The sequence below is a fragment of the Delphinus delphis genome, chromosome 16, assembly GCF_949987515.2.
Source record: "Delphinus delphis chromosome 16, mDelDel1.2, whole genome shotgun sequence".
Taxonomy (NCBI): Eukaryota; Metazoa; Chordata; class Mammalia; order Artiodactyla; family Delphinidae; genus Delphinus; species Delphinus delphis.
Genome location: NC_082698.1, coordinates 34,611,453 through 34,683,541, shown reverse-complemented (window position 1 = coordinate 34,683,541; position 72,089 = coordinate 34,611,453). Strand labels below are relative to the sequence as shown.

The 72,089-nt window shown below is 40.9% G+C and overlaps 1 protein-coding gene and 1 pseudogene across 1 annotated transcript; one reads left to right on the top strand and one right to left on the bottom strand.

Moving 5' to 3' along the window:
- Positions 1-7,333: 7,333 nt before the first annotated feature.
- On the bottom strand, positions 7,334-11,907 carry PPP1R3C (protein phosphatase 1 regulatory subunit 3C). The gene is made up of 2 exons (XM_060034483.1): positions 11,812-11,907; positions 7,334-9,781 (listed from the first exon to the last, which is right to left on the bottom strand). Exons 1-2 carry the CDS (start codon positions 11,823-11,825, stop codon positions 8,842-8,844), a joined length of 954 nt encoding a protein of 317 aa, XP_059890466.1. The 5' UTR covers positions 11,826-11,907; the 3' UTR covers positions 7,334-8,841.
- Positions 11,908-29,513: 17,606 nt separating this feature from the next.
- Positions 29,514-49,052, top strand: LOC132439174 (developmental pluripotency-associated protein 4-like; annotated as a pseudogene).
- Positions 49,053-72,089: the final 23,037 nt, after the last annotated feature.

The window sequence follows — 72,089 nt, the reverse complement described above, 5'->3', positions numbered from 1 at the left end:
TAAAGTTATGAGAGAAGAGCTTGCAGTAAACCAACATTCCTAATGAGAACTAGAAAAGCCATATAAAATATGACAACAACAAAAAAAAAATCTGAAAGCATTGAGCTGTTGTTGAGACAACCAGGGACTTGAAATAAGGAGAACCTGTACAGAGAGAATTAAAGATCGGATAGACCACCACTTCTGAATATGATAGAGTAACTTGAGGCAGACCATTACTAACATGAAGATCAACAAGAAAATCTAGGGGAAAATACCAACAAATTGTTTAAAAGCATTGGAAAGTTACTAAAACAACTAGATTTTATGGCTAAAATGAGCTAACACACTGCAGCTGTTTGTACCAGGATGTGTTTGCTGATTCTGGACAAGGGCAAGAAGCTGAAAATCTGAACTTTGCCTTGGAAGAAGACCAGTGGCATTGACAGAGGTATTGATGGCCTCAAGGAGCTGGAAAAAAAGAAAATTTAAGAGTTCAGACGTCAATATTCTGGTGAGAGGGTGTGCATAAAACTGAACCTGACACTCAGTTCATTTTCCACTCAGGATATTTGGCAAATTTCAAAGCTACAAAGGGCAGGAGGCTAAACAGCTTACCGCAAAAGCAGAGTGGAAATGTTGACAGTCTAGGGGTGCTGAGAAGACAAGGATTAGAGTTTAAAACCTGTCAGGAGGAGGAATCCTGCTGTATACACCAAACTCTCAGCCTCAGAGGGCCACAACTTAAGTGTAGGGGTGAACGAAAGATAAAAAATCTTTAACATGACTGCAATCCTGCCTTCATTCAGCTCAATTCCTGAATGGATTAGGATGATTGGTCCTAACCGTATATGTCTAGCAGAGGAAAGGGTGAATACCTCTGGAGAAAGATTGTACATCTGGTGAAATTCTCTTTCATCTATTTTCTCCATCTTGTCCTCTATTTTTAAAAAACTACTAATAATATCTATTTTCTTTTTGCACTCAATACTTGTCATTCAATCCAAAGTTACTAGGATGCCAAAAGACAAGACCACATGAATAAAAACCAAGAAGAAAATAGATAATATAATCAGACCCAAAGGAGACTTAGATATTAGAATTAGCAGACAATTATGTTAAAGTAACTATCAATATTTTCAAGAAAAATAGAGGAAAGGGTAGAAAAATAGATGAAAATATGGAGAAGTTCACAGGGAATTGGAAACTATCAAAAATATTTAAATGGAAATTTTAGAACTAAAAAAGATAATAACTGAAATTAAAAGCACAAGAATGGATTTAAAAGCAGGGTTCAACACAGCAAAAGAGAGGCTTAAGTGAACTAGTGAATAGAAAATACGTGAGTAAAGCCCAGAGAGAAAAATAATGGGAAATAGAGAAAAGAGGATGAAACACTGGGGCAGAGTAAAGGGGTATAACATAAGTGCAATCGGAGTCCCAGAAAGAGAAGAGATAGCGAACGAGACAGAAGAAATATTTAAAGAAATAATTAGCAGATGATTTTCTAACCCCTACCTAGACTCCTGGCTAGAAATTTACACCTAGTGAAACTATCTTTCAAAAATGAAAGCTGGGGCTTCCCTGGTGGCGCAGTGGTTGGGAGTCCGCCTGCTGATGCAGGGGACACATGTTCATGCCCCGGTCCGGGAAGATGCCACATGCCACGGAGCGGCTGGGCCCGTGAGCCATGGCCGCTGAGCCTGTGCGTCCGGAGCCTGTGCTCCACAACAGGAGAGGCCACAACAGTGAGAGGCCCACGTACCGCCGAAAAAAGAAAAAAGAAAGAAAGCTAAAGATGTCTTCAACAAACAAAAAGAGGGAATTCTGCATCTGCACCAATAACTATACTAAAAGAAATACTAAAAGGGCTTTTCCCTAAGGCTGAAGGAAAAGTAATCCAAGATGGAAACACAGAAATACAAGAAGAGAAGGAAAACAGAGAAGGTAAGTAAATGGATATGGATAAATATAAAATAACTGAAGAAAACAATGATGACAACATCGCATGGGGTTTAAAATATATTTAGAATTAAAATGCAAAATAGCAATGCAAAAGGTGTTCGGATGGCAAAGTATTTTAAAGTCCTAGCTTTATTTTTTTTTAAATATTGGTAAAAATAATAATGTGTGTTGTAATTATTAGGGTAACCAACAAAAGAACAGTAAACAAGTTAATAAACTGGAAAAAAATGGAATCATTAAAAAATAGATTAGGGAGTTCCCTGGTGGTCCAGTGGTTAGGACTCTGTGCTTCCACGGCAGGGGGCACGGGTTCGATCCCTGGTCAGGGAACTAAGATCCTGCAAGCCACTTGGTGCAGCCAAAAAATAAATAAATAAAATAAATTATAACCATTATAAATAAATAATAGATTAATCCAAAAGAAGCCAAGAAATAAATGAAAAAGAACATAAAACAAGGGGGTCTAATAGAAAACAAATAATAAAATGGTAGACATAAACTCAACTTTATCCAAAATTGTATTAAATAGAAATGGACAAAATAACTAAAAGGCATATTGTGAATAAAGAGTTTTGAGAGGCAGTATAGTATAGAAGTGATGACCACGGACTCTTTAAGTCTGGGCTCCAATCTTAGCTTCAATACTTACTGACTAAATATTTGACATTGGGCAAGTCACAAATCTTGCCTGTGCCTCAGTTTCCTCATCTGTAAAATGAAACTAAGGAGAAAACCACCTGATAGAGCAGTTGTGAAAATTAAATGAGTTAATATATGTGTAAAGTACCCAGAACAATGTTTGGCATATAGTAACTGCTATATAAGCGTTAGCCATTGTTATTATTATTTAAGCCTCACAGCAACCCTGTAAATAATTAACTCATTTCACACAGAATTCAATTGAGGCTAGGATGGTAGTGCAACTTGCCCAAAATTACCCAGCAGGGGTGTTACTACAAAATTATAGAGATGTGTAAATGTCTCCAATAGTCACGCTCCATGATGTTTGTTCTGTTCATCACTATACACTCAATGCCAAGCACAGAGTTAGTGTTCTAGAAATATTTTTTGGATGGGGAGTGACTCTTACTACTTACTATACCAAGCTCTTTCAGATACTCTCAGCCAGGAATGCAGAATATTAATATTAGTACTAGCAGTCCTTATTTGAGAAAAGAAACTCAAAAATTGATATTCATCTTCAATAAGAAACACACTGTGAGAATGAATATTTGTGAGGAAACTTTTTACCACTGGGTATTAATTTTAGTAACAACTTACACTTATTTACCACCTATCATTGTTAAGGACTTCATCCGTATGACCTCATTTTATTCTCACAACCACTTCATGAGGTTTGAATGTTATCCCCATTTTAAAGATAAGAACAATGACACCTGGAAATAAGTTGCCACTGAAACACTGGGCCTCAACCATTTAGGAAAGGCTGTACCAATGGGACCTATGTGATGAAGTTCCAGTATTTCCTCTGTACAGCTTTGAGTTTCAGAAGTTGCACGTCCTCCAGCTCCTGGTTGGAATCGGGGTCGGGGGGGGGGTTAGTGAAGGGGGGAGGGAGGATTCCTTACTTCTCTGAGCCAATCATAGAGTCCCATTCACCTGTCCAGGGACTGGCTTATGCACAGGCGTGTGCCTTAATTCTAGTCAGTGAAACATAGTGAGGGGAGGGGAGCCTTTGGTGGAGGGTGGGATGAACTCCTGGGAAACGTCTATTCACTCATAAAAAATGACACAAGAAAGATGGGCTGCTGCTTCTACTCAGTGGCGTTGTGTCTGCATATGATGCCTGGAAATTGTGGCAGCCTTCTTATAATTAGGAAGCAAGTCAGCACAGGCACAATCAAAAGTAATGAGGATGGGAGGACAAAAAATGAAAATAACCTGAGTTTAAAGCTACTAAATTAACCAACTTGGAAAACACCCTACCTTGGGACTCGAGATCACAAATTTTCTTTATCGTTTAAGCTCGTTGAGTCAGAGGATCATGTTCCTTGCAACCAAAGGCCTCCTCATTAACATACCACCATATAAAAAGATCAAAGAAGAGAAAAGCGAGTGGAAAGATTGGTAAAACTAAGAAGTCCGTGTTCAGCTTGTTTAGCAGGAGAGGATATGCGCAGGGGCAAGGGTGTTGGGAGAAGGGGTCAGGGGGCCAGGCCGTACTGTCTCTGTAACTGTCAGCAAGTCTGAACTACTCTAGGCCTCCATTTCATCATCTGTAAAAAGAAGTGAGTGGACGGAATCCTCTGAACCACATATGACTTTCTCTGAAATGGAGAAGTTGAAGACACTTCAGTTCCCACAGCGTAAAGCAGGGGTCCTCAACCTTGACGCATATTGGAAACAGCTGGGAAGCTCTCAAAACTATCCAATACCCAGGCCACAACCCAGAATGATTACAAAAGAATCTGAGAGGGGTGGAGGGAGGCAGGCATCAGTCCTTATAAAGCTCTCTAGGTGATTCTGATATGTAGCCAAGGTTGAGGACCACTGGCTTAGAGGGATCCTATAAACCCAGTAGTGGGTGCCCACTCATTGGCAGAAAGAGGGACGGGTCCAGAGGCAGGAAATCAGCAAAACTGCATATAAGGTACTGCTCTGACTTTGGGATCCTTGCCCACGATCTAGAGGGTTTGTTTAGGCCACAACTCCCAGAAGCTGCTAAGACAAAACAAAAAAACAAAAAACCTCTGTGGGGAGCCTGGCGATGAAAGCTGAAAAGGAGGCTCTCTCTTTGGGGCCTGGAGGATCACCCAGACTTGGGCAGCTCTTTGGGACTCACAATGATGAAGATGCACAGTCTGCTAACTGCACTTCAGTGTGGGGATAAACTAAAAGGAAAGCCATAAATCTAGAAGAGGGCCAAGTCCTTCCTTAAATAACTAAATTAAGCCTTATTTCTCGGGAACAGAATATCATGCACCCCAAATTCAAGCCATTCTCCGTGTTAAACTTTAAAAGCAGTGTTGCTTCTGCTATGAGGTGAGGTATCAGGATGTGAAATAGAGTTGATACTGTTCAATAGGAAACACTCAGGAACAGTTTGCTCTTTGACCAGGCTCTCCTCCTTCAGTTCACGTGCAGCCCAGGACAAGCCAGTGGTGGGTGGAGCTGGCATAGGTGACCAGCAAGAGCTGACCAGAGTCATGCCTGCCTGGCAATCACTCCCTCTTTAAGAAAGACAAATATCATATGATATCACTTATATGTGGAATCTAAAATAATTGTACAAGTGAACTTATTTACAAAACAGAAGTAGAGTCAGGGATGTAGAAAACAAACTTAGGGTTACCAGAGGGGACAGGGGTAGGGAGGGATAAATTGGGAGACTGGGATTGACATATACACACACTACAATATATAAAATAGATAACCAATAAGAACCTGCTGTATAGCACAGGGAACTCTACTCAATACTCTGTAATGACCTATAGGGAATAGAATCTTAAAAAAAGAGTGCATATATGTATATGTATAACTGATTCACTTTGCTGTACTGCAGAAACTAACACAACATTGTAAATCAACTATACTCCAATAAAAAATATTTTTAATTTAAAAAAAAAGGAAGGGGGCAGCTAGGAAAGGAAGGTCTTCAGGGGAGACTTCAAGGAAGAAGTGGAAAGGAAAACACTAGGCAAAAAGTCACCATCTACAAAAACAAAAACTTTTATTTAAAAAAAGCAAAAGAATAAAAAATATTTTTAAAAAGAAAAAAGAGAAAACAATCACTGTCCGGCCTGGAAGTCACTGTTCCAGGCCAACTCAACCTGCCACGGGACCTTGAACAAGTCACTTTCCCTCTCTGAATCTGAGTTTATTTAATAAAGGCAGACATTTGCATCCCATGGTCTTCAAGGTCCCTGTCAGACCCATATTTAATTTTTCTCCAACCTGTGGGAAGAGGGCTCTCTTCACCCAACCGTCAGCATGAACAGAGAGCCAGAGAACATTTCATGAGTAAGTTTCAGAGTAAGTTTCATGAACTCCAGCGCCTACAGAAGTCAGGCAGACAGCACAGAAGAATGCAGCAGGGGTGACAAAACAAGCAAGTACCTCTGTACCATTTTTCTAGATTCCACGTATATGCATTAATATACCTATTTGCAGGGCAGGAATAGAGACACAGACATAGAGAACGAACATGTGGACACCGGGGGAGGGGGGAAAGGGAGGGGGGACGAACTGGGAGATTAGAATTGACATATATACACTACCATGTGTAAAATAGATAACTAGCAGGAACATGCTATAAAGCACAGGCAGCTCAGCTCGGGGCTCTATGAAGACCTAGGTGGGGTGGGGGGGGGGTGGGAGGGAGGTCCAAGAGGGAGGGGATATATGTATACATATAGCTGATTCACTTCACTATACAGCGGAAACTAACACAACATTGTAAAGCAACATTGTAAAGCAATTATACTTTTATAAAGTATACTATTATAAAAAATACTATAATTTTTTAAAATTATACTTTTAAAAAAGCAAATATAGCCCATCTATAAAGGAGGCAGCTGCTACTCAACTCCAGGTAACTGTCACCATGAGGAAAGACCTTGCAACTTTTTCAGAAGAAAGGAAATCTAGATTTTTTTTTTTTTAATGTAGCCTGCTGATGGTCTGCTCTTGGAAATAAATTCTCTTTAAAAAAAAACAGAGAAAGAAACCAAAAAACAGTATCAAAAAAAAAATCTGCAGCCAGATACAGCCTGTAGGCCTATAGTTTACAACTTCTGATCAAGAGGCTGTTGTGATATGATTAAATTTGTTTTTCATAATTGGGCCTTTCTAGGTCGGTCATTTATTCCCCCTTAAGTTATACTGTGCAGAAGACATTTTTGGCATTTTAGGCAAGAACTGAAACTACAACTTTGGTTCCTAGATCTGCTGCCTCATACCCCAAGGAGCTGAGCTCCCCCTCAGTCTGGGACTGATGCCCACTGCCCCTCCCTACACCCTCCATGCAGCTCCAAGCTTTGCCCCTGCAGGAGGGAGCCGGATCTCAGGAGGTAGAAGCCACTTCCCACACCATCCCTTCCCCCATTTCAAAGACTCTCGAGAGGTGGACCCCAAGATAAACCTGACCCAGCAGAGAGTACACGTTATGAGCAGTCAGCACAGATGGGGACAGTCAGGGGGACAGTCCCAGCAGCTCAAGTCACTGCCCCTGGACCCCAGCCCCAATGGTCAGGAGGTGGAAATTCTCACTAATGAGACTGGGACCACGTGAATACTTTCAGGTGGATCCAATTCCTGGTCCAAACTAACCCTGCTCAGTTGTTCTTAAAGAAAACAGGAGAGTATCAGTTGATGGTTTCTTATTTAACTAACTGTGGCTTTGAGAAAGAAAACATACTCAGATCTTATATCAAACATTTTTATTTTTAAAGTGAGAAGTTCACAGAGGATAGCTATAGGAGAGTGAAATATTTAGAGCAGAAAAATTGTGGGCGCCAGCCAAACTTCAAATATTGTCATAGCAGAGTTATTCCACTAGTGCGCTTCCAGCATGGCAGATCATGTGTTAAAATTAACTGCATTCTCGGAACACCTCAGTGGACGTGCACAATGATAGAAGCAAACATTCAGAGGCTCCTGTTCTGAAGATTTTACAGAATGGATTTAGGCACACTCCAAAACAAGTATATTACAACACACCCCAAACAATTCACATCCATTAAAAAAAAAATGTGGACTTTAAAGATATTGGTAGGAAGACTTAAAATAACAAGAAGAATATAGGCAAGAAACAGAAATGGCTACTTTTATGTGCAAGGTACTGGATTCTTAAATTGAGAATCAGTGCGAATCCTCACTTCCAACATCACATCGAAAAAGTGTGGCAGAAAAATGAGTCACCTTCAATATGAAGGACGCGAGTTGTGTACATTGACGGCACTCTTGAAGATACAACAGTTTTGCAGGAGGAATGCCAGCGTACAGAGTGGGCCTTCTTAGGAGGCCAAACGCTCACAGGTTATCCGATGACCCTTCACACACTCGGGTTAAGCAACTACAACATTCTGGTTTAATCAAGGCACTGGCAAAGAGTGATCCTTGACATGACACAGAGTCCCTACAAGCTGTTGACCAATGATGATGGCATGGGTTTTTTGGTCAGGCAGCATCTATACTGAGAACCCAAGCATGGCACCTTGATCACAAGCAAGGTCGCTTATCCCATTAGGACTGCAAAGCCAGATTTGCTTAAGCTTTCCCCAAATCATGATTTTTGTTAAGTCACGTTTGAACAGAATCAATCTTGATTCCCCAGAATTATAATTCACTTTCCCCAGTACCACCCAACACTCCTAAAGTTTGTTCGGGTTTTTCTCTACAAGAATACATAGAATGGATGTTTTTCTCCCCTCTACAAATTACTTCCCTGGGAGAGAACTGTAAAACCAACTTAAAACCACAAAATAACCTTACATTTTCTCACCGACAGTTAAGTATCAGACCTCTGGCTCCTACTCTGACCTGAGCTGCAGAGCCCTTTGGGTATACTTTTCAGACATTCCTCATACCATTAACACAGCTTTCTGTCACCATCCACTGTCCTTCCTCAACCTTTTCTTGCCCAACGTGAAAGCCAGTGAATTGAGAGGGAAGGAGAAATGGGCATTGACAATGTATTACTTTTATAAAAATAGGGTTACCAGGCTGTTACTTGACCCTCCACAGCAAAATGGGGCAGCGTCATCCATATAGAACCCCACACTAAATTCTCAAGGGGCTATCTTTTTTGTAGCCAGGTCTCAAAAGTTCCAAGCTAAACCTACTGAAGGAAAGTAGCAATGCCTTCCTAATATTAAGCAACACAGACCTAGAATTACATGGGCAATAAGGTCAAGACCAGCCGCTAGGTTGCTTCATTCATCGGTAAGAGGACAAGTTCTCCATCCTCCCCCAGCTCTGCCATTCTGGGAAGAGCCCGCTGGCCAGCCTCGGGCTGCCGAAGACTGTCGACTCCAGCTCGGCCTTGGGGGACGCCTGGTGGAAGGTGCAGTCCTGGGCTGCCCTCTGCGTCTGCACTCCATCAGGTTTCCACTGCGCGTGGACAATTCTGTAATTCTGACCCTCATTGTTGTCCCAGAAGACCCGCCCGTTAGCATGGTATGAGATGCAGAACTCAATTTTCTCCTTCGTTGGGATGACGGAGGGTAGGTCAATGGCAAACGAGAAGGTGTCACTCTCGGAGCCACCATACACGTTTTTCATGTAGACACAGTCCACATCCGTGTAGCTCTGCCAGGTATCAAAAGTGATCCGGATCTGAACCTTCTTCTCAAAGCTCATGTTTTTCACCTTCACAGTCCCCATCACCGTTCGCTCCTGCAAAGAGCAGTTCTCCAGGCAGACAGAGTTCTTCTGGAAGTGGTTCCGAAAACTTAAGTAATCAGCTGAAGGTTGAGGGAAATCTAAAATCAAGTTTTTCTCCTCGTGGAGTTTTAAGCCTGAGGAGATATCGTTCAGGTCCAAGAGGTCAAACTGGAGATCCCACACTGGCTCTTCCGGAAGGTCCGAGAAGACGTGGATGGCAGTGAGGGAGAGGCCCTTGGAGTCCGCAAACACCACCCGCTTCTTGGCTTGGTTGTGTGAAGGCTTCCAGTCGTTCTGTGTTTTGGCTTCCTGTTTTATGTTGAGACACGGCTTCAGTGGCTTTAATTTGTTCACGAAATTTCTTCGTTGGAAGTCATCATAAGGGCCCAGGAAGCTCTTCAGAGGTGGGGAATGAGCCAGGCAGAGCCTCATAGCCACATCCACGGGCATGACCGAACTTGTCAAAGGCCGTGGATCTAAAACCTGGATCATTCTGGAATACAAAAAGAAGAGAGGTTATCATCTGCACCTGGAATGCACTTCGCCTGGTCCCAAATATATCTGTACTATTTTTGTTAGCTAAGTTATAGCCAGCACAGTAAGTTTCAAGGAGGTGCTCTCATGTGTAGTGAAGGAATACAGTATTAGGTGATGACAGCTGCATCTTATGTCTGGCTCTACCCTTGACTGGCTATAGGCCATGGGTTAAAACACTTGGGGTCTCAGTTTCTCCATCTGAGACATAAAAGATTTGGATGCGATCATCTCTAATACAGCTCTAAAACCATTTGGTCTGTTCTGGACCAGTGGTTCTCAAACCTGTCTGTTCACAATGGCCTAGGGAGTTGGTTTGCTTCCTTTTTCTTTAATGCTGAATCCTAGGACTTAGAGCCACTAATGCAGAACCTCTGCGAACGGGGACAAGCAGGTAAATATGTTCTTAAAGCTTCCCAGGTGATCTAATGACCAGATAGGTTCTAGAACCAAAGTGCTCCCTCAACTGCGCTCCCTCAACTGCTTTGATGATTTTGCTGTTGAACTGATTACACTTCTCTGGAATAGTAATCCACTTGAAAAGAAAAAAACAGCAATAAAAATTCTCATGGAATGGTTTCGAGAGTGAGGGGCTAGAAAGAGTGAACCAGAGGATTATCTTTGCACTTTCATTATCATGCTCTTCATCATTTTACACAAATAACCCACTGAAGTGCAAGTCAGCAATTGGTGAACTTAAAAAAAAACTTTACCTAATCTGTATTTCACAAAGAAAGACATCCATGTCAAGTCCACATTTAAGTGGAAAAAGTTGATGACCTGAAAATGGGGCTGTTTTCAACATATGCTATATATATGAACTTAGAAATGTTGAAAAGTGTAATAGGAAGCACAACAAAAAGATAACAATTATCTCTGGGTGATAGGTGATTTATTTTTGCCTTTGTACTTTTTTGGTATTTTCTAATGTTTTGGCAATGGATATTTATAACCAGAAAGATAATAAAGCTATTTAAAATTTAAACATAACTATGCCCCGCAATACTAAATCAAGACGTATCCATCAAGAAGGATATTTTTTCTGGCCTTTAGCCCTGAGTACATTGCCAAGCTTATGGACATTCTTCCCCTATCCTAGCCTTCAGATAAGAGGTGTGTGTATACTGTATGTGACATTTCTCAGTCTGGCTTTAGTAACGTTCTTCCCAGCAGCTCTAAGCACAGAGGCAAATGGTCATTATCATAGGATGGATAATAAAAGAACATTCAGAGAATTTACTTTATTAGACTTGGGATTTTTCTGGGAGACCTACAAACTTAGAACAAACAAATGAAAGAGAAAGTTATATTTGTGGCTCTAATAATAGTGAACAGGCAGGATTTTTAGAGAGGTCTGCTAAGTTATGTCTAGAGGAGCTATTTAAGTGGTTTTGCAGGGGGCGGGGGTGTTTGGGAGGTTTGTTTTGTATTTTCATATTTTGCACTTATAGAAAGACAGTTTAAGGATACGGAGATTTCCCTGGAATTTAAGTCCTGCCCCAGAGTTTAAAAATAATCGTTTGCTCAAACTCTGAGACTGAGTTTTCTATGGCAAACCGTCCTAAGAAGAACGGAAGAGGACCAAGGAATGCGAACATCGTCCTGTAGTTATTCCCAAAGCTAAACTACCCAACCAGCAATCTCAGAGTGCTATTCCCACGAGTTAAGCGGCCCGAGTCCTTGAGACATTTGTGCAGGACCAAGAGATACGGTCGGAATCCATGAGGGAATCAGAACTCAAGCTGACTCACGTTAAGACAGTTTCTGGTTTAAGATGCCGTTTACCAAAATCAGCTCTGCCTAAGAAGCACAGAGCAAATCTCCACACCTCCGAGGCCTCCCCGGTGCCAGATTCCAAGTCAGCAGCCAGTCAACCCGCCCTCCCCTGGGGTCTTCATGTGCGGTGATGACAGAAGGAAAACGCAGCCCAACCTCCCTGCAGCTGCGCGCTCCCTGTGCTCCGGGGCGGGGAATCTACAGGGAACCTACCTGGTGCAGCTCATTAGGCAGAGGGGCGGCGGGACTCCGCTGCCTGCGCGAGTTCGCACCCGGCTCCCAGCAGCCCCGGCTTGGCTGCAGCTCTGGCGGATTGCGGGTGCAGCGCCCGAGAGGCCGCTTATCTGCTCGGGACCACGTGAGGCGACGGCTGGGACCAATCGCCGAGCCGCGAGCTCGACGGCGCGACCAACCAGGTCTCAGCTGGGGCGCGAGCCCTCGCCCGGGACGTGACGGCGGTAACGCAGGATTCGCGGGGCTCTGGGGCCGCTCGGAGAACCCCGGCCAGCTGGTCTGAGTCGCGTTAACAGGAGCCCCGGGCGAAGCGCCGTGGAGGCAGCACCGTAGCGCAAGTAGCGGGTGCAGGCCAGGAGGGAATGCAGCAAACCTGCCCCAGGCCGGGCGCCAGCACAGCGGGGCTGCGGGGAAGGAGATGCCTTTCACTTCTAGAGGCTTCTGTATACAGTTAATCTGAGCGCAGAACGTTGTGGCTTGTTCCAAATGTGTGTGTGTGTGTGGATATAGATAGATATAGATATAGATGATATAGATACACACAAATATATTTCAAACATATATATTTGAAATGTTTATCTTGTTCACTGCTCGGTGTATCGGCTCATGTTCTCCCTTTCCTTGCCCTGAGCAAGCAGAAGTTGGCTTTATATTTTGGGGTTAGGGTGAACCCACAAATGCACCACACAGTAGACTGCTTCTCTAACTAATGTTGTTAATAAACCATGTTAGCCCTGTTATAAGACAATGAGAAGGCATTCATTTAAAAGGCACTTTGTATTTCGATCTATTCTTCAGTTTTTCTCCCTGGAAGAGAAAACTAAAGCCAGAAATGGCCTGTTTTGCTTGTGTGGCAGGTCAGCCACAGAGCCAGTGGTCAACCCAAATCCCTCGACTCGGTTCTGACGTCCTCTGGCAGTGATGTGGAAACCAAAATGTTAAAATATCACACTGTAAGTTTCATGATTCTCCCGGGCCAGTTACTCTCGCTGAGGTTTTGGAATTTTGTTCAGGTTGGGGAGGTTTTAGACCATCAGTTAAAACCATAAAATTAAATTTCTAAGTCTAGTATAAATTATTTTTATAAAACCCATGTCCTCGTTCTGCTCTCAACTTAGTTATCCAGTAGTCCATTAAAATGTACAAAATGTACAACGTAAAATGTACAAAAATCCCTGTGTCTTTTAAATCACTGTCAAACAGTGGAATTGTTAAAATGGTGTGATTAAAGAAAAAGAAACTCACGCTGAATATCACTGGGGAAGGTACTTAATGCTCGGGCTTGATTTTTTTAAAGGAAACATCCGACTAAGAGCAGATCTAGTCTCTCAGCCCAACCAAAACTAGCTGAAGGGACATAGTCTTTGGAGTTGACACTTTCAAATCTAGGCAAGTTCTAGCCTCAACTCCCTCACCTGTAAAATGGAGATAGTGAAGTTGTTCTTAGGATTAAATGATATTGTGCAGATGAGAAAACTCAGTGTAGTTTCTCAGTATGTGTTCAACTATCCTATGTTGAGCTAAGGAGTGTATATTACCAATTAAAGTTATGGCGAACCATAAAATAAGAAGAATAAATTGCGATCCCGTTTTAGGGGTAAGATGTGCACTCATAGAAAAGAGAATATGCTCAACCCAAATGTTAACAGTGCTTAATTTTGGACAGTGATATTATGAGTAATTAAAATTTTCTTTGTCATTGCTTCTCTGTATTTTTTACTTTTTCTGCAAAGTACATGGACTTTTTCTGTAACTGAGAAATCATCTTTAAATGACTTAAGACTTTCAGATTCAACTAACATGTATAGCCTACCTGCTAGGTGCCAAGAACTGTGTTGGAAGCTTTGACATGCTTACACCATCTACTCACGTCCTTTTGAGTTTGGGTTTCTTTCCATTCAAGCTACTTTCTCTTCTGCCCCCTGGTGCTGACTGATGCCATAAAAGCCACCTCTCCAAACTCCTTAAAATAGAAATCAGGGATACAGGGATCTCTGCAAAGAAGAGTCAACACTCAATAAACTTCTAAACTACGTGATCCAGGCCTCCCACTTCTTTCCTCCTCCCAGATTTATTGAGATGTAATTGACATATGACATTATGTAGGTTTAGAGTGTACAAGGTATTGATCTGATATATTGCAAAATGATGCTATGTTGTGTTACCACCATAACACTAGCTAAAGCCTCCATCAAGTCACATAATTACCATTTCCTTTTTATGGTAAGAACATTGAAGATATATTCTCTTAGCAACTTTCAAGTGTATAATAATACAGTATTATTAACCATGTGGTACATTAGATGCCTAGAAGTTTATACTCTTTGACCATCTCCCCATTTTCCCCACACCCCCAACCCCTGGTAACCACCATTCTACCCTCTGTTTCTATGAGTTCAGCTTTTTTAGATTCCATATATATGTGAGATCATATGGGATTTGTTTTTCTCTGCCTGACTTATTTCACCTAGCAGAATCAGGCCCCTCATTTCTATGTCCTTCCTGGCATTTACTGCCCTTCATCATGGGATGAGAGGGACTGGAATGGAATCAGCGTTCTTAGTCATGAGTTGCCCCAGTGAAGACGTGGTGGATTAGAAATTGTGGGGAGTTTTCTTCTTATTTGTAGGTTTTCTCCAACTGTTGTTTAACAGCATCCAAACATTGCTTTGTCCTACCCATCTTAATAATAAATCTATTGATGAGAGCTTCTTGATCTGTGCCGTGTTTCTAGCCATGCCAGGGGTTGCAAGGACTCATAAGCCAGAGCCCCTTGACCTTGAGAATGCTACAATCTTTATTATAGGAAACCAAATTTAAACTCATGAAATACCCAGGGAACATTTTAAGGTGCTGCAAAGCAAGGAGCTGATGATGTGTGACTTATACAAATGGGTCTCTTCCAGCATCTGTCCAACACGTTACCAGACATGCCCTTGTGGGAAAAACACCCCGGGGGCAGGGAGTCCCAGGTTGTCAACTCATTTTCTCCAACCTAGCCCTTTTTCTCAGTGCCCAATCAAGAAAGGGCTTGAATATTCAACTCTACAGTTATTAATATTAAAATGTCAGTACTCAGTAGTAACAGAATGAACCTTATAACTGATCTTTAAGCCCTGCCCTGTAGAAATAGTGAGGTTGAGAACTGCTCGTTTTGATGAAAAGAACTGAGATTTCTATTTCTGAAATAAAGGAAGGAGCCAGTTCACATGTCTCCAGGAATAGTAAGCTCTCTCTTACACTAACTCCTTCTGCCTTCTTTAGCCACATTGGATAGGAACACCAATATTAGGTGAAGGAGAGTAATTTTTTAAAAAAACAAAGACACTTACATAAGCTTACTTTGGGCCAGGCGCTGTTTTAAGCACTTTACAAATAAATATTAACTCATGTAATATTTATAAGAATCCAAGTAGGTCGAAACCATGATGTTTATCCACATTTCAAGATGAGGAAACTGAGGAGGTCTGGGAGTTTAAGTAACTTGTCCAAGATCATATAGCTAGTAGATGGCAAGATCAGGTTTCAAAACCCTCTAGAGTCCACGCTCCAAGTGTATGAGTTGCTCTGAAAAGAACAAGCACCACACTGGTACCCACCAAGACCAAAGAGAGCTTCAGAAAGGGGAGGGCTCCCTGAGGAATACATATGAAAGCTTTAAGGAGGAAGTGAGACTTGGGAATTGGCAAGAATTTACCTATGGCGGAGTATCATCTTTAGGGCATTTAGATGATAAGAATCCAGCTGTATGGCTCAACCAACGTGAGAGAAAATGAGATCACAATTGAAATGGTACCAGCAGCCCACCATTCTATTCAAAGAACATATTCCCAGAGGATAAGAGAAGGAATTAAAAGTGTTGCTGAGTAGACTATACTATTGGCCATTCTGGTTGCACTGAAAGAATTTTCAGTATCATTTTCACTGCCTGGATTTTTTTAGTTTAAAAAAAATCTACTTTTTTTTTTTTTTTTTTTTTCAGTACGTGGGCCTCTCACTGTTGTGGCCTCTCCCGTTGCGGAGCACGGGCTCCGGATGTGCAGGCTCAGCGGCCATGGCTCACGGGCCCAGCCGCTCCACGGGATGTGGGATCTTCCCAGATCGGGGCACGAACCCGTGTCCCCTGCATCGGCGGGCGGACTCTCAACCACTGCACCACCAGGGAAGCTCAAAATCTCTACTTTTAAAACATCCCTGTAAGAGAACAATCTGGGTGCAGTTGTGAATGCACAGTTGTTGCTACCAAGAGTAAGTGGTTAAAGAAAGTGCAAGACACTACCTGAGGCATGTAGAGTGTCTCAGGTGAGGTGAAGAGGAAGGAGAAGGGAGGGGGAACAAAAAAGGATGATACACTTAACCTCTAATAATCTATTGGGAAGATGGACACAGAGGTTAAAAGACCAGTAACCATACCAGGTTGGCTGAGTGGCAAATGGGTCGTGTGAACATAATGCACCTTTGCTATATGTGCTTCAGGACGTTAGAGAAAGGAGAGGCCTCCAGGGGCCAGGATGGCCAATGAGGACCAGGATATGCAGGGTAACAGCAAGGAGAGTGGTTTGCTAGAGGTGAGGATTCAGGCTGGGGGAATAGCAGGGAAGGATCAAAGGAGAGAGACCCTTTAAGTTTATATATTTTTTAAATTCCCTGGACTATCTTGAACAAAATTAGAGATCTGAGTGATACAAAAGGAAATTAGCAAAGAATTAAATAATAATCTGACTGGAGGGGTGAAACCATTCTCTAACATTGCTAGTTACATCTTCAAGTTTCTGCAGTTTCTCCATATTCATTGAAGGATTAGGGTGAAGAAAAGTAGAAGTTAGAAAGGACCTATGAAGAAAACTTTAAACCACTATAGAAGGGCTTTTTTTTAAAAAGGTTTTAATGTGAATATTATGGAGGATGCGAGAGGGAATAAACAGGAACTACCCAAAATGTACTAAAGTTCATATGAAACATCAGCATAGGAAAAATCAAATTGGGAAGAAGGAATATTTTGAAAAAGAATAATGAGGATGTACTAGCCCTATCAGAGTAAAATTTATTATAAATTTAGAGTGTTTTAAAAAATTAGTATTCGTGTATGAATAAAGAGTCAGATCAGTGAGATTAGAGTCCATGCATAGACCTTCTTACATAAGAGAATTTATTTTATGATACAGGTGGGCATGTCTAATAATGGAAGAGGAAAAAATGGTTTATTCAATAAATGGGCAACTGGCTGTCCATTGGGTAGGGGGGTGGAATGGACAGATGTGTACAGGAAACTGTTTTCAATTCATGCCTCTGTGGAGAGGGATGAAGGTGCTTTGATGACATGGCAACGTACACCAACAGGCACCTCCACAGGGAATTCTGCAAGGGTACTGCTGGTTCAACATGCTCTGGGCACTGTAATTTTTGTGACTTGGAGAGTTTTCTTTTTAACTCGGGGCTATGGGAAAGAGAAAAAGTATTGGGACAATCAGTGAATCCAGTCAGTAAGAGAGAAATGACACAACAAACACTCTAAAATTCTGTCCAACTCCAGTTCCTTCTCCCTGGAGAAGACCCTTCCTGGGCATGGCTGACTGCGTTTGTCATGCCGGGTGGGTCTGATGCTCTGTACTTGTTCTCACGGCTCTGTCTGGGCCAAGATACCCTCCTTTAGTGTCAGTCCCATATTTTGCTAAATCTTAGCATTCTGAATCATTGTGAATTTGCATTCTGATTCTTTGTTACAAACTTAAAGCCTGTGAGACGCAGGTTCTTTCTAACCACTCTACTCAGCAGGCTAATTTGTCTAAAGACAGGTATTTTTCTGCTGTGTAAACTGGCTTTTGGACTCCGCTGCCAACTATGGCTATTAGAGGAGTTTTGGCAGAAGGAATCCAAACTGAATACAGATCCCTCATTTATAAGGTACCACACTTCCTTTCTTATGTGACAAAATTAAATTTCTCTACCCATCCACTCCCCACGCACACACACAAACACATCACATCACCACCCCCCCCCCCCAGCTCTGGATATAACTATTCATGACTACTTGTTCCAATAGATGTTTAAAACTCTTCAGACCCTTCTTTTAAGCTATGCTATAGTATCTCCCTGAACCATGGAGAGAAAAAGCAAATTCAGTCTAAGACACGGACGGCTTTGTGTCTATCAGAGAACTCTTTCTGTTTACTTGCTACATGCCCTCTCTGACTTGGTGGAAAGTTCCAACTGGGGGAAGTTGGGGAAGGTGAATAATTTTCCACATCCTACTGAGACAACTCGTTTCACTAGGGCTTTAATATTTGTCTGAAGTATAATAAATCCTCTAGAATACCAACCACAGCTTTAAAAACTCATTTCAAAGCCAACTTTCTCCAATCCTTGTTTTACTCTCTATTAGTAAGGTATTAATATTTTTTAACTGAACAACAGTGAAACTTTTAAGTCACTCAGTAAAATCGGCAATTATTTGAGATCACCAATAGGAGGACAAAACACTTAAAAATTCCCTCATTTCTCCTGTCAAAAAACCACCTCCTGTAGTTGAAAGTAATAATGTTGGGCAAAAAAGCATTAGGTCTTGCTTTCCTGCAGAGAGAATTGAGCTCTGGTTGTCACTGAGGTTTTGGAGCCCAGACAATTAGTGATTAAAAGGGAAGATTTTTATTTCAGAAGAAGTGACAGAAAAAAAGAAAATTAAGATTATTAAGAACAAACTACATATTCAACACTCTTTTAGGTCCTTTCATATATTTTATGATATAATCACTGGCTACAGTATTGATACAATATAATGCTTTTTTTTTTTTAAGAATAAGCACTTTATTTATTTATCTATTTAGCCATGCCACACAGCTTGCAGATCTTAGTTCCCTGACCAGGGATCAAACCCGTGTCCCCTGCACAGAGTCCTAACCACTGGACCTCCAGGGAATTCCCTATAATGCATCTTTTAAATTAAGTGTTATTAAAGAGAAAAACAGAAGACTATAGCTTAAAAGAGGACAAAAGATGATTGCTTCCCTCCTGCCCCACCCCCATATCCAAAGTTTTGACACTATTTATGGAATTAGTCTTCTCTATGGTTGATTTTGGAAGAGGTTCTTATTTTGCAAACTACACACAGAAATGCCAGATTTGATTGGTAAAGATCACAGGGACAGCAGTTGAGCAGTAACATTTTGCATGTGAGTAATCCTTTCAACTTTTTAAATGCCTTCACATCCTTTATTTCATTTAATCTTCATTAAAACCCTGTGAAGCCAATCTTATTATTATTCCATCTAACAGAAGGGGAAACTGAGACTCAGGAAGACTGAATGACTACAGTAGGGTTCACAGCTGTCAAGTGATGGAGGCAGGCTTCAGTGCCAAGATTTAACCTTATCTGAGTCTTGAGGACATGGGGAGGGGGAAGGGTAAGCTGGGACAAAGTGAGAGAGTGGCATGGACATACGTCCACTACCAAATGTAAAACAGATAGCTCTTAGGAAGCAGCCGCATAGCACAGGGAGATCAGCTCGGTGCTTTGTGACCACCTAGAGGGGTGGGATAGGGAGGGTGGGAGGGAGACGCAAGAGTGAGGGGATATGGGGATATATGTATATGTATAGCTGATTCACTTTGTTATAAAGCAGAAACTAACACACCATTGTAAAGCAATTATACTCCAATAAAGATGTTTAAATAAATAAATAAATAATGTTGCAATGACCATAGGGGTGTATATGTCTTTTTGTATTCGTGTTTTTGTTTTCTTTGGAAAAACCCAGAAGTGGAATTGCTGGATTGTATGATATGATAGTTCTATTTTTAATTTTTCAAGGAACCTGTATACTGTTTTCCATACTGGCTGCACTAATTTATATTCCACCAACAGTGCACAAGTGTTCTCTTTTCTCCACATTCTCACCAACACCTAATCACTTAAGTGATTATCTTTTCTTCTGCAATGTTTAACCTGTTGTTAATCCATGTAGTGAATTTTTCATTTCAGATGTCATATTTTTCATCTCTAGAAGTTCCATTTGTTGGAGTTTGGTTTGTTTGGTTTTGTTCTTTGTATCTTCAATTTCTCTCCTCACTGTCTTCATGTTTTCCTTTAAATACTTGAACATAATTATAGTAGCTGTTTTAACATCTTAGTCTGCTAATTTTATCATCCCTATCATTTCTGGATCTATTTCTCTTGACCTTTTTTTTTTCCTGGTTACAGGTCACAGTTTCCTTCTTCTTGGCATGCCTAGTGGTTTTTTATTGGATGCTGAATGCTATAATTTTAAGTTTCAAGTGACTAGATTTCACGCCTGTCTTTTGAAGAGTGTCAGACTTTGTTCTGGTAAGCAGAATGTCATGTTCTAAAGTCATACAGTTTGTAAGCTTTTGTGAATTGTCTTATCACTCTACATAGTGCTCTTGAAATTCATCCATATTGTTGCGTGTATCAGTAGCTTGGTTTTTCTTATTGCAGAATAGTATTCCACTGTATGGGTGTACCACAATCTGTTTATCCATTCACCAGTGGATGGACTTTTAGACTTTTTATTTCCAGTTTTGTGCTACTACAAATAAATATGCTATAAAAGTTTAGGTACAGGGGCTTCCCTGGTGGCGCAGTGGTTGAGAGTCCGCCTGCCGATGCAGGGGACACGGGTTTGTGCCCCGGTCCGGGAAGATCCCACATGCCGAGGAGCGGCTGGGCCCGTGCGCCATGGCCGCTGAGCCTGCGCGTCCAGAGCCTGTGCTCCGCAACGGGAGAGGCCACAGCAGTGAGAGGCTCGCATACCGCAAAAAAAAAAAAAAAAAATTTAGGTACAGGCCTTTGTGTGGACAAATGCTTTCAGTCCCTTGAGTAAATTTCTAAGTGTGAAATTGCTGAATCATCTGATAAATGTATGTTTAAGTCTATAAAACTGCCAAACTGTTTTCCAAAGTTGCTGTACTACTTTTTATTCCCACCAGGAAGATTTGAGAGCTCCGGCTGCTCCACATCTTTGCCAGAATTTGTATTGTCATTGTGTTCTTTGACTTCTTATTATTGAGCTGAAAGAGTTATTTATATATTCTGGATGCAACTACTTTATTAGATATATAGTTTGCAAATACTCTTCCTCCTAGTGTGCACCTTGCTTTTCATTTTCTTAATGTTGTCTTTCAAAGGGCAGAAGTTTTTTATTTTGACAAAACCCATTTTATCAATTATTTTCTTTCATGGTTCATGTTTTTTATGTCCTATGTAAGAAATCTTTACTTAACCCAAGATTATAATGATTTCCTCCTATGTTTCTATGTTTTCTTCCAGAAGTTTTATAGCTTTAGCTCTTAAATTTTTGTGTCTATAATCCATTTAGGTTTGATTTCTTTGTAGGTGTGAGGTGAGAGTCAAGTTGTCGTTATTCTTGTTACTCTTTTGTTTTTGTTTTCACATACAGACTTCCAATTGCTCCAGCCCCATTTATTTAAAAAGCAATCTTTCTCCATTGAATTTCCTTTGCACCTTTGTCAAAATTCAGTTGATCATTAGGGTCTATTTCCGGAGTTTCTATTCTGTTCCATTATTCAATAAGACTATTCTCCTGCCATTATCACACTTTCTTGATTATTATGACTTTATGTTAAGTCTGAAATCAGGTAGTGTGAGTCATCAACTTTGTTCTTATCTTTCAAATGTATGTGCTAAAGTATAATTTAAATTTTTCCATGTATATTCATAAATTGAACTACAGAGCATTCTGTGCTACATTTTGTAGATTTTAGTATTAAAGTTATATTTGTTTCATAATATTAATTGAGGAACTTTCCATACTTATCTAGGGTCTGAAATAATTTGATTAACATACAAATTAACTCTTCTTTGAAGCTCAGAGGAATTCAGTTATAAAACAATTAAGTAGGTTTTTTGTTTGTTTGTTTGTTTGGGGTTTTTTTGCGGTACGCAGGTCTCTCACTGTTGTGGTCTCTCCCGTTGCGGAGCACAGGCTCCGGACGCGCAGGCTCAGCAGCCATGGATCACGGGCCCAGTCGCTCCGCGGCATGTGGGATCTTCCCGGACCGGGGCACGAACCCGTGTCCCCTGCATCGTCAGGTGGACTCTCAACCACTGCGCCACCAGGGAAGCCCTAAGTAGGTTTTTTTTTTCTTAAAGGGAAAGTTTAACAATCTTTTCCACCTCTCCTATTATTTTTGGTTTTCAATCTCTTCTTGCACCAATTTTGCTCATTTATATTTTGCCAGAAAATTATTCATATTGTTACATGTCCAAGATCAGACAGCTAATTATAGCAGAGCCAGGATTTGAACCTAAGATGTCAGGCTCCAGAGTCCCTGCATCAACCACTAGATATCAGGAAATACTGATACATAGTGACCTTTAAATTCAGGAAATAATTTGATAAAGTCTTTCATGATATCCTTGTGAACAAGATAAAGAAACCTGAGCTACAAAACCTGCTGACCAATATTACCCAAAGAGAGTCCATCGTTAGCTCTCTTCTTTAAACCCATCAAGAAAGAAAATAATAAAGGGCTTAACATAGAGATCCAAAGACATGGATGAGAACATAAAATGTAATTCCTGAACTTGCAAATGATGCAAAGTACATCTGATAACTTAATGGAAAAACAGAACTCAAGGGACTTTCCTGGTGGTCCAGTGGTTAAGAATCTGCCTTCCAATGCAGGGGACTCAGGTTCAATCCCTGGTCGGGAAACTAAGATCCCACATGCCGCAGGGCAACTAAGCCTGCACGCTGCAACTTCTGAGCCCGTGCCACAACTAGAGAGAAGCCCATGCGCCACAACAAAGATCCCGCATGCTGCAACTAAGACCAAACACAGCCAAAAATAAAAATAAATTAATTAAATTAATATTTTAAAAAAAACTCAGAAAACCTTCCCCACTGCAACCCAGTCAATCAAACAAGTGTCAGCTGAACAGATTATAGGCCCCACAAGAGCAAAGGCCAAATGTGTTTTATTCATCCATGTAAACAGAGCTCCCAGCAGAATTGTAGCTGCTTAGTAAATATTTTTTAACATTTATTGGAAGAAAAATATATACATTACTGATCTTCGACAACTGCACAAGTTTAGACTGAAGATGACATGGTTAAACATTGAGACAAGTGGAAAATACAAATTTTGGTTCGTCACGAGTTCAGTATAAATCAATAGTGTGATGGTGCAGATTTGGCATCAGAAAACTTAAGACTAGATCTTAAGGTAGGGTAAGTCACTCAAACTCACAGCAAAATAAAGCTAATAATAATCTAAAAGATTGTTTTGAGGGTAAGATCATTCATACGAAATTTTTTTTGCAAACTACAAATGTCCATTATTAAGCACGTATTATTGTTATTAGATTATAAATCCCAACATTAAGCTAAGAAGCACTTTGAGCTTATCTGTAATTTCTCAGTTTTGGGGGGGTTGAAGATTAAGAGAGGGTAGATATGAAGTCCCTAGCAAGATGTCTGAAGCATATTAAACATTTAATAAATCTTAGCATAAATGGATTATCCTTTCATATACAGGAGGCTGTATATATAAATATATATGTAATCATTTATACACATATATTTACATATACGGATGGATACATATCAAAATGTAAAGAGCTTTCCCTAGTTATCCCCCAGTCACTATTCTAGATACTGGAGAGACAATGAAGAATTAGATGAACAAAATACTGCTCTCAATTTTTTGTGATTTACTTCTTTCCATCTTCTCTCCCATGTACAATAATCACTTTTTAATTACAGAAGAAAAACCAAACTATAAAGACAATGAAAATATAATGGTTGCCAGGGATATAGGGGAAGAGGAGGGGGATGAACTGCTGGAGCACAGAGGGTTTTTAACGCAGTGAATTATATTATCATTTGGCAAAACCTATAGAATGTACCACACAAAGAGTGAACCGTAATGTAAACTGTAGATTTTAGTTACTAATAATACATCAATATTGGTTCATCAATTTTGGCAAATGTACAACATCAATGCAAGATGTTAACAATAAAGGAAACTGAGAAGAGGAGAATATGGGAACACCATACTTTCTGCACAATTTTTCTGTAAACCTAAAACTGCCCCCAAAAATAAAGTCTGTTAGTTAAAAACAAAAAATCTCTAAAAAAGAGAAGAAAAGAAAAAGAAAAACTAATGAAAGCTCTGGTTTGCTTAAGTGAACACTTTCCAAATACTAAATTGCAATTGCATTACTATTCCTGGCAACAAACAACTAATGGCCTTTTATCCTTTTATGGCAAGAAATCTTCAGCTGCATCTCCCTTTTGGCCCCAAGTCTACTGAACTATAACAATAAAATACCTGGTCATATATAGAAAAACCTCCAGGTTACCAATTTTTTTTTATTATATGTGCTTTTATATTTGCTGATTACAAGCAATTAGTGGTTGCTTGGCAATGAAGTTTGGGGCTGTCTTCCAGGTAGAGGTGAGTTGTCTAAATAAAGCAACTCATTGTCTTACATTTCTCCAAAGAAGATATACAGACTGCCAACAAACACATGAAAGAATGCTCAACATCATTAATCATTAGAGAAATGTAAATCAAAACTACAATGAGATATCATCTCACACCAGTCAGAATGGCCATCATCAAAAAATCTAGAAAAAATAAATGCTGGAGAGCGTGTGGAGAAAAGGGAACACTCTTGCACTGCTGGTGGGAATGTGAATTGGTACAGCCACCATGGAAAACAGTATAGAGGATCCTTAAAAAACTACAAATAGAACTACCATATGACCCAGCAATCCCACTACTGGGCAAATACCCTGAGAAAACCATAATTCAAAAAGAGTCATGTACCAAAATGTTCATTGCAGCTCTATTTACAATAGCCAAGAGATGGAAACAGCCTAAGTGTCCATCATCGGATGAATGGATAAAGAAGATGTGGCACATATGTACAATGGAATATTACTCAGCCATAAAAAGAAACAAAATTGAGTTATTTGTAGTGAGGTGGATGGACCTAGAGTCTGTCATACAGAGTGAAGTAAGTCAGAAAGAGAAAGGCAAATACCGTATGCTAACACATATATATGGAATTTAAGAAAAAAAAAAGTCATGAAGAACCTAGGGGTAAGACAGGAATAAAGACACAGACCTACTAGAGAATGGACTTGAGGATATGGGGAGGGGGAAGGGTAAGCTGTGACAAAGTGCGAGAGTGGCATGGACATATATGCACTACCAAACGTAAAATAGATAGCTAGTGGGAAGCAGCCGCATGGCACAGGGAGATCAGCTCGGAGCTTTGTGACCACCTAGAGGGGTGGGATAGGGAGGGAGGGAGGGAGGGAGACTCAAGAGGGAAGAGATATGGCAACATATGTATATGTATAACTGATTCACTTTGTTATAAAGCAGAAAGTAACACACCATTGTAAAGCAATTATACTCCAATAAAGATGTAAAAAAAAAACCCAATAATCACAATAAAAAAATAATAAAATAAAATAAATAAAGCACCTCATTGTCTTCAGTGCTGGGTTTCCAAAGCCACCCCAGCATAACCACAGTTATGGAATTCTTCTTGGATTGAGTGACATTCACATCTGGCTCAGCTCTTTTCATATTCATTCATTCAACACATATTTAACGAGTATCTATGGTGCGAGTCACCATGCTAGGTTCTGGAGGTAGAGTGGAGAATAAAGTGTACAATGTCCTTGTCCTCAAGGAGCTTGCATTCTAGTGGGGAGGAAGAAGAACAAGCAGTTAAATATAATTTTTCAGGGAATTCCCTGGTGGTCCAGTGGTTAGGACTTGGTGCTCTCACTGTGAAGGGCCCAGGTTCGATCCCCAGTCAGGGAACTAAAATCCCACAAGCTGCACCGCAAGGGCCAAAAAAAATTTGTTTTCAATTATAACAATTAGGCAAAGCTGAAGATGAGTGCTATGAAGAAAAGTGAAGTAAAATAAGGAGATTTAAAGAATTTGGAAGCAAGTTTCTCTTTATTCATTTTATAAGTGGTTAGTGAAGGCCTCTCTGAGGAGGTGATGGTTGAAGACAGCTGAATGAAAATGGGGAGGGGGAAGAGCGTGCCATAGACAGAGCATTCTCTTAGGGAGAATAGCAGAATTCCATAGAACTTGGCCTGACAGTAAAAGAACTCATTATACGGTTAATTTTCAGGATTGAGCTGCAGATCGTTTGATACTTTTCAGACACATTTGTCTGATGATTAATTTTATTTATTTATTTTGAACTAAGAATAAATTGACATATTTTATTAATAGAGGCGCCCTGTCCTTTCAGGCATGATTGTTTATTGATAATAATGAGCCAGTAATTAAAATTTTAACTGGAAGTAAATTGGCCCTAAGAGAAAAATCAGCCAGCCACCACGCAATTTTCCCCTCTTTTACTAAGTTTTTGACAGAGAAATTAAGGCTTAAGTTACACTAGTCTGATCTTTTTCCCTCTTTGAAGATGAGAAACTTTCATTTTAAAGAGTGTAGGGGCTATTTTCTATTCAAAGCTAAACCTTGTTAACATTTTGGTGTTCATTATTCTGAGGGGTTTTTTTTTTCCTGTACATAGTGTAGAAATTTTTTTAACTTAAAATATTAGGCTTATCATATACATTTTCCACATGTCTTTCTTACTTACTAATATATGGTACTCATGATTCCTTTTCATTAAATATTCTTCTAAAACATCATTTTTAACAATAGAAATATTTGAGGATCTATTATCTCCCATTCTCACCTACATTGGCCTTTATCTTTTCGTTTAACCCTTTGCTAATTTGGAGGATGAGATATTTCCATTTTTACACTTTACTAGTGAAGTTGAACTTTTTCATGTTAATTAATCCTTTTTCTATTATTTTTTCTTCTCTACCAAAGTACTTCATTGATTTACAAAAGCTTTTTATATATTAGGGTTATTAACATTTTTGTCATATGTTACAAATATATTTCCTAAAATATATATTTGCTCCAGATTTTTAATTTTGTTAATAAAATTTTTACCCACAAAAGTTTGATATACAATTTTTTGCATTTTTTTCTACTGTTTGTTTCTGTACCATGATTCCTTTAAAAAAGGCCTGGGGAGATTGTGAGGAAAAAAAAAAAATCCCTAAGTTGACTGGAGAGGCCTGAGGAAGGGAAGGGAAAAAAGTATTAAGTCAAGTGTTTCAAGAAGGAGTAGACAGACCTGGTCTTAATTCCATCTCAGTATAACTGGACAAGTGTAAATCTCTCAGAACCAGTTTCCTCTTTTGCAGATTGAGGAGAATAATCGTTTTCCGGCAAAGTTGCTGTGAGGACTAGATTTTTAAAATTTAAAGCACCTCCCTTGAGAGATAGTGGGTATCCAATAAGTTGTAACTATTACTAAAAGGGAAGATGTCCCAAACTGGTGCTTCTCAAATGTTAATGTCCCTATGAATCACAGGGCATCTTGTTGAATGCAAATTCTGATTCAGTACACCTGAGGTAGAGCATGAGGGTCTGCATTTGTAACAAGCTCCCAGATGATGCTGAGGCTGGTTGAAGGTTCTAGAGTCTTCCAACAATGGGAATCCCTGATGGGGAATATTTAAGAACCAATTTAACAACTGACGTCTATTTTCAAAAGAATTGTGACTCTTAGAATTACACAGAATTTGCAAGATAGAAGAGAAAACTATCCCTTAGAGGATGAAACTGGAATCTAAACTTATGCCAACCAGGTCAATGTTTTACCAGATGAAATTTAATTACAGTCCCTGTTGCTGTCCAGGGAAGCCAAACCTCCGATGAATAGAAAAGTGTACATAGAGAAAAGATGTAGTGGTCAAATTTTCTCAATGACCTCCTTCTCAAAGGCCCACCCAAAACATCCATCAAAAGGAAATAACAACAACAAAAATTGAGGCCTTTAGAGGAAATAAACTGCAGTACTCTGCATGCATCTTTCCATGATGCAGTGTTTTCCAGCCTCAGCCAATCAGGAACATCACCTGGGGCATTTGCTCCCACTCTTAGCACCTCAGAGAGTTCATGGAAGGGGAGGAAGAATGCCAAGATCTATATTTCTAGACAGAAATGGTTTGGGAACCCCTGCCTTACTGCATTCATCTCCTTTCTTGGCAGTTTAGAATTTATACCAAAGAGGAGTTAACTGAACATAGTGAACAAAGGATCTGCTGTGAAAAGAACTGGACAACACTCAGTCACCGTGTAACCTTGAGCAATTTACCCATCCTCCTTGAGTCTGAGTTTTTTCTCATCTGTAAAACAAAAATAATGAAATCCTCTACATAAGTCATTATAGAGACCAGATAAAGTAATGGATGTGACAGCCACTTGTAAACTGAACGCAAGTGTGATTTCCATAAATGCATGCATTGTGTTAAATCTTCACTGAACCAAGCCATTAAGATTGTTCCTTGAAATCTAAAAAAAAAAAAAAAAAAAAAAACCTGGTTCTGACGAACCTAGGGACAGGACAGGAATAAAGATGCAGACATAGAGAATGGACTTGAGGACACGGGGAGGGGGAAGGGTAAGCTGGGACAAAGTGAGAGAGTGGCATGGACATATATGCACTACCAAACGTAAAATAGATGGCTAGTGGGAAGCAGCCGCATAGCACAGGGAGATCAGCTCGGTGCTTTGTGACCACCTAGAGGGGTGGGATAGGGAGGGTGGGAGGGAGACGCAAGAGGGGAGGAGATATGGGGATATATGTATATGTATAGCTGATTCACTTCGTTATAAAGCAGAAACTAACACACCACTGTAAAGCAATTATACTCCAATAAAGATGTTAAAAAAAATTGTTCCTTGTGGGTTTTAGTGTGGGATTTTATACCCATAGCAAGGAGGAGTCCGTAAACAAAATGTCAAGCTGAAATAAAACCTGGCTACAAACCCAACTTTGCCTTTCCTTGTTTCAGCCACTCAGGGAAAGACGGCAATCTCCCAGTACTGTTATCTCAACTGTAAAACATGAGGATGATTAACTCTTTGCTCCCCTCTCAAAGACGTGGAATGCTTTGTAAATGATGACGTCTGGAGGTGTCTTATAAACTCTAAAACTCCATACACATTGTCTGATGCCTGCCTGTGCAGGAGCTGGAAAGGACAAAGCATCCGTTGTCAGATCCAGTAATACACCAGCCCTACCCCACCTAATCCCTGCCCTGCGGGGCAAGAAGATCTGCTGACGGGAGGGCCTGCATCTGAGCCACGATTTTCCATCAGCGGTTCAAGGGACACCAAGGGTACTCAGAGTTCCTGGGGCAGAGGTCAGTCCCCTGGGGTGGAGTTGAGGGGCTGCTGCTCAGCAAAGGAACAGGTTGACCCGTGTGCCTGGGCTCTTTGCAGGTTCCCAAGAGTTCAGTGACAGAAGGGGCCACACGTTCTCAGTGCCGCTGGCTGAAACTGTCATTACGCCTCAGATTTCAAGAGTGGAACCACAGAATCTGTGCCTGGGAAGAAGAATGGGGTCGGATACCTGTAGAGTCCAGCACAGACTTATTACGGGACTCGGAGTGGGGAAAAGCCTGACAGGTAAAACTGCTCACAATGATTAAAAGTGGGGAAGTGAGGACAGCTGTCTGGGAAGATAAAGAACACCACTCAGAGATGGAAGTCGGGATGCAGGGGGCAAGAGACGGTGAGCAGAGACGGTGAGCAGACAGGAAGACCAGACGAGCACCAGTGCTAGTAAGTGGAGCATGGGCCAATCAGCTGCTTCCAGCCGTGACCACGTCCGGACAGGAATTCTAGAGAACCAAGGAGCTGGGCTCAGCAGTGAGGTTTGGAAGAGGTAAGTTACGGAGACTCATAGCCCCAAAGAGCAGCCTCCAGATGATTCTATTTTTCAGATTTTTTTCAAAGCTCTCTTTTTCCTACCAAATCTTACTCACTTAGAAACCAGCAAGAAATGTGGTATCACATTTATTTACAAATCTAAAGGTAACAATTCCTACATACTTTCCCTTTCATGACATATTACATTCAACAGGATGAGCCTTAAAAAAAGAAAAAAAACTACAGGGTGCATCTTAGGGGGATGAAGATCTGTTTGTCAAGAAAACTATCGCTTTAAATTAATCGTTCTCAAACTTTAGCTAACGTCAGAATCACCTGGAGGGCTTGTTAAAGCACCGAGTGCTAGGCCATACCCCCAGTTTCTGATTCATTAGGTCTGGGGTGAGGCCAGAGAATTTACATCCCTAACAAGTTCATAGGTGATGTCAAGGCTGCAGGTCCAAAGACCATACTTTGAGAGCTATGGCCCCAGCTAACTGGGGATCTTTGACAGGGAGAGAAATAAAAACACAAAGCATCTCTACTGGCAAATGCATTCCCTCATCATTATTTGCCTTCCAATCTTTAAGTTGAAGTTCAGAAATGTCAACCCCCGCAAGCACATCACTTGGCTAACTAGTTACTCGCTTTGTAGAAATAGTCATAGAAACTCTAAGGGTCATCTGAAAATAGAATCATAGTGGTTCACTGAACTAGAACCACAGCGTGAGGTGGAGGTCACTTGAATGCTCTTAGGGGCTGGTGACATTAAGATCTATCCCCTGTGGGGACAGGTCTGTCAAGGGCAAGGAACACAGAACGCCCTCACTTGGACGATACTTCCTGGTATGTTACCGAAACCTTGCTCTCTCAAGCCCATGTTAGAGAATTCATCATTCAGGAAACAATCCCTCTCAGTACTATATAGAATCTCCTTCCTGAGGAGACAGACTCTAAGATTTGGGACATTCCAGATCCTTGCTCCCAATCGAAAAATAACGCAAGCCACGTATATAACTTTAAATTTTAAAAGTAAAACTAAGCAGATGAAGGTAATTTTAATAATATATTTAATCTAATACACAAATATCACCTCAACATGTAGGCCCTGTTAAAAAAAAAAAGGAGATATTTTTACATTCTTTTCTTACACTATTTTAGAAGTCCAGGGGGTATACTATAGCACATCTCAATTTGGATTAACCGCATCTCAAATGTTCAATAGTCACATATGGCTAGTGGCTACCTCGTTGGACAGAGCAGTTCCAGATGATCTTTTCTTGATGAATTGGATTTGCCTTTGATCTTAGTAGCACCAACTACTTTTAATAATTATTTTCCCTTGCACCATCAAGCTCCAACAGACTCCCAAGACTCTCCCCGCTCTGGCTGCCCCTGAGAGTGGCTCTCTGTCCAGAGAATAACTGGTACCATGTCCATTCCCCCACACTTCCATAGAGATGGCAAGTTTAGCTGGACATGTGGCTACCCAGAATAAACACTGCATTTTCCCTTGCAGCTAGGTGAAGCCGTGAAACTACTTTTTAGCCAATGAAATGTAAACATAAATTCATGCAGCACCTTCCAGGAACCTTCTTTTTTTTTTAATATATATTTATTTATTTATTCAGTTGTGCTGAGTCTTAGTTGCAGCAGGTGGGCTCCTTAGTTGCAGCTTGCTGGCTCCTTAGTTGCGGCATGTGAACTCTTAGTTGCGGTGTGCATGTGGGATCTAGTTCCCTGACCAGGGATCAAACCCGGGCCTCCTGCATTGGGAGCATGGAGTCTTATCCACTGCGCCACCAGGGAAGTCCCCAGGAACCTTCTTGAAGAAAGAGCTGGCATCACCCTTTTCCCATCTCAACCTCCTTCTTCCTAGCGGCTGGAATGAAAACCAGATGTCTGGAATTACTGCCACGACCTCATACCATGAGGTGACCTTGGAAATGGAGGCTACACCATAGTCTAGGAGCCCATTTCCTGGGGATTTCGTAGAGCAGAGCCTATGTTCTGACTTTAAAGTGAGAGAGAAATGAACTTCTACCACGTTTAAGACAATATTGTTTATCCAATTTTTACAGCTGAACTTAACTCGTCATACCTAACTCACGTGCCCACCCATTCATCCCTGGCTTGTAAACATGTCCCAGGTGGAGATCCCCGCGAAAGAGGAACTCACAGATGCAGTGTGCATTTTTAGCACAAAATAAAACTAATAAACTGAGTGCTTACTTTAACAGGCCTTATGTTTTTATTCCTTTTAATGCTTACTACGATCCCCATGTATAAATAAGGAAATCTAAAAGATGTTAAGTGACTTGTCCAGGATCACACTGCTAGGAAATGGTGAAGCCAGGATCTGAATCCAGGTCTGGATGGCCTCATAAACCATGTTCTTTGCTAGATGTATCCTCATTGGTAGAGTCTGAGCCACACAACAGGAGAGAGAATGGGACATAAGTCCAGTTTTTCAAAATTAGCAGAAGCACTAAATTTAAACTTGAATTCATACCCTTATCCCAGCAAGATTCAATCAGTAAAAATGTGAGTCAGCTGTTCTTAGCACTTTGTAAAGCACTTCAGGTGAAAGAGGAACATCCATTTAAGCCGATTTCCCCAAAAATTCAACTCCCTTTGGGGTTCTCGCACCTGTCCAGCTATTCTTTTCGTCATCACTTTAGCACTCTAAGGATTTAAAAATGGATCTACCTAGAGTAAAACGTCTGATTTATTGCATTTCTAACAAGTCCATGTTAAATAAACATTTTTAAGAATGGTGGGTTTGGGAATGCCTTTGGGTGGCAGGGAGTGGAAGGAGACTTTTGGAAAAACAACCTTGAGCCAGAAGTCAGAAGAATTTTCTTTTTATCAACCTCAACTCTTTTTCAGACGATGGAGAACGCAAAAGGCAAGGAGTGAAACTCCATAGAGAAGTTGGGGGAAGAATACGTGACTCTCAAATTCAAACCTGTTGTCAGCAAAAGCTGGAGAGAAACACCTAGCTTCAAGCAAGCCAGTGCCTCAGGTTCACCAAGCACCTCCTCCCTCCTCGAAGGGGACCAAATGAGAATCATCTGTGAAGGATGACAAGGCTGCTGTGCACAATAGAATGCTACATGCAACGAGAGCCTAAAACCTCCGAAGAAGATACCTCGTCCTCCATTACCCTCTAAACTGCCACCAGTCAGCCTGTTTCCCCGACACCTGGTGTGGGCCTGGCATCAGTGACAGCTGAGCAGAGGTCGGACGCATTATAAGCAACTCTCCGAATGCGCTTCCCCAAATCAAAAGAATATTCCTATCACAGCAAAGGAGGCCAAGATCCAGACACTCATAAAGAAGATCAAAGGTGGACTAAGGGGAAACGTATCTAGAAAGGTCTAAGAAAAAGATGTGCTCTGAGGGGACTGATCCTCTGGCCTGAGGAGGGGAGCCTGCACTAGAAGAATCTCCCGCTCTCCCTGAGGGAGCTAATACCGTTGTAGTAACAACTTCAGCCCCAAGGCTATGCTGGCCTCCTGGACCAGAACTGCAGCCAAGGCCAGGATGATGGAGGCAACAGAATCGCCACAAGAGACTTAGGGTGTCCGGTGGGGTGTGGTCCACGGGAGAAGTCTCCCTGCAGACACAGATGACAGGGTACACTTGTAATTTCATGCTGGATAAGCCTGGGTTCCTGAGAAACCAGGGAGAGTGAGCGCCTCCTTCTTGCCCCCTGCCTGCAGTTTTCCAGTACGTTGTGCCCCATGTGTTCAGAGGGATGATGTGTTAATGAAAAGCCTCGAGTGAGACTAGGATACCAGGAAAAAGGGCACATCGGTGATTGTAGTCGTGGTGGAAAGGTTACTCTACACCCTCCACCCTTCCTGCTTCCAGGGCTCTGGACTGGTGGGTTGCAGATGATACACAAACATGTCTGCTTTGGGTTGGGTTACAGAGACACTTACGTATAAAAAGGGGAAAACATTTCATTAGTTACCATTCATTCCAGTTAAGAAGATGAAAACATCTTTCGTATTACCAAATGTTTGCCCTTCTGAAGTGATAGAAGCGGCCTCAACAGCTTCTAATGGGAGTGTCTTCAGCTGAGCATTGTGAAGATGTCTAGTGAGGAATCAGCGATAATTTGCTTCCAGGCTGGATTTCCCTCTTCGGATACAGACCACCTTAGGAGCTGCTCTCTTCTAATTGTAAGTGTGATGACTTTGAACGGTTGAGCATTTTAAGCCAAAGCTGTTATTCCCTTCTTCCCTCCTGAAAACACATAATTCTTAACTTGGAAACTGTTGTTTTGTATTTTTCTAAGTAACCTGAGACTTCTGTGGTTCAGTTCTGGGCTAAAAATGCAGGGCCCTTTGCAATAGTATTTCCACTTGTAACTGTTGTGTATATTTCAGCTGCTTAAAAAAAAGTTTAAGACTGCTTCCCAATCATAACTAAATAATACGTTGTATTTAAAATGTGTGTATAAAATAATTCATCAGCTATTGTGTTTAGGGGACTATATTCATTGCATGCAAATTGTTAGTTAACTTTCTGAACTCCAAGTAGGTTAAAGTCAGAAAGCATGATTTTCTTCTTCTGCATGATTCACTTTCAATTTTTTTCTTTACTACCTAAATTTATAAGAAGCACATTTCTGGGAATTTGGCCTGAAGGCAGCTGGGCGGCATTCTGGCTCCTGCAATAGACTTATTTCTCCACAAGAAGCACTCCCTCTACAGCAGTCTCTGAGGACAAGAGAATATTGCTGTGTCAGCGCTCACCGCAATGTTTAAAACGTTTACAATAAGTGGTGGCACAGGGATGCTTGCAGCTAATGTCTGAAATTATACATAGCTCTGGAAGTTTATCAAGTCTAAAAAGCAGCAAATCTGAAGAGGCACTGATAGAGCAAACAGCTAGCAGAAATAATAGATTTCTTTTTTCCTAACATTTATTGAATATTTACTTTGTGCTGGGCCAGGGTTCATCACACGAGAGCTTCACAAAAGCCCTATGATAATATTAATTTTAATTTACAGATAATATTATTTTTTAATTTATTTATTTATTTTATCTATTTATTTTTGGCTGCATTGGGTCTTCATTCCTGCGCGTGGGCTTTCTCTAGTTGCAGCGAGCGAGGGCTACTCTTCATTGCGGTGCGTGGGCTTCTCATTGCGGTGGCTTCTCTTGTTGTGGAGCACGGGCTCTAGGCGCGCGAGCTTCAGTAGTTGTGGCTCTCAGGCTCAGTTGCTTCGTGGCATGTGGGATCTTCCTGGAACAGCACTCAAACTCGTGTGCCCTGCACTGGCAGGTGGATTCTTAGCCACTGTGCCACCAGGGAAGTCCGATAATATTATTTTTAATTTACATATTTTTAATTTAATATTATTTTTAATTTAATCTCTGTAAATTAAAAATAATATTGGGTTTAGTAGGTATTAATTACCCATGGTTTCACTGCTAGGAGTTGGAAGATGCCAGCCAACTTCCAGGCCTCTTTTATATGAGAGAGGAATAAATAAATACCTCTAGGGCAGTTTAAGGAATAAATATCTGTGTAAGGTACCTTCTGTTATATGTAGCTGAAATTAATTATAGCTGTTACATTTACCCAATTACAAGGGATTTCTGATACCACTTGTGGCTCTTCAAGCCCGAATCCAAACACCCTAGCAGACATTCTAAACAGCTGTAATCATAATGTACTCTTCCCAGTGTGCATAAAAAAAAAAAAAAAAAAAACAATAGCTATCTGACAATACAAAAGCTATATCACAGGGAAAAAAATCCCAGTGTTCCAAGGACTTTTATAGGTATAATGACTGTATTTTTACCTGACCCAAAAACTGACCCCTACGAAATGATAAACGTGAATGTGCTTAGAGATTTTCAATAGGACCGTAGGGAAAAGTTATTTCACTCATTTATTCATTTAAAAGCCATTTATTAAGTTCAGGGAAGCTATACAGATAAAAAGGTGGGCCCTACCCTCTAGGAGGCCCGGGTCTACCGAGAGAGGCATACAAGGAAACGGCCCAGGTGGGCCAGTGTGGGAGTGCTGTAGCCCAGCGGAGCCCAAGGCATACAATCTAGTGTTGAGCAAGAGTGGGAGGCTTCCTGGGGGAGGTGATGCCCAAGTGAGTCCTAAAAGCTGAGAGGTATCCATGGGTAAATCTGGGTAGGGGTTGGCAGAGGGTGCAGGGAGAGAGGCCAGGGCATGCTGGGAGAACTTGAAGCAGCACACTGTGGTGGAAACACAGGGAGGAGACAAGGCCACTGCAGCATATGGGAGCCACATCACAAAGGCCTGGCACCACGATGTGCGGATCACCTGGAAAGCTCCGCAAAGTGTGGAAGTGTTTTAGGTAGGGAATACCACGTGAATGGCTGTAGTTTAGAAAGATCTCTAAAATGCCGTTCCCTGGGTGAGCTCTCTGACCCTTCCTGCTCTAAAACTATGCTTCAAATAACTGGTGTGATTTTTTTTTTTAAATCGCAATAACTTGTCTGAATCTAGACTGATAGGAAGCTGCAAGTAACACGTGCCCTCATTTGGGAAGCTAACTTGGCTCACTGAACATGCGTGCCTGATTCTGTCCTCTTGGGACGTGCCTGGTGGACATTCTTAAGTTGGGAAAAGAGATGCAGGCGAATCCTTTGGGGGTACCGATTCAAGCAGGCGCGAGGACTGGAGCTGAGAAGAGATGAAGTCTCAGGATTGGGGATTAGGGCTCAGTGATAGCATGTTATCAGCTAGATGGCTGCAGGGACCGAGAACCCAGCAAGTGCTACACTCACCACATCAGATCCCTCTGAGGGAACTCTCTTCATATTTGAACATTATCTGCAGAGTTCAGGGGGTTTCCAGGGCATGGAAACGGGGTTGGACCCCCAGTGGCTCCTGGGCTAATAAACCCTAACCTGGGTGAGGGAAGGTGAGGGCACCTTCCCTCACCGCTTCCACATGCATTGGCCAAAGGTGGTGGGTCCCTCCTCAGGAATCCCATGCCTCCTTTTACTGAGTAAAGAGCAGGAAGCCAGGTGCCAGGCAGGGACTGAACCTGCTTTGTTCACAACTGTATCCTCAGCACCTGGTATAGCACTCACTCAGCACATGGTAGGTTCTCAAGAAATATGTGTGAAATAAACAAATGTCAGTTAATTGTGCTTTTGCATATATAATAATAGCAAACCTATTGTTAACCACCTGTTCTAAGCACTTACAAGTATTTTATCTTTGAAACATTATAAGGGATATACTATTACCCCCTTTTTACAGATGAGAAAAATTAGGCACGGGGAGGTTAAGTGACTTGGCTAAGATCACACAGCTGTAAGTATAGATTCTGTAGCAATAGAAAGAAAATATTATTTGTTATATGAATTAGTATCTCTGGTTCCTTTGAGACCCCATTCATTTTTTCAATTTGGGGCACTCGTAGGTGTGGGTTGTTGTTAAGGTAGCATTATTAACAGATAAACCTGCTCATCTTCTGGTTATGAATTGCAATTCAAACACTGGAAGAAGCGAAAAAGACTCAAGTGGGAGAAAACCTTAAAATCCTCCACCACAATCCCATGACTCTTAAAATAAGACCCAAATGCCCAGCCCTGACCTCTCTGATCAGGCCCCAAATCTGGTTTCCCTGGTCACTGAGGTCTCTGTCACGTGGGCCAGCTTTCTGCCCTCCTCACGGACGAAGCATCTGCTATTCTCACTGCCGCACATACTCTCCCCCAGGTTTTCTCCTGGCTGGGTAGCTTCTGGCATCCAGGTCACTCCTTGTTGAGGCCTTTCTGGAGCTCCCAGTCTAAAGAACTACCGCCAGCCCCCACCCCCTCTCCATCTGTCCAGTCATTCTCTCTCTATCCCATGAACCTTTATTTTCCCATGAGCTTTGTTTTCTTCATAACACTTATCACTAGCAGAAATAATCATTTGTTTGCTTGTGTCCTACTGTCATCTTCCCCCTTGAGACTGTAAAATCCATGAGATAGATGAGGGACACTGTCCACACAGAAGAGTGCAATTCGTACTTATTGAATGACAAGTGATTCCACAAATTACAAATCTTTGCCAAGCACTGACCAATACAAATCATATGAGAAAAGGAACCTCAGATTTCTGTGCACTCATATCTATGCACCTGAATCATGTAGGATGAAATACCCAGGCCCTGAGGCTTCCACATCAAAGGCTCACTGACAATACCCAGTTGTCCCTAAAGACTCCCAAAGGCCCCCCCTTGCAAATATAAGAGGTCAAATTGGGAACTTTGAGCGTGAGGCAGATGACTGTAAAATCAAACCAAGAGGTTTAGTAGCACCAAGGATGCTGGAAATCTGTGGGGCTGCTCCCAAGGTTCCTGGGGAAAAAAGAGTTGGTACCACCTCTAGGTATCAGCAGGGAGGGTTGTTGTTCCAGTTTTATATACTGAGTGTAGCATAAGATTTCACATGAAAGAAAAAAATTCCTTTGATTTAAAAGCATACTTTAGAACCATTTTTTCAAGTATAGTTGGTTTATAGTATTATATTAGTTTCAAGTACACAACATAGTGATTCAATATTTTTATAGATTATACTCCATTTAAAGCTATTACAAAATAATGGCTATATTTCCCTGTGCTGTTCAGTATATCCTTGTTGCTTATTATTGTGTACATAGTGTTTGTATCTCTTAATCCAGGGTTCCCCAACCCCTGGACCACAGACCAGCAGCGGTCCGTGGCCTGTTAGGAACTGGGCCGCACAGCAGGAGGTGAGTGGCGGGTGAGCGAGCGAAGCGTCATCTGTATTTACAGCCGCTCCCCATCGCTCACGTTACTGCCTGAACTCCGCCTCCTGTCAGATCAGCGGCCGCATTAGATTCTCATAGGAGCACGAACCCTACTGTGAACTGCACATGTGAGGGATCTAGGTTGTACACTCCTTATAAGAATTTGGGCTTCCCTGGTGGCGCAGTGGTTGAGAGTCCACCTGCCGATGCAGGGGACACGGGTTCATGCCCCGGTCCGGGAAGATCCCACATGCTGTGGAGCGGCTGGACCCGTGAGCCATGGCCACTGAGCCTGCGCGTCCGGAGCCTGTTGCTCCGCAACGGGAGAGGCCACAACAGTGAGAGGCCTGCATACCGCAAAAAAAAAAAAAAAAAAAAAAAAGAATCTAATGCCTGATGATCTGAGGTTGAGCTGAGGCAGTGATGCTAGCCCTGGGCAGTGGCTGCAAATACAGATTTTCATTAGCAGAGAGATCTGACTGCACAGAGACCATAATAAATCAGTTGCTTGCAGACATATCAAAACCCTATCTGTGAGTGGCAAGTGACCATTAAGCCGTATCTTACGGAGCAGACTGGACATAAGCAACACACTTCAGGTGTCATTGTCTCCCATCACCCCCAGATGGGACCATCTAGTTGCAGGAAAACAAGCTCAGGGCTCCCACTGATTCTGCATGACGGAGAGTTGTATAATTATTTCATTATATATTACAGTGTAATAATAATAGAAATAAAGTGCACAATAAACGTAATGCCCATGAATCATCCCAAAACCATCCCCCCTCAACCATCCGTGGAAAAATTTTCTTCCACGAAACCAGTCCCTGGTGCCAAAAAGATTGAGGACCACTGTCTTAATCCCATACCCCTATCTTGCCCCTCCCCACTTCCCACTCCCCACTGGTAACCACTAGTTCTCTGTATCTGTGAATCGGTTTCTATTTCTTTTGGAAACTGTTTCTTTAGAGAATTTGTCTTCATTGGGGACAGAGTGAAAGTGCTAGAGGAAAAAAATATTCTTTTTTTTTACTGAAGTCTTTCTCAATATTCAGAATAAATATTTTAAATGTTGTACTTCAGAGGTAGGAATTTTAAAACTTCAAGGCCAAGCATCCCTCCTGCAGGCCCAGGGAGTTGAATGCATTCACCCCTCCGTCCACCCTTCACTCCTCCCCAGGTGGTGGCTAGTGCCCAGTGCCGGCTCCAGGCAAAGCACATTAGAAATACAGGGCCTGCAAACGTGCTACTGATGTGGGTAATTTTTCCTGCGGGAAGAGAAACCAGGAAAATAATTGCCCTAGAGATAACTCAGTCAATGGGCATCCCTCGCCCAAACCCCACCAGGTGCCCACTCCTCCTAGCAGCTAATGCTGCAAGCCAGCATCCCAGAAGGCTTTGGTAAAAAGTCCGCTCACAGCCATCAGAATGATTTGGAATGTTTAGCTGAAAATAAACTCCTTCCCCTCATTTGCACTTTGTGCCTTCAGGCTCCCAAGGTGCCACTTCCCCTGCTGCTGCGGGGAGAGTGGCAGGGATTCTGTAGTCACTCTCCCTGGCAGCACCGGCCTGGGAGCACAGAGCAGCCGCCCCTCACCTCTGCGTGGTGACTGCCACCTCACTGCTGCTAGGCAAGAGATCATTGGTGGTGCTGAAACATGGCCAGGATTCAGAAGGATGCAGAGCAGGCATCTAAACACAAGGCTTTGGTGCCAGCATTTGAGCCCTGACAGTGGTGGGTTAGGGGCCAAGGTCACCACATAGCTCAGTGTGACCTCAGAGGTCAGGGCACCCTGCCTGTGTCCAGGCCCCCACTCACTCAGCTTCCATGCTTCGTGTATGCCACTCCTCCTACATACCAGCCTCTTGCTAGGGTAGCAGCAAGGTGTTAGGTGACATTCAATCCTATATGGCATGCAGGTAGTGACTGCACATCACCCGCAAGTTGGATCGTGACAGTGGCAGCTATAATTAGGGAAGGGGATCAGCACAGCCTTCCGTGGGTACTGCCAGTACTGGCACCGGGGCTCTCTGCGTTGTGCCAGCCAGCTTATTGGTAGTGTAGAACTTGTTCCGTGCCAACTGGGAAAACGATCACTTTAACTTGAGCCAGGGAGAGAACAGCATCTGCTGTTTGAAGAACCACACCCTTGTGGTCTGACACTCAATTGGTTAATTGAATCCGAAGACCTATGCGTCTGCGTCTTTTTTTGGAAGTTGCTCCACCACCCCACCCTCTGTCACTGTATTGTCATTGCGGAAGCCCAGCGACAGCCCTAGTCCTGAGACTGGGTGTGTGCCACTGGGGACGGGGAGGGAAGGTTTTAAGTGGGGTACCACTCTCAGAAGTAGGGGCAGGCATCCCATTTCACAAGGGGCATCAAGAGACCAGTTAGCCCAGGCCTGTGTTCACAAAGGTCCTCAAACTTAGAATTTTGAAATGACCTGCAAGAGAAATTATATATACAGTCAGTGAGATCCCCTGACAAGAGTGAAAGAAAATAATATTCAAGATGAAACTTTAAATTAGCATCCTCTTACTAGATGACACTGCATGGAGTGCAATAAGGTAATAATAATAATAATAATGACTGACATGTATAGAAAGCATAAAAAGAGTCTAGGTACTTGTATAAAACTTACATTTAATCCTCACAAAAACCCAAAAAGGAGTTAATACTATGTCCCTTTTATAGACTAGAAACTGAGGTATAGGAAGACCAAATAACATGCCCAAAGTCACACAGCTGATGAGGTAACCTGGCTAATAAGTGCCAGGATTTGAACTCAGGCTATCTGAGCTCCAGGGTCCCTATGCTTCACTACTATACTATGATGTAATTGTTTTTATTTTTTTAATATTTATTTAATTTTATTTATTGCTGTGTTGGGTCTTCCCTGCTGCACGCGGGCTCTCTCTAGTTGCGGCAAGCGGGGGCCACTCCTGGTTGTGGTGTGCGGGCTTCTCATTGCGGTGGCTTCTCTTGTTGTGGAGCACAGGCTCTAGGCGCATGGGCTTCAGTAGTTGTGGTACGTGGGCTCAGTAGTTGTGGCTCACGGGCTTAGTTGCTCCACGGCATGTGGGATCCTCCCGGACCAGGACTCGAACTCGTGTCCCCGGCATTGGCAGACGGATTCCTAACCACTGTGCCACCAGGGAAGCCCAATGTAATTGTTTTTAAAAATAAATCCTTGGTAATAGCACAATCACATTGCCATTCTGTGGGTTAAAAGCACCCACCTCTTAGCATGGAAATACTTGGCATTTCACCATTTTTTAATATCCCAAGAGTCTCTAAAAATGGAAGCACCCCAGACTCTCTAAAAGGCCTCAGGTCAGGCCAGCAACAGCCTGTCTTCTTCATGAGGATTGCTCGTACTTGAGAGAAAAGTGACACAAGTTCTGGATGAGGATGTTGAAGGCCCTGTGAGTGGGCCTTTCTCTATGCTACAGAATCGCATTTATGTGGTCATGTCAGTTCTTCAACTCAACACTCTCAAATTAGGGATCAAGAGAGCTTCTCTGTACCTAATAACTGGTGATGCCAAGGCCCCTGAGAGCTCCAGTTCTGTTCCAGTCTCCCCGATGGAGTGGCAGCATCAGGGGGCCGTGCCAGGCACCCAGCCAAGTGCTGGGAGGCATTGCCCAATGTGAGCTCTAACTGACCTACAAAATGAAAAGGTGGCAGTTGAATTGGGAAATCTCTCAGCAACAGAGTCCCGAGTCTGCTGGAGGGGACCACTGTGTACAATTAGTATTTGATGAATGGACATTAGGATTTATTCACTCAAACCCATTACTAGCCCTCCCTGGGAGGGCCCTGTGCTGGGCACTGTAGGGATGGAGATGAATGAGACACGAGAGCCTGGAATGGGGGCCATGAACACACAAACAAATCGCTACTACAGCGTGGTTCATGAAGCAGACCACGGCGTGTACTCATGCTGGGCAAACCCAGAAGAGGGCAGTTTTCATTCTGCAGAGGAAATCTGTGAAAGGCTCCATTACAGGAGCTGACATTCTCAGGCAGCCTCTAAGGATGACCAGGTGTTGACTTAGCCAAGCAGAGAAAGCTAAGTGAAGGACGAAGGGAGGCAGCGGGGACACAGGAGTAAAGGCAGGGCCCCTAAGTGCCATCCAACCCGTTATCACCTTCCTGCCTTTGAGCAAACTTCCTGTTAATTAGTCGATTTAATGAATATTTACTGAGCTCCTGCAGTGGGACTCCTAATGCTTGAAAATTTGGGGGCACTACCTGGAATTCTTAATCAATGTTTGAAAAAGAACTAGGTGTTTCTGAACTAACTCTGATGCATGTTTATCTTCAGAAACTAAAGTCAGCAGGAACCATAGAACAAGTGCAGAATTGCACAAGTGCACGTGCACACACACACACACCCCCCACACACACACAGCTTCTTGTGAGGATGGAGACTGTGGAGGGGTTTAGAGCATTTTCACCTTCACGCTTGATTCCCTTCTTACTCTGACTTCTTAGATTATATCTGATGGGTTGACATCCTTTCTCGGGGACTGTTAGTAACAGATCATACTCCCAGCAGGGCCTTGAGACATGCCTGTCCCCCATCAGGGTGGCTGTAATCAGAGACAGAGGCCTGCATGAACGAGCACAGTGAGGCTGTCATGCCTTCTGTAGGGATTTCTGGGGCTGAGCTGACTCTTAGTTCTCTATCCCTTTATTCCCTCAATTACTGTAGAAAAAAATCTGCTTCCAAGAAGAAGCCAACCGTGCCCTACCCCACACTAAGCTTCCAGGCCTGGCACAGGCTAGAGCTGCCAGAAAGAACTTTGAATGAAATTTAGAGTTTTAACTAACACCTTTGGCTGGATACTTTTTTTTTTTAATTAATTAATTTATTTTTATATTTATTTTTGGCTGCGTTGGGTCTTCGTCTCTGTGCGAGGGCTTTCTCTAGTTGTGGCAAGTGGGGGTCACTCTTCATCGCGGTGCGTGGGCCTCTCACTATTGCGGCCTCTCTTGTTGTGGAGCACAGGCTACAGACACGCAGGCTCAGTAGTTGTGGCTCACAGGCCTAGTTGCTCAGCAGCATGTGGGATCTTCCCAGACCAGGGCTAGAACCCGTGTCTCCTGCATTGGCAGGCAGATTCTCAACCACTGCGCCACCAGGGAAGCCCTGGCTGGATACTTTTATTCTGTTTTTATATTTATTTTATTAAGTATAGTTGATTTATAATATTGTGTTAATTTCAGCTGTACAGCAAACTGATTCATTTATGTGTATATATACATTCTTCTTCATATTCTTTTCCATTATGGTTTATCACAGGATATTGAATATCGTTCCCTGTGCTATACAGTAGGACATTGTTGTTTATCCATTCTATATATAATAGTTTGCAACTGCTCATCCCAAACTCCCAATCCATCCCTCCCCCTTGGCAACCACAAGTCTGTTTTCTATGTCTGTGAGTCTGTTTCTGTTTCATAGGTAAGTTCACTTGTGTCATATTTTAGATTCCACATGTAAGTGATATCATATGGTATTTGTCTTTCTGACTCCCTTCACTTAATATGATAATCTCTAGGTCCATCCATGTTGCTGCGAATGGCATTATTTCATTCTTTTTTATGGCTGAGTAGTATTCCATTGTATATATGTACCACATCTACTTTATCCATTCATCTGTCGATGGACATTTAAGTCTCCATGTCTTAGCTACTGCGAATAGTGCTGCTATGAACATAGGGATACATGTATCTTTTTGAATTAGAGTTTTGTCTGGACATAATCCCAGGAGTGGGATTGCTGGATCATATGGCAACTCTATTTTTATGGAAACTTTTATTCTTGAAGTGTTATCACATTTGTGACAACAAGTAACTGGAAAACCTTTCATTATCTACAGATGACTAGAAAAGTCAGGGGACCTGCCGTACACATACCCAAGAGCAGAAGGGAATTAGCACCACAGAACAGGTTCAAGCAGGTGGTGGGAAAGAATTAAGTTGGTTTCTCTCTGTACTCTCCAAAGTTCTGTTCTTAAAATGTGATGTTTACCTACTTTCACCAGGAATTCTCAATATTCTGCTAGCCCAGCAGGTTGAAAGTTGTCATCAACACAATGGCTGGCTGGGTTCAAATCCCATTTCTACACTTACAGGTTTGCATAAAATGAGGCAGGATCGGGCTTCCCTGGTGGCGCAGTGGTTAAGAATCCGCCTGCCAGTGCAGGGGACACTGGTTCAAGCCCTGGTTCGGGAAGATCCCACATGTAGTGGAGCAACTAAGCCCAGATGCCACAACTACTGAAGCCTGCACGCCTAGAGCCCGTGCTCTGCAACAAGAGAAGCCATCGCAATGAGAGGCCCACGCACCGCAACGAAGAGTAGCCCCCACTCTCTGCAACTAGAGAAAGCCCGTGCGCGGCAACAAGGACGCAACACAACCAAAAATAAATTAATTAAGAAAAAAATTAGGCAGGATGTTTATTCTCTCAATAGCCGCATAGAGCTTAGAACAGAGTCTGGTACATAGCAAATGTTCAGTCAATGAGGGCCAATGTCATCAACTTACTCATCAGAGACCTTGAAATTAATCAAAGTTTTGCTCATTAACCTCTAAAGAGAAAGAGGTTAGTAAACATTTGGAATCTTGCTCCAGCCAGAACAAGGCTGATGCCACTAGGGGTGCGTCCCTTACAGGACAGCAACACCCTTGTTTCCAGATTTCTGCCTCTAGGACCCACCCAGTTCAGTCCCTGTTCATAGTCATTGCCAAGAAAGGCTTGTTGAGCAAGTGAGTGAAGGAATGCATGCATGCATGCATGCATGCGTGCGTGCCTACTCTGCCTATGCTCTGGCCACCACGATCTGGTTGCTCTGGGGCCAGTTGAGTGGTTAGGATCTCTCATCTTTCCTTACCTTGAATCTACTGGGGTCTTCAGAAGCTCTTCCCAGCATGAGTGCCTCACTCCAGCCTCTGATGACTGAAAGGCGATTGTCCTAAGCAGCTGCATATCAAGTTGTAGCAAGTATCAGAATCACTTGGAGTGCTTTGCTGGGCCCACCCCAGAATTTCTGCTTCAGTAGGTCTGGTTCGAAATTTGCATTTCTAAGAGTTTAGTGGTTTCTAGGTTGACATTTGCATTTCTAACAACTTCTAAGTGATGCTGATGTGCTACTCCTGGGACCACACCTTAAGAAACATTATTCTAAACCATGGATTTGATGGCATCACCCACTGCTTTAAAAAATCTCAGAGAGTTCCCTTTAAAAGTCCACAAACTAAAGCTACTAAATAAGGTCCACACTCTCCAGGCTTGGGCCCTTCCAGCTTAACCCCAGTCCAACTTTCTGGCCTTGTTTCCTGCCACTCCCCTCATTCTCTAGCCTCACTGAGCTACTCTCTATTTTGTGAACATTCCATGGCGCTCGCTGCCTTTGCACGGTTCCCTCTGCCTGGAATGCCTTTCTCAGTTTTGCTAACAAACTCCTGCTCATCCTTGAAGACCTGATTCAATTGTCAGCCTCTGTGTCACTTTCTGTGAGCTCCTGTGGATATATGGTGTGGCTTCAGCACACTGTACATGGCCCTACTATCGCCCTTGCACATTGTCTTTTAGGTGCCTGTTATGTTACTTGACTGCCCCTCCAGCCATGACCACGTGTTATTCCTATTTGATGCTCAAAGCCCAGCACAACGCTTGCTAAAAGGAGCAGTTTAGTGCCTATGTGATAAATAAGTGAGTTCCAGGCTACAATTGCCCTAGCTGATATCGAGCCTGCTCCACAGATGTTTACTGTATTAATCAGCTATCGGTGTAAAAATGCTGCATAACAGACACATACGCACAGTCTCCAACAACAGCTGTTTTTCTCACACAGCTAGGGAAGCTCTGCTTCAGGCAGAGATTTGGCTGAGCTGGGCCACAGGCTGCAAGTTGGGTTCAGGCTTGCTGTACACGTTTTCTCATTCTGGGACCCAGAGCCCTGCAAGACATGCTCTTCTCATGGTGGATCACATAAGCACAAGAGGTCTAGACAAAACATGCAAGCATGCTTACAGACTCTGCTCACATCACATCTGCTAATATTCTGTTGGCCAAAACAAGTCATAGGGCCAAAACCAACATTAACAGAGTGCCATGGTGCCACTCTGTCTGCCATGGTACCAAAAAAACCACATGGCAAAGTGTATGGAGGTATAATTCTATAAGAAGCCAATTGGGAACTGGGAAGGAAGTATTGGAAGAAGAACAATCCAACCTATCAAATATATTTTCCCATCTTAGGGGCCTCAATCATCTTTGTTTTTTCTGTTCAGATGACACAGTGGAAACCCAGACACCCAGTGAATCTCCATTGCTAACCCTGGACATTAGCTGGGCTATCTCTGGACTTCAACGGCTGCATCCATAAAATGGACAGAGCCAAGCAAAGGCCCAGAAAACCTTGGTGGTATTCAGCCTTTTGATAAGAAATAGAAAAGTTGCCCCTCAGATATTTCCATATTTCTATTCCCTCTCTTAAGAAAAGCATTGCCACTGGTTACACTAGTTTTTCTTTTTCTTCTTTGTTTTTTTTTTTTTTTTGATTTGTGTCTATACGACATCATATTTACGATGTAGCTAGTTCCTTCAAAATCGCACTTGAACTTCGGCCGTGCTTGCAGTTGTTCAAGTATTGATACTTAGAAATTCATCTAAAATAATAGATTATCCTCAAAAATGTGCCATGTTGTGGTTTAAGGACTCTGCTCTGGGTGGTCTGGTGGTTTACAGATGGCTGTGTAGGCAAGCCCAGCTGGAAGGGTCCTTTAAGATGGCAGAGAACTAAGAGATCAAAAGCTTCAGACAAACGGGTGTTCTTCCCAGAGCCAGGTGGGAAGACACTCTCCTGTTACTGTACTATATATAGTGCTTGTGCTCTGAAAATAAGAATTTTTTTTTATAGAGCTCTGGAGATTTAATTTGGGACAGAGGTCATTGTGACCTGCTCTCTGCTGGTAAGTCAGGACAGACCTACTGACTTCCCAGGGTGGTAACTGGAGCCAGTCAACTGATTCTTGCCTCACTGCTTCAGCCTCGAACGTCTGTCAACCATAGGGCTGGTCCAGAAACCCCAGAAGGGCTGGACTGAGCCACTGCATTTTTTTTAGTTACCATATACAAAGTCATTATAGTCATTAGTGGAAACCGCCATTGTGAGAGAAATACCACGCTAGCCTGCTTGTGTTGAAAGCACAATTTCCATTCTTCTTTTGCAAAATGTCATGGGTTTGAAATTTCTCCTTTTCGATCTAATTCTTCTTTTCATAATGGTACTTTCCTTGAGCTGAGGCCTCACTCACTATGATTTTACCTAATACTTAATCCAAAGGCTGACAAGCAGCCCTGCCTAAACCAGCAGAAGGGAACCAGTGGAAGGAGGCCATAAGGCAGTTCCCATGGAGATGGGAGAAAAGACAGCAAGCCCCTACCCCACCCTCTACACACCCACACTCGTGTTCCTGAGAGCTTATTAGGGAGTGAATGTTTGTATCTCCCCTCCCAAAATTCCTGTGTTGAAATCCTGACCCACCCTCCATGTGATGGTATTAGGAAGTGGGGCCTTTGAGAGGTAATTAGGTCATGAAGATGGAGTCCTCTGTGAATGGGATTAGTGCCCTGAGAAGAAGAGACCCGAGAGTCTGCTCCTCCCTCTGCTCTTCACCATGTGAGGACACAAGAAGGTGGCCATCTGCAAACCAGGAAGAGGACCCTCACCTTGCCAGCACCCTGATCTTGGACCTCCCAGCCTCCAGAGCTGTGAGAAATAAATGTCTGTTGTTTAAGCCACCCAGTCAGTGGTATAGCAGCCCAAACCGACTAAGACAGGGCTGCTCAGGGCTCTAGTGGGAGCAGCACTGGTGTGAGAACCAATGAGGAAGTACAGACAGTGGCCAACCTACTTTCCCAACCAAAGCCCCAGGGCCCAGGCCAGCTCATCCCAGAGAGGCTCTGCCAGGCCTTTATGGAACCAAGCAAGGAGCAGCCTTGCTCCAGGCCAAGTCATAGGCCATGGGCCAGGCCCAGCTTCCATGAAGCAGTCGGATCAGGGAGAGGCCCTGCCCCAGTCTGTACCTCCTCCTACACTCTTTGCCAAGGGCAGGCTTTCAGGGGGACATGTGGGCCAGGAGCCCATCACAGCTTTCACATGTGTGGCTCCCTGTAGGACTGAACAATTGGCAGCCTCTTGGCTCTGTTGATGAGAGCACTAAGAAGGTTTGCTTCCAGTCTCCCCAGGACAATGGTGACCCAAAGACCTTCAACATTGCTAGCTCTTGCTGGGATCTAGACACACTGGGCTGGGGACTGTATGGGTGGTGAAGGCTGTGCTCTTGGCTGTGGCTATGCTGTGGGAAGGGCAGCGCAATGATACAGGACAAGGGTCAGTTCTCCTCGAAGCCCCCCACTGCCCTATCAAGTGTCATCTGTCCTCAAGACAACTCCTTCTTCAGGCAAAGAGGAGGGACTGACTGCTCATTCTCCTCTCCTAGATACTTCGGAACCCCTGGGACCAATCACCTCAAGGCCAGAGAGAAGGCAGCACCTCAAGACCTGGGCACGGGGCTGAAACCAGTAGGGCTGCCCAAGGAGAAAATTTGCAAATGGCCAGGCCTGAGAAATAAGATGACTAAGAAAGGAATCCAAGGAGACAGGCCATCAACTTAGAGATTTACCTGGAGCAGACAGAGGCAGGCTGGCCCAAGTGGGTAGCGTGGATGGTTCAAGGCAAACCTTACAGAGCCCAGATTCCAGCCCTGACAGCTCTGTGTGAAATTCTAGAACACTTCTATTGGCTCAGACCAAGGTCCTAAAACAGCAGCTCCTCTGGAGAAGAAGGAACCCATCAGTCAGTCTTGGGAAAATGGCATTCAATTTACAACACTGATGAAGCACCAGTGCATGCTGGGACCTGCACCAGGCACTGGGGTACAGTGGGAATGAGATGACCTATTCCTGTCCTCACAGAGGACATAGCAGGAATTAGAGACAGTGCACTAGTGGCTACAGATGCACTGAGCATTGCATAGAAGTCCACTTAGCAAGAAAGAACGTTTTTCATCGCTTCTCTACTCAGTTCTTTAATGAAGAGAACTGAAAATAGATATCAGATAGAAAACAAAATTATGGTTACCAAAGGGGATAGCACAGGGGCTGGAGACAAATTAGGAGTTCGGGATTAACATATACACACTATTATATATAAAATAGATAAGCAACAAGGACCTACTGTATAGCACAGGGAACTATATTCAATATCTTGTAATAACCTATAGTGGAAAAGAATCTGATAAAAGCAACTGAATCGCTTTGCTGTATACCTGAAACTAACACAACATTGTAAATTAACTATACTTCAATTTTTTTTAATGGTTAAAAAATTTAAATTTAAAAAAATAGATGTTAGGGCTGCCCTGGTGGTGCAGTGGTTGAGAGTCCGCCTGCCGATGCAGGGAACACGGGTTCGTGCCCCGGTCCGGGAAGATCCCACATGCCGCGGAGCGGCTTGGCCCGTGAGCCATGGCCGCTGAGCCTGCGCGTCCGGAGCCTGTGCTCCGCAACGGGAGGGGCCACGGCAGTGAGAGGCCCGCGTACCACAAAAAAAACAAAACAAAACAAAAAGCATATTTCTCCAATGTTCTATGCTTGTCTGTTTAGTGTCTATTACATGCAAAGCTCTTTACTAAGTACCTTTTCACAGTAGGTTATATTTATTTTATGCTACTGACCCTATACTTTATCTGTGATTCTACCATATTGCTGAGAATTACGGTGAGAATAACTTACTAGCCCATAATTCCTATGGTAACCTCTGGAACTTCCTAATAGATGTGTTATGTCACTAATCCACCAGCTAGCTGGTAACCTTTAGTAATGTTAAGGTTTATATTTTAGCCAATGGTCCCACAGTTTTACCTCGAGAAACACCTGGGTGGATGCCATATGCTCAAGTGATTTATTTCCATCTGAATTATCATTTTGTTCTAGAACATTGTGTGCGTGCATCATCATTTCACATGCACCATCTGGCCTGGCTCGGCAGCTACCGGAATTAAGTGTCCAGCATCTTGTCCGAGATGCCATTGCTGGAGTGCCTCAGAGACACTAGGCAAAATCACGTGTGGAAAAAAATGCCACCAAAGGGAATGGAAGTCAAATTTAAGGTTAAAAAAATTAGTAATCATAATACGGAACCTTCCTAAAATCCAATACTGTCTTCATTTACTAATCTGGAATCAATGGATTTAATTCAGTAATAGGAAAGTCTCTTCAATGCTTAGAGCATATATTAATCAGACTTCTCTCAGGAGAATGGAGCTCCTGCCAGATGGTTCAATAGAGATAAGTTAATACAGGGAACCAGTTATAAAGGTATTGGAAAAATTGAGCAACTAAACAAAGGACAATGAGATAACCCAGCAATTCACAACAGCAGGGAGTTGTTATACCATATTATCGAAACCCAGAAGCCAGAGCTACAAAGCAGAAACTGGAAACTCAAGACACCCCCTGATGAAATACCCTGGCTTCTCCTTTTCTTTTTTTCTACAGCCTCCCTCCTGCACTCTCCATCTGTGAAATGCAGACAGAAACCAATTGGCAAGGAAGCTTGGGGAAATGCAATCTACAAGGGCAGCCCTGCTGGGATTTAGAGCAGAGCAGAGGAAATAGATATGAGATCTCAGATCAAATAAGCAGTGAGTGGCCCAGGGCACCAGCAATGAGCTAGTATTTTGCCATGAAGAGGTTACTTCTCTGCTCATGAAAGACTGCCCAGTGCCTCGGTCTCTCCAGATATTCACATTTATTGCTCTTTCAACTCTAGCTTCCCCATGAATAGGTCCCCCACACCAGCCCCAGACCCACTTGTACTTCCCACTCTTAATCTCTGTTTGCACCTTGACCGATGTCACATTTCATCATCTTTGTCCATAGAGGTTGATCTAGACCCTGACCAGCTTTGAACTCCGTGTGCCTCTGCAAAGGCTGTGGACTTTGAGCCAATATCCGGACTTGTGACCTTTGTCCAATCCCATGGATCTGTCTGCACTTCCCAATTCCAGTTTTTCTTTCGCAAAATCAATGGAACCATAAATAGAGGTTCAAGTATATTAAAATCATAATGGTAACTAATGTCATGAGTAAAAAATCATCTGTATCTATCAAATATTGGAGGAGCAAGGAGGGAATATGGGACAGGGTGAGCTAAATCTTCATCTGATGCAGGAGGTTAATATGTAACATTTAAAGGTGATAAATGGAGATGGAATTAAAAAATTAGACAGCTGGAAGTAACCAACATAATTTAAAACACAAACAACTAAAAAGAAATAGGATGGTCGCCTTTGGGCAGTGGGGCTGTAGAGGAAGGTGTGAAACAAGGGTTTTGCTTTTCATTATAAATACTTCTGTATTCTTTGATTTTTTTTTAACCATAATAGTTTCTGTACTCAGATTTTGCACTTGATTGATGGAATACTCTTCCCCCAGATATCCACATGGTTGGCTCCCTCAGTTCCTTCGGGCTTTCCCTGAGCACACTATTGAAAATAGTGACGTCCATCTCCCCATTCTGTGTTTTCTTTCCATACCACTTATCACCATTGAACATTCTATATAATTTTCTTATTCATTTTGCTTCTTTTCTGTCTGCCCCAATTACAATGTAATCTTCCTAAGAGCAGGGGCCTTGTTTTGTTCACTGATAAATACCATCACCTAGAACAGTGGCTGGTACTGTTGATTGACTATATGAACAAATTGTGTGTGTGTGTGTCTGCATGTGTGTGACTACATGAAAAAAAAGTTAATGACCAATAAGTCTTTTAGAAAAATCCTCACTTTTTTTTTTTTGCCTGTTTGTTTTTACTTTGTTATGTTTCACATTGAGATAGTTCTTGGAGGATTAACTAGGCCTGAAATTTTCCAAGTGGGTTACTCTTTTGTACGCTTGTCCTTCAAAAGTTCCTCTGAGTTCAACCTAATGAAGCAACAGGGTGGTCCAAGAACAGGGAACTGACATCATTGGGAAAAAGTAAAGGAGATTCGCTGGCAGAACACTTCCTTACCCATGAGGATGAAGATTCCCCAGGGTGCTACCCAAGAAAAGAAACTTTGAAATGAGGGCAAACTCCATTAAGAAAGAATATAACCAAAAGAACATGCTGTCTTAATGGGTGGTGGGTTTCGTTTGTTTTCTAAAATTTTTCAGTTATTTAAATCTAGGTCTTCCCTGGTGGCGCAGGGGTTAATAATCTACCTGCCAATGCAGGGAATGCGGGTTTGAACCCTGGTCCGGGAAGATCTCACATGCCGCAGAGCAACTAAGCCTGCACGCCACAACTACTGAAGCCTAGAGCCTATTCTCCGCAGCAAGAGAAGCCACCGCAATGGGAAGCCCACGTGTAGCAATGAAGACCCAACGCAGCCAAAAATAAATGAATAAAAATAAATTTTTTAAATAAATCTAAAAAACTAAAGAATGAAAGGTTAGACAATCTTGTTAAAGTACAGGTCTTTTAGAGAGTCTAACAACTACACATTTTGAGGACGTTAAATTCACTGCAACCAGTGTACTCTTACCCAGTTTCTTCTGAAAAGACAAGTAGTTCCTCACAAAGGAATCCACAGGTATTAACAGCAAAAACACCCACTCTCTTCAGTCCCTCGAAGGACTTCACCTGCAAGCTTGCTGCTGAGTCCTCGCACTGATTCGACTGAATCACTGGCACAGTCGAGTAGATAAGATTCAGAATGCAGAGTTCGAGACCCCGGTCTGGGTTCAAGACCAAGCTCACCACTTACTGTGGTGTAACCATGGAAAGATCTCCCTGCTCTGAAGACTGGCCCCAAGCTCCTCATCTCTGTGGCAGGTGTGATGGAACCTACTTCACAGGGTTGTAAGGGTTAGATGGGGTAAGGGGCGTAAAATGCTTGCTACAGTGCGTACAGCATAGTAAGTGTCAATAAGAAGCGGGTATTTTTATGATTGTTATCATTTTTGGGGTAGCTACAGTCATTTGTGAAGTTAGGACATGTCTCTCAAAAAACAAATAGGGCTTCCCTGGTGGCGCAGTGGTTGAGAGTCCGCCTGCCGATGCAGGGGACACGGGTTCGTGCCCCAGTCCGGGAAGATCCCACATGCCGCGGAGCGGCTGGGCGCGTGAGCCATGGCCGCTGAGCCTGCGCGTCCGGAGCCTGTGCTCCGCAACGGGAGAGGCCACGACAGTGAGAGGCCCGCGTACCACAAAAAAATAAAATAAAATGTTGGATTCTAAATTCGATTTCATACCCATCACCTTACCAATACATTCCTCACAATTGCCAGTCCTTATAACCCTTTAAATACACATGTTTAAGCTTTAATTATATGACTCTTCCAGAAGAGAAGATATACCCTTACCTTTGACACACACACAAAAATTTTGCCCTGTAGTGGTAGGCTTGTGTTTTGTTGGAAAAACATGTGTTACAGTCCCATATGCTTTGCTGCTAGTTCTCATGCTGTGCTCACTAAAATTTTATACTTTAGGATGATTAACAGATCTCTATCTATTGACTAGTATCCTCTGGGTAGTGGTTAGATTTTAAAGTGACCAACATCTAGGTTTGGATTTCATCAGGCTGGCCGAACATTACTCAGAAGTTTGACTTGACCAGAAATTTCTAAAAGGAAAAGACTGCTACCTCTTGCTTTCTCTTTCCAGGGGAAATGTGAACAGTTCAGTTTACCAACCAAGTCACTGACTAGATAAAGGCCCAGGTGCCCTAGAATTAGAGTTTCCAGATAAAATAAGAATGCCCAATTAAATCTGAATTTCAGATAAACAATTTTCAGTACAAGTATGTCCCAAATATTACATCACTATCTGAAACTCAAATTTAATAGGCATCCTATATTTTTATTTGCCAAATCTGGCAACCTACCCAGAGCACAGAGATAACCACTGACCTCACACCCCTCCATCATGGAGTTAACTTCCCTACTAAATTTTGAGTTGCTTGAAGTGGGCCCTGCGGGCTTTGGTCCTTGTGCCTAGCACAGCGTAGTTGTTTAATGAGTGTGTCAGGAAGGAAGGAAGGTAGGAGGGAAGGGAGGGACGATGGATCTAGTCTTTGAGGACTGAGCAAGGGTCAGACTGTCAGATGGCAACACCAGTGCTGCTGCCCTGAGCCCAGCAGCTGCTTGACCCCAGCTTCTAATCATGTAACTTGTCCTGATTCCCAGCATCCCTATAGACAAGACAAATAAAGGCAGGTGATCTGAACTGCACAACCCACACACTTCAAGGGTGATAATAAACAGCACTGATACTGGTCCACAGTGCTAAACACTCAATAGGGAATAGAAGGGTCCAGATAGAACTGGAGAAGGGGCCAATGCTGCTTAGTTCCAGGTCATTGTTGCCAACCAAAAGTACCCATTCTCAGCATGGTCAGATCGTCCAGCTTTTCAAATGAAGCCGGAGATCCATACGTTTATGTGAAATCTCCCAGTTTTTAATTAAAGACAAATAATTCAAAAATTGTTTTATTAATATTTTATGGCCAAATAAAACACACTTGCAGGCTGAATTTGGCCCCCAGCCCTTGGTTCACATCTCTGGACTTTGTAACTCAAATTTTCTGCAGAGTTGCCAATAAGTTCATAAACTATTTTGATTGAAGTTGCTGCTGTACTAAATAAGTAACTTGAAGGCATCACACCACTTTTGTGGCTATTTAGTTCAACTGGTTTTAAAATAGTGTTGAAGAGATTAAGGACAAAAGAGCAACCATCCTATTTTTATAATAACACATTTCACTCTCAGTCTTGACCAGTCCTCCCACCTACTCATGGCATTGGTTACATCAAGCCAAGAAAGGGGGAAAAAAAAAATATATATATATATACACACACACACACACACACACACACACACACACACACACACACACATAGCTGGTGCAACATAAATCCATCCTAATTCCTGGAGAGCCAACCCAGAGTATGATCTTTGATTATCCTGAAGTTATCTAAGTTGTTACCCTAAAGATCATAAAGTTTTAAAATATTTAAACTCCAATGAACCATTTTCAGATCTAAAAATATCTTTTCATATTGTCCTATGCTTTCATTATGGTTTTAATTCCTCTATTGCCTATTTTATAATTTTAAACATACTTTTTATAGTATCTTTCAGCTTGTCGATCTCAAATATAACACTAATTCTCTTGTTTGGTCTGTCGACTCTGCCTCATGGAGTATTTCTTCCTTATGTGTTTGTGTTTTCTCCTGTGAGCACATTTTCAGCAGGGATTTTTTTGCAGGGGTGGAGAGATGCCTATGGAAATCCCACGTATCCTGTTACAGAAGTGTTGCTACAGGGAAATTTGGTATTTTCTTCTACAAATTACACTGAGTTACCTTTCCATTGCGGAGCACAAGCTCTGGACGCGCAGGCTCAGTGGCCATGGCTCTCGGGTCCAGCCGCTCCGCGGCATGTGGGATCTTCCTGAACCAGGGCTGGAACCCGTGTCCCCTGCATCGGCAGGCGGACTCTCAACCACTGCGCCACCAGGGAAGCCCTGAGTTACCTTTTTAATGTTCTCTCTTGAATCGAAGATTCTGGGACTACTTGGGTAAATATAAATTTGAACGCCACCTACACAACTCACATGCCTGGGTCTCTGATTTCTCAAAGGCATAGAAATGCTTTAGATCACTTCCCTAAGTGAGCAAACTGTTTCTAGTCCTATTTTACTAAAGGTGCAGCCCTGGAAGTGTTCTGTCTCTAAGGAGAGCTCTCAGATTTAGTTTCATCTCTTACAAAAGCCCAAGGCCACACCTCTGTCCTCAAATGAACATAAATATTAAGCCCCCAGTGACTAGTCCCTTTGGTCTATTTCCAGACTAATATCTTTCTGAGCCATTGTAGCACCAGATCTCAAAGTCACACATCTGGCTTCACATTTCCTCATTGGTTTTGGCTCCCAGGGAATTCTCTTTCTTCATTTTGAGCTCGGGTATTGTATTTAAATTTTTTGTTTCAATATTTTGTCCTGCATTTACACGTGCTTGGAATGAGGAAAGAAGATAATATGGGCTATCTCAGTAAGCCATATCCCCAGAACCCAGAAAATATATTTTTATAAAGTTTTCTATTAAATGGAAAGCATACATTATCTTGGCAAAATTCTTATCAGAAAATGTTGTTTCCATTTCCCAAATAACTTTGGTTCATTTCCCCAGCTGAAATTTCTTTTTTGAAAGTAAGTAGTGGAGCCAAAATTGGCCATATGTTGTATATAAAATTTTATAAACTGCCTTCTTGATGTATTGTTTTTATCTTAAAACATTAGATAATTACCATTTCCTGTATCATTAAAAATTCATTCAAAAAACCCTGGTTTTTAGGACCTGTGTATTATTTCACTGCATATCATAATTTGTTTAACAGTTACTCTATATTGAACTTGGACATATTTTCCAATGTTTTATATAAATGATACTATGATGGTTATCATCATATTTAAATATTTGTTCACTTTTTTTATTATTTCCTTAAGATATATTCATAGAAATGTCTTTACTGGGGAGTTGCATTAACTCATTCAAGCCTGTGTACTACATGGGAAATGATTGTTTAAATTGTATCACTGCCAAGAACCGAACTGGCTAATGTGCCAGCAGGAAGAGAATGATTAGCAACTACCCTCCAGTAAACCGCAATTTCATAAGATTATTGTTTGTTTTACGAAAAGTTGTCTCTTGGTTGCAAGTCGTTAGGAACCAATGATAAAGAAAACCCTAGATGGGTTTCACAAGTGTGTTTAAATTTCACAAGCTTTGCCTATACCACCAGAAAGCCAAATGCAGTTTGCTGCTTTCATGCAATCTCCCAACTTGCTTTTCAAAGACAGCCCTTCATTTCCCGCTCCACGTTTCCAAATGTCATCCGTCTATAAGGATCCAAATCGAATGCCATTTCCTTCAGGATCCCACCTTATCAGGAGAAAAAGATGCCTAATGTCACCCTCCTCTGCTCTCCCCCAGCACTTACTATATTCTCACAACATCAAACACTGTCCACTCTGTCTTACAGTCGTTGTGCCCATCTCCCATACTCAGCTATATATGCCTTAAGAATAGGATCTGTTTTTCCCCGTTTTATTGAAAAAAAATTGACATATATCAGTGTATAAGTTTAAGGTATACAGCATGATGATATGATTTACATGTATTGTGAAATGATTGCCACAAAAGGTTTAGTTCATATCCATCATCCCCTAGAGATACAATAAAAAGAAAGGAAAAAAATTCTCCTTGTAATGAGAACCCTTAGGATCTACTCTTTTAACAACTTTCCTATATATCATACAGCAGTGTAAACTATAGTCATCATGTTGTACATGACATCACAAGGACTTATTTATCTTGTAACTGTAAGTTTGTACTTTTTGACCACCCTCCTCCAATCCCCCCTCTCCCCCACCCCACCTCTGATAATCACAAATCTGACCTCGTTTTCTATGAGTTTGGTAACTTTTGTTTAGTTTTGTTTTGTTTTGTTTAGATTTCACATGTAAGTGAGATCATACAGTATTTGTCTTTCTCTGTCTGACTTATTTCACTTAGTATAATGCCTTCAAGGTCCATCCATGTTGTTGCAAATGGTAGGATTTCCTCGTTTTTTATGGATAAATAATATTCCACTATTCCACTCACAACTTTTTTATCCACTCTACCAATCAATGGACACGAAATGTTTCCATGTCTTGGCTATTTTAAATAATGCTGCTATGAGCATGGGGGTGCAGTTGTCTTTTTGAGTTAGTGTTTTCGTTGAGGACAGAATCTTTTTTATAATTTATTTTATTGAAGTATAGTTGATTTACAATATTGTGTTAATTTCTACTGTACAGCAAAGTGATTCAGTTATATGTATATATATTTGGTGGGCCAAAATGTTCGTTCGGTTTTTTCCGTAAGATGGCTCTAGTAGCACTTAGTTGTCTCTGACTTCATTCAAAACAATTTTGTTAGATTATATGTGACAGCTGTCATATCAGCGTGCATTTTAAAAAAGACATCAAAATTGGTGAATTTTTGTGTAGCCATTTTAATATTGACGATGGAATAAAAAAGCAACATTTTTGACATATTATGTTTTATTATTTCAAGAAAGGTAAAAACACAACTGAAACACACAAAAAGATTTGTGCAGTGTATGGAAAATGTTGCTGTGACTGATCAAACATGTCAAAAGTGGTTTGCCAAGTTTCGTGCTGGAGATTTCTCACAGGACGATGCTCTACTGTTGGGTAGACCAGTTGAGGTTGATAGCGATCAAATTAAAACAATAATTGAGAACAATCAATGTTATACCACTTGGGAGATAGCTGACATACTCAAAATATCCAAATCAAGCACTGAAAATCATTTGCACCAGCCTGGTTATGTGAATTGCTTTGATGTTTGGGTTCCACATAAGTTAAGTGATAAAAACCTTCTTGACCATATTTCTGTTTGTGATTCTCAACTTAACTGTAACAGAAACTTTCCATTTTTAAAACAAATTTTGACAGGCGATGAAAAGGGGATACTGTACAACAATGTTGAACAGAAGAGATCATGGGGCAAGTGAAATGAACCACCACCAACCACACCAAAGGCCGGTCTTCACCAAAGAAGTTGATGTTGTGTATATGGTGGGATTGGAATTGGAGTCCTCTATTATGAGCTCCTTCCGGAAAAGCAAACAATTAATTCCAACAAGTACTGCTCCCAGTTAGACCAACTGAAAGCGGCACTCGACGAAAAGCATCCAGAATTAGTCAACAGAAAACGCATAATCTTCCATCAGGATAACACAAGACCGCATGTTTCTTTGATGACCAGGCAAAACTGTTACAGCTTGGCTGGGAAGTTCTGATTCATCCACCATATTCACCAGACACTGCACCTTCAGAATTCCATTTATTTCAGTCTTTACAAAATTCTCCCAATAGAAAAAATGTCAATTCTCTGGAAGACTGTAAAAGGCACCTAGAATGGTTCTTTGCTCAAAAAGATAAAAGTTTTGGGAAGATGGAATTATGAAATTGCCTGAAAAATGGCAGAAGGTAGTGGAACAAAAGGGTGAATATGTTTTTCAATAAAGTTCTTGGTGAAAATGAAAAATGTGTCTTTTATTTTTACTTAAAAAACTGAAGGCACTTTTTGGCCCACCCAATACATTCTTTTTCATATTCTTTTCCATTATGTTTATCAGGATATTGAGTATAGTTCTCTGTGCTATACAGTAGGACCTTGTTGTTTATCCATCCTATATATAATAGTTTGCATTTGCTAATCCCAAACTGCCAATCCACCCCCACCCTCCTCCCCCTTGGCAACTACAAGTCTGTTCTCTATGTCTGTGAGTCTGTTTCTGTTTCATAGATATGTTCATTTGTGTCATATTTTAGATTCCACATATAAGTGATATCGTATGGTATTTGGAGGACAGAATCTTTGATTAATCTTCACATCCCCCAAAGTACCTAGAACTCTAACTCTGTCTAAGGCATAGGAAAAAGTCAATAAATAATGCTTGTAGATTTTAATGTACAAATGGTAATAATCCTAACTATATACAATTTCATTAACAACTTAGCAACAATATATAGTTCTACTATTAAAGAGTGAAAAATTAGTTTTTACTCAACTATTTTGAGGAAGTTTTCCTCTCAGAATATAAATACCACCTTGATAAAAACTACCTAGTAATTGATTTGGAGACATCAAAACTTAAATAAATCAGTATGATTCAAGCAAAAATAATGTAACATTGAAAAATTCAGTTAAAAAAGTTCAGTTAATATGATTTTTTGCGTCTAACATTGTAACTAATTTTATCTACATGATGGCTGAGAATAAGCCTAATTATAATACAAATAGCAAAGTTAAGTGATTTTTTTTTCCTTTTTGAATACTTTTTTCTTTTAAAATTTTAGTAATAATCTTTAACTATTTGAGAAATGAACCTGACCACCAAATGACCATTTCGTACTTTTTTTTCCTGTTAACAATAAGCTTATAGTGGATGGATGTATGGATAGATAGATAGATGATACGCAAATACAGCAACATGTTAACAACTATATTATTTAAATCAGAGCTTGATAAACTTTTTCTGTGAAGGGTCAGATAGTATTTAGGCTTTGCAATCCCCATTGCAACGACTCAACTCTGCTGTTATAATACAAAAGCAGCCAGAAACAATACATGAACTAATAGGCATAGCTGTGTTCTGATAAAACTTTATTTACAAAAACAGGCAAGCAACTGGATTTGACCCATGGACTGTAGTTTGCCAACCCCTGATCAAAATGATGCATATATGGATATTCACCATATAATTCTTTCAACTTTTCTGTATCTTTTAAAGATTTTATAATAAAATGTTGGGGGGAAAATATGTCTATGAATTATCCAAAGGTTTTAACTACTATGCAAATGTTTAAATATTAAAAGCTTATATATTGTCCCCATGTTTTTGTTTTTATATATGTTCTTTGATACAGCCTTCAGATGGTAAACAATTTAATATCAAATTTTCTGAAATATCCTTAGATTTGGGCATTAAAATCATCCTGAACAGGAATGATTGATCCAAAATGATTGGTCCTTGGTAATAAGAAGAAGAAAAATTGCCTCCCTGCTTTTCTCCCCCCCAGTGACTTACTGTGTAGCAATGACTTTCCACTTAATTGTGACCTTTCCTTTCCTGTCAGGGGAGGGGAGGTGGACGTTTTTGTGGCACTATTATTTTGTATACAGTGTACATGCCTTTTTCCAACCTTTTAAAGACGTTCTATTATTTAAAGTTGGCATTATCTAAAGTTGACAGCAGTGACTTTTCACATTATATTATTTCCCTTTGAATATTTCCATCTACACGGTACTTAATATAATCTGACATATTTTCATTTTCTTCACAATGTGGATTTTTTAAACTACTTTTCCTGGCAGTTGTGACACTGGTTAGTTAAAACATTAAATGGAGTCTAAATTTGAGGTGTTTATAGTATTAGCTCTGCTAGACAGAACAAGATGACAATCAGGCCATAAGACACCCTTTAGGATCTGTGTAACCTTTTTTTAAAAGTTTATTTATTTATTTTGGGCTGCGTTGGGTCTTTGTTGCTGTGGGTGGGTTTTTCTCTAGTTGCGGTGAGCGGGTGCTACTCTTTGTTGCGGTGCGCGGGCTTCTCATTGCAGTGGCTTCTCTTGTTGCGGAGCACGGGCTCTAGGCATGCGGGCTTCAGTAGTTGTGGTGTGTGGGCTCAGTAGTTCTGGCGCATGGGCTTAGTTGTTCTGTAGCATGTGGGATCTTCCCAGACCAGGGCTCGAACCCGTGTCCCCTGCATTGGCAGGCGGATTCTTTTGTTTTAATTATTTATTTATTATTTATTTTTGGCTGTGTTGGGTTTTCGTTTCTATGCGAGGGCTTTCTCTAGTTGTGGCAAGCGGGGGCCACTCTTCATCGCGATGCGCGGGCCTCTCACTATCGCGGCCTCTTTTGTTGCAGAGCACAGGCTCCAGACGCACAGGCTCAGTAGTTGTGGCTCACGAGCCTAGTTGCTCTGCGGCATGTGGGATCTTCCCAGACCAGGGCTCGAACCCGTGTCCCCTGCATTGGCAGACGGATTCTTAACCACTGTGCCGCCAGGGAAGTTCCCTGTGTAGCCTTCTTGAACTGAAGCAGAAAAAATTCTGCGTCATAGTCACTGGCTTAATTCATAATCCAAACCAGCGTTAGGAGGCAATCATAGTGTCTTTTTCCCTGACAGAATTTTTCTTTAGGCCTATAAAGCAATTCTGGCCTTAGAGACAACCATTCTCCATAGAAGACAAAAAATGGGAGCAGGGAGGAAAACAGTCTCTGTCATAGGATCATTTCAGCCACCACAATCCCAAGAGCTTCTGAGGAGCCCAGACCTCCTGGGTGCACACACTGCCTGCCTCCCAAAACTGAGGATGCCCCCCAGCCTTCTCGCCACTTGGCTCTTTTATGGAGACCCCTGGTGTAAGACCCAGTGGATCCCCCCAGAGGACCTGGCCCTCTCCTGTGCTGCAGTCACCTGCACTAAGCGCCCACAGTCACCCACCTTGTTCTAGAGAGTCACCATTTTAAATGAAGAAACTGACTCTGAGAGAAGTTAGATGCCTACCTACACCCTTCCCTCCTACTGGGATGAATCCCCAGTTCTGAACTCTTCTGTTTCTGTCCCATCACCACCATTTCCTGACAAGGCAGCTATCTTGCAAATGCCTCCTTTTTGAAATAGTGCAGAGTATAAACTCTGAAGTCAAGTATATCAGAGTTCAGCTCTCATAACTGCCACTTACTAGGTATGGATTTTGATCAGGTTACTTAACCCTGCTGTGCTGGGCTGAAAATGGCTCCTAAGATATGTCTGCATCCTGATACCTGGAACCTGTGAATGTTACCTTATATGGTCAAGTTTTTGCAGGTGTGATTAACTAAGGATCTTGAAATGAGGAGATTACCCTGACTATCCAAGTAGGCCCCAAATGCCATCACAAGTGTCCTTAAAGAGAAAGATAGAGGGAGAGTAGATGCCACACACAGACAAAAAAATGATGTGAAGGTGGCGGTAGAGATTGGAGTGATGTGGCCACAAGCCAAAGGATGCAACGGCAGTTAGAAGCTGGAAGAGACAAGGAACAGATGCTCCCCTGGAGCTTCCAAAAGGAACCAGCCCTGCTAACATCTTGACTGCAGGCCTCTAGCCTCCAGAACTGTGAGAGAATAAATCTCTGTTGTTTCAAGCAACGTACTTTGTGGTAATTTGTTACAGCAGCCGTGAAAAACTAATATACTCGCTAAGCCTCAGTTTCTTCATCTATTAAACAGAAATAATATATACCTTGCTAGGCTGTTCTGATAACAAAAATTAACAAATGCAAAATACTACCTCCATCTCTGGCATACAGTAGGTATACAGTACATAGCAGCTGTTGTTTCTATTATAATTATCTTCATTATTTTTTAATATGAGTAAAAGAGTATAGGCAGCTTATCCTAAACCCGACACTGCTGTTTTAAAAATTAGTCAAACCCAGGAATAAAGACACAGACCTACTAGAGAATGGACTTGAGGATATGGGGAGGGGGAAGGGTAAGCTGTGACAAAGCGAGAGAGTGGCATGGACATATATACACTACCAAACGTAAAATAGATAGCTAGTGAGAAGCAGCCGCATAGCACAGGGAGATCAGCTCAGTGCTTTGTGACCACCTAGAGGGGTGGGATAGGGAGGGTGGAAGGGATGGAGACGCAAGAGGGAAGAGATATGGCAACATATGTATATGTATAAATGATTCACTTTGTTATAAAGCAGAAAGTAACACACCATTGTAAAGCAATTATACTCCAATAAAGATGTAAAAAAAAAAAATTAGTCAAACCAAATACTCAGTATATCATCTTTGTATGGGAAGAGCCGTATATTTATTTATAGTTTTTATCAAAATACTGCCTTTCATCCAAACGTTGTCTTCTATACTGTTGCTATATTATTATGAAGTACCAGATCTATTCATGACAATAATTAAATAAGCCATGTTGCATTTTTCCAAGCATTTACTTGTGAATTTTACAATAAATTACATGTTTAAAATGGGAAATAAACAGTTCCAGCTGTTTTGAGGACAGCAAATCTAAATTCAAACTGCTGAATTCTGGAAGAACTACAGATCTTTTAAGTAAGCTATAATTTTTAAAAACCGATGTCAACTCTTTCTTATTCAAAACTTTAACATTCACTGATATGTAAGTAGGGGAAAGTGGGAGTTTTACATTATTAAAGACTGCTTCCCCGCACACAGAATTGTAGTATGTAGGGAAGTAATCATTCATTTAACTAATGATTGTTAAGGAACTGTGCTAAGCATTGGAGGATAAAAAGGTGAAAAAGACAGAGCCCCTACCTTGGAGGGGCTCACAGGACAGTGAAGGACATAGAAATTTAAGCAGATAGATTAAAGTTCAGAGTAATAGTGAAGCTAACATTTACCGGGTGTCTCCTATGTGCCAAACACTGTAGAACTCTTTACATGAGTTATTTAATTCTCACAACAACTCTAGGCAGTGAGGTTTTAGCAAGATTAACTCCCTAAAGGTCATATGGCTAGTTTAAAAAAAGTCTAATTCCTGAGAACTCTGTCCTAACCACTACTACAGAGGCATAAACTACATACTATGAGAACACAGAAAAGAAGAAACTTACTGTGTCTGAAGGAAGTGAGGAGGCTTCATCCCAGAAATATATTTAAGCTGGATCAAAACTGAATGAGAGTTAGGAGGACTTTTTTAAGGTGAAGAAAAAGTCAAAAGGCACTCCAGAGGGAGAAGAGAACCTGTGCAAAAGTGAAGCATCAAAAAAGGGCTCTTTTTTTACGATGGCTGGAGTGCCAATGAGGTTTGGTGGTCAGGAGTAGTATACTGTACACAAATAAGGACATCAAACGATTAAAGTCTTTGGGGAGAACCAGAATCAGATTTGCATTTTAGAAAGATGCCTGAGGATCCACGTGGAGGATGGAGTGTACAAAAAGAAGTTAAACCTGGAGGCAGAGCCTTCAAGTTCAAGGTGGTAATCAGAACACCACTCACTTACCAATTTCCATTGGAATAATGAAGCAAGTACCAAAGAAAATACTTTGTATTACTGTTGGAAATCAGAGAAGGATGCCATCCACATATCAGAAGGCATTGTGGCAGAAGAGATGCTTGATCTCACTGACTGGTAGACTCATCTAAAAATGTCTGAAACAGGGGCTTCCCCAGTGGCACAGTGGTTAAGAATCCGCCTGCCAGTGCATGGGACATGGGTTCGAGCCCTGGTATGGGAAGATCCCACATGCCGCAGAGCAACTAAGCCTGTGCGCCACAACTAATGAGCCTGTGCTCTAGAGCCCATGAGCCACAACTACTAAGCTGGCGTGCTGCATCTACTGAAGCCCACGCAGCTAGAGCCCATGCTCCACAATAAGAGAAGCCACCACAATGAGAATCCTGCACACCGCAACGAAGAGTAGCCCCCTGCTCACCGCAGCTAGAGAAAGCCGGTGCACAGCAATTAAGACCCAACACAGCCAAAAATAAATAAATGAATAAATTTATTTTTTTAAAAAATGTCTGAAACAAATTTGAAGCTCAGTGTGTGTGCACACACACTAAATTTAGACAAAATAGAATTCAATGGAAAATATTTTTTTTAAAACAGGAAAAGGAGTAATGTCAGATGTATAAAAGGGAAAATTCAACCAGGAATACAGTCATGAGTGATTATGCACCAAATAAGATAGCATCAAAATAGATAAAACCAAAGCTGCTAGAAGCACAGGGAAAAGTCCAAAGTTGTAACCATAATAGGAGACTTTAACATACTCTCTCTTCTTAATAGATCTAAAAGCAAACACAGTTAATGTATAAAAATATAACGGAAGCTTGAGTTAATAATATATATCATACTTTGTATCCCATAAGTTTTAAATTGTTTCACATCCTAGCCAACAAGAAAATCTCCATACATTCCAAAAACTAAAGTTGTACAGGCTACACTTCCTAACCACAATGCAATTAACAAAAGGGAAAACAAACAAAAAAGTAGACCATTAGGAATTATTAAACACTATATTAAATAGTTTGGGCCACAAAAGAATATTAAATTGCAATTACAGACTTTTTAGAAAAGTCTAAAAGACGAAAGTCTAGTGTTTTTAGAAAACACTACATATCTAAACTTGTGGAGAAAAGTACTCAGAGGAAAACATGAAGCCTCAAGCATTTATATTAAACAAACAAAAAATCAAAATAACTTAAATATAGCTCAGTCAAGAAGCTGTAAAAAGCACCAAAAAATAAATTTAAGGAAAATATGAGGAAAGACAGAATGCAGCAGCTCACAGCATAATCAGTTCAAAGTATCAATTATTTTTAAGAAATGGTTCACTTTTACAGACTAAGAAAACTTAGCTCTGGCAATCATTATCAAGGTTAAGGAGAAAAAACACCAATGTACAACATAAGGAATGAGAAAGGAGGCACAAACACAAATAAATTTATTTAATCTCTATTTTCTGAATACATATTATGTATATATATGACAAAATCTTTGATGAAAAGGTGATAAACCTAGTAGGATAATAACCAAAGGGGAAGACTTTTCAACATGTCTAAAAATATCCCCCCAAAAGATACCAGGTTATAGTCCCATGTGGTTTCACAGATTAGTTCTTACAAATCACAAAGAGGAATCCATAATTTATATGCTAAAGAATATAGAAAAAAAAAGGAATGTTTCCCATTTCATTCTACCAGATGATATAACCTTGACATTTAAACCTGAAAAATATGCAAAAAAATAGTTATCTAACGTATAGAGATTTAAAATCCTAAATAAAATACTGAAAATTATAATCCAGAAGTATATTTTTAGAATATCTTAATTTATAATTCAGTTAATGTAGTTCACCTGTTAACAAACTAAAAATGTAAAAGCTGTGTGATCATCTCAACACACACAGAAAAAGCATTTGACATCTAAATCTCAGCAAACTAGGAATAGAAGGAAATTTTCTCAACATAATAAAAAATATCTATGAAAAATCTGCAAATAATATCAAACTCAGTGGTGAAAGTCTAAATGTTTGCCACCTAAGATCAGGAACAAAATGAGAATATCCGCTCTCACCACTTCTAGTCACCATTGTTCTGGAGATTCTAGCCAGTGCAATAGCCAAGAAAAAGAAATAAAAAGCATCCAGATTGGAAAGGAAGAAGTAAAACTGTATTATTCAGAGATGGCGTGTTTGTCTATGTAAAAATATGATGAAATCTGCAAAAAATAAAGCTGTTAGAAATAATAAATAAGCCTAGCAATATTGCAGACTTAAGATTAATACATAAAAAGCAATTGTATTTTTATACATACTAGCAATGAACAATTAAAATTGAAAGTTCAAAAATAATGAGAAAAAAATTAACAAAGAACTAAATACATGGAGAGATTGGTCTATAGATTCAATGCGATCCCAGTCAAAATCTCAGCAGTTTTTTAAGAACTTTACAAGCTAATTCTAAAATTCACATGGAAATGCAAAGGACCTAGAAAAGCAAAACGACTCTGAAAAAGAAAAAAGTTGAAGGACTAACACTAACTGACTTTACGATTTATTAAAGCACTACTTTATTATTGTGGTACAGTGTGGACAGCATGGTATTATCTTAAAAAGAGATAAATTGATCTATGGAACAGAACAGAGAATCCAGGGAAAAATAAATACATGAACAACCTGTTTTTGCCAAAGGTACAAAGGGATGAAAAAAAATTCTTCAAAGAATTGTCTTTTCAACAAATGGTGCTGGAAAACTTGAATACCTATATGTAAAAAACAGCGAAAACAACTGATCCATACCTTGCACCATATACAAAGATTAATTCAAAATGAATCATAGACCTAAATGTAAAACCTAAAAGTATAAATCTTTTAGAAGAAAACATAGGAGAATATCTTTGTGACCTTAGTTTGGGCAAAGATTTCTTAAATATGCCATAAAAGCACAATACACAAAAGAAAAAAATTAATAACTTGGACTTCATCAAAATTAAAAACTTTTATTCTTCAAAATACACTGTTAAGAAATGAAAAAGACAAGCCAAGACAGGGAGAAAATATTTGTAAAGCATGTACCTGATAAAAGATTTATATCCAGAATATAAAAAGAACTCTCAAAATTCAAGAGTACAAAAACAAAGAACCCAATTTTTTTTTAATGGGCAAAAATATTTAAACAGATATATCACCAAAAAAGATACATGGATGGCAAATAAACACATAAAAAGATGCTCAATATCACTAGTCATTATTGAAATGTAAATTAAAACCACTATATACCTATTAGAATAACTAAAATTTTAAAGTCTGACTGTACCAAGTGTTGGCAAGGATGTGAAGGAACTGGAACTCTCATATAACGCTGAAGGAAATGTTAAGTGGTACCACCATTTTGGAAAATTGTTTGGCTGCTTCTTGAAAAAAAAAAAAATTCAATTCTCAGTTTTTCCACCATGGATTGCTGTGTCTGTCCTTGAACTTCATCTAAATGGAATCACACAGTATTTACCATTTTGTGTAAATCTTCTTTCACTCATCACAATGCCTTTGAAATTTATCTGTATTATTGTATATATGAGTAGTTTTTTCCTTTTTATAGCTGAGCAGTACTCAGTTGTATGAATAAACCATAGTTTGTTTATCCAGCCTCTTACGGATGAGCACCTGAGCTGTTTCTAGCTTGGGGCTATTATGAGTAAAGCTATGAATGCTCTCATGCAAGTCTTTCTGTGAACCACGCTTTCATTTCTCTTGGGTAAATACCTAGGAATTCAATATCTGGCTCATAAAGTAGGCATATGTTTCCTTTCATAAGGTATGGCCAGAAATTTTCCCAAAGTGGTTGTACTATTTTAGATTCTCACCAGCATTGTATAGACGTTCTAGTTTTGGGTGAAGCAGAGCTGGGGACTGACTATGCACAGTCGTGAGCAACTTTCTGGGGTGCTAGAAACGTTCTATATCTTTACATGGGTTTGGGTTCCACACATGCATTTATTTGTCAAAAACTCAGCAAAGGAACAATTTTGTATACATTTCATTGTATGTAAACTTCATATCATAAGAAAAAGCTGTAAACAAGTATGGAATACTAATGATTTGAATAGCTAATGAATGCTTACTGAAATATTTAGGGTGAATTGTTCTGATGTCTGCAATTTACTTTGTGTTGCATCAAAACAAAGGTAGATTGATGGGTGGACAGAGAATTCATTGCATTGATAGATATCTGATAAAGCAAGAGCATAAAATGTTAATGATACAATTTTATAGTGTGTATAAAGGTGGTCACTTAAAAGTCTTTTCAACTTCACTGTGTGTTTAAAATATTTCAAACCAAAATGCTAAAACTGAGCAAAAGATAAAACATAAATCTACTATAGGAGACAGCTATCCTACTCCACTCCTAGGTATCAACCCAAGAGAAATGAAAGTATGTGTCCACACAAAGACCCACACGCAAATATTCAAAGCAACTTTATTTGTAATGACAAAAAACTGGAAACAACGCAAATGTCCACTAAGGTAATTGGATAAACAAAAGGTGGTATATCCACACAATAGACTACTATTAAGCAGTAAAAAGGAATACAGTATCAATATGTGCAACTCAAAATAATTTTGCTATGTGAAAGAAGTCAACCCCTGCCGATAAAATTCCTACTGTATGATTTAATTTATGTAAAATTCTAGAGGATGGAAATAATCTATGGTGACAGAAAGCAGAACAGAATTGCCTGGGGATAGGGTGTGGGGAGGAGTGTGGAAAGGGGTGGGGATGGGGAGAGAGGGGAGGATTACACATGGGAATGAGGAAACTTCGGGGCTTGATTGTGATGATAGTTTCACAGTCGTGTGCATATGTCAAAACCTATCAGATTCTAAACTTTAAATAGGTGCAGTTTAGTATATTTCAATTGTACCTTTAAAAAGCTGTTTTTAAAATCCTCAAGAAAATATTGAAAATTTTAACCCAGCAGTATATTTTAGAATATCTTAATCATGTAAGCTTCATGCAATGAAGGCAAAGATTACATAATATTGAAAAAGTATTAATATGATAAATTATATTAATTAGTTAAAATTTAAATTTTCAGCTAACATTTTTAAAGCCTGATATTTTTCATTCTAAGAGAATTTCATAAATATTTCATAAAATGATTTTTAAAAAGTCTCTCAAGCTGATATCCAAAATGTTATTAATGATAAAATACTAGATGGGTTCCCATAAAGCCAAGAATGCCCACTATTACTACCTTCATTGTTTCTTCAATTAATCTGACATTTCTAGCTAGTAGAATTAAATAAGTAAAATGAATAAGAAATATAAATATTGAAAAGGAGGTGACAGAAATGTCATTATTTGTAGATGAACTGGTTTTCCAACAGAATTTACAAAAATAAATCAAATGAAAGACTAGTGGAAGAAATTCCAATAAGTTGGTGGTTGGTTGTAAAACATACCAAAATAATGGTTTTTATATATTGTAATAACAACAATACAAAGTATTTCAAAATACATTTAAAATAAATATGCAGATCGAATGTAAAGAAAACTACAAGTCTTTACTGAGGGGTGTAAAGTAGTCTTGGAAAACTGTAAGAGGTGTTTCTGGACTAGGAAGGCTCAGTGGTAAGATGTCAATTCTGTAGAAATTAATCCAAGGCAACACAATGAAAATAAAAATGCCAACAGGATTTTCCTCCAATTTGACATGATTCAAAATTTCATCTGCAAGAATAAGCATACAAGAAAAAAACACAGAACAATATAGAAAGAATATCAGTGCAGGGAAACCCGCCCAACAAGCTAACAAAATGTGCTAAGAAGCCACAATAACATAAACGTTAGGCTGAAATTTGGGCAATCATAGACAGGTCAGTGGAACAGAATATAAAATCCCAAAAAGACCCAAATATAACAGTAACGTCTCAAATCAAATCAAATGGTATTCTAAGCACAAATCAAAAGAAGTCAAAATATAAAAACTGGCAAAACCCCCACACAACCTTAAATTTCTTTCTAACAAGAAAAAACAACACAAACAAAAAAGAAAAGGCAAATTGTGGGGAGAAAAATGTAATATATTATGACAGAGAAAGAGTTGCTCAAATATAAAAGAATCTCTAACAAACTAATGTTTCATTAGAAATACATGCAAAATCATAAACGGTGCATTTTTTATTGAAAGAGTTGATTTACAATGTTGTGTTAGTTTTAGGTGTACAGCGAAGTGATTCCATTATACATACATATATTCTTTTTTTAATTTTTATTTTATATTGGAGTATAGTTGATTTATAATGTTATGTTTCAGGTGTACAGTTAAGTGATTCAGTTATGCATATACATATATCCATTCTTTTTCAGATTCTTTTCCCATATAGGTTATTACAGAACATTGAGTAGAGTTCCCTGTGCTGTACAGTAGGTTCTTATTAGTTATCCTGATGACATCATTGAGCCAGTGAATAAGCCTGGTACTGCTCACTTCCGATGCTCTTATTAAGTAAACAATAGATATTCTTATGGTTTAGGCTATTGTTAGTTAGGTTTTCCTTTATTAACAGCCAAATGAAATCATAGCTCTTTCAATTATTTTATTTATGAATGTGTTTGTGATGACAAATATGTTTTTATTTTATGTAGAAGAACATTCTGGGTAAGAAAAGAGAAGGAAAGAGGGAGAGAAGGAAGGGAGAAACAAACTCAGCTAACTTATGGATGAAATAATCCTGGAAGTGGAGTAAATTACAGGAAGGATAAAGAAGCAAATATACTTTTTTTCCAATATCTTACCTAGTTTCAACTTCCTCCAATCTATCTTTATCTGAACCTTCCACTAGTACATAAAGATCATAAAGTAAGCCACTTCTTTGATAAATCTGTTACAGTGATTTCATACCATCACACTGTAAAACCTTTAATGACTTCTCATAATCTACCAGGTAATGTTCATCTAGTTAGCATTCAAAGATTCTAAAATCCAGTCACACCAATCCATTGAATTTATCTCCTACTCTTTCCTAA